The 71,073-nt window shown below is 47.7% G+C and overlaps 3 protein-coding genes across 3 annotated transcripts in view; all 3 read right to left on the minus strand.

Moving 5' to 3' along the window:
* Positions 1–1,313, minus strand: part of LOC130020351 (PRAME family member 12-like) — an 8,157-nt gene extending 6,844 nt beyond the window's left edge. The window contains exon 1 of the mRNA XM_056110958.1: positions 1,257–1,313. Within this exon, the coding sequence (XP_055966933.1) occupies positions 1,257–1,268 (12 nt within the window). The 5' untranslated portion in view covers positions 1,269–1,313. The remainder of the gene's footprint in view (positions 1–1,256) is intronic.
* A 22,530-nt stretch (positions 1,314–23,843) lies between these two features.
* On the minus strand, positions 23,844–37,286 carry CFAP107 (cilia and flagella associated protein 107). Its single transcript, XM_056110876.1, has 4 exons — positions 37,172–37,286; positions 29,310–29,423; positions 25,000–25,177; positions 23,844–24,028 (listed from the first exon to the last, which is right to left on the minus strand). The coding sequence occupies exons 1-4, from the start codon at positions 37,283–37,285 to the stop codon at positions 23,844–23,846; spliced, it is 591 nt and encodes a 196-aa protein (XP_055966851.1). The 5' UTR covers position 37,286.
* An 8,029-nt stretch (positions 37,287–45,315) lies between these two features.
* Positions 45,316–54,591, minus strand: AADACL3 (arylacetamide deacetylase like 3). The gene is made up of 4 exons (XM_056110877.1): positions 54,418–54,591; positions 50,339–50,555; positions 48,454–48,517; positions 45,316–46,087 (listed from the first exon to the last, which is right to left on the minus strand). The coding sequence occupies exons 1-4, from the start codon at positions 54,589–54,591 to the stop codon at positions 45,316–45,318; spliced, it is 1,227 nt and encodes a 408-aa protein (XP_055966852.1).
* Between the last annotated feature and the right edge of the window lie 16,482 nt (positions 54,592–71,073).

The following is a 71,073-nucleotide window of genomic DNA, read 5'->3' on the forward strand; positions in this document are numbered from 1 at the left end:
TTTAAATTCAAATTGTATGCCAGAAACCCAGTCATTAATTTTTTTCAATTAATAGAGTCAGAGTGACAGTACAGTGGATAGGGTGTTTGCCTTATATGCGGCTGGCCTGGTTTGATCCCTGGCACCCCATATGATGCACACCCATCCCGAGCAATGCCAGGAGTAATCTCTGAGTACAGAACCAGGATTAAGTCCTAAGCACTGCCAGGCGTGGGTTTCCTCCAAAACGTAACAAATGAAAAAAATAACCTAGAGAGGCCGAAGTCATAGTACAGCGGGTAGGGCACTTGCCAGGCACGTGGCCCACCGGGGTTCTATCCCCAGCATCACATATGATTCCCCCCAAGCACTGCCAGGAGTAACTCCTGAGTGCAGAGCTAGGAGCGACCCCTGAGCATCACTGGGTGTGAGCCCAAAAAGCAAAATAAGTAAATAAACAAGATGTTTACTTGTAGGAATCTTAAAAATCTATACATATATTAGATTAGCACCAACGACACGCCCACCACCAGGACCACATCGCCCCCTGGCGCTCCTAACTCCAAAGGTGCAGGCTGCGCGCGGGGCAAAGCCCACAAACGCCCCCGCAAGGGGGCGGGGCTTGTTGACGTCATCACGGGGCGCGGGCTGCCCCCAAGAACGCGCGGCTTCCCTATTGGTCGGCTGCCTACGGCGCCTGCGCAGTCCCGCTTCCCCGCCCCCACCCCTCAAAAAATATGAAAATAAAACATTTTCATGAAAAAAAAAATATGATCATAGGGGGCCGGAGCGATAGCACAGCGGGTAGGGCGTTTGCCTGGCAGGCAGCCGACCCGGGTTCGATCCCCAGCATCCCATATGTTCCCCCCCCCCAGCACCACCGGGAATGATTCCTGAGTGCAGAGCATCGCTGGGGTGTGACCCAAAAAGCAAAAAATAAAACGGCCTTGGAGGCCTGAGCCGCAGTACAGCAGGTAGGATATGTGTCTTGCACGTGGCAGAGCTGGGTGCGACCCCAAGCCCCGTTAGGAGTGGTCGCTGTGTGCAGAGCAAGGCCTAAGGCCTGAGCACCACTGGCTGTGCTCCCCGCGGCCCATCCCCCCCCCCAAAAAAAAAGGGAAGAAACACAAAAAGCAAAACTGCCCTTACAGGCAAAGCCCGATCTGCTCATCCGACCAGAGAGGTGCGACCTCTCCGTTCCCGTGCACGAGCCCTGCCCGCAGGCACCGACCACCAGGGTGAGGATGGGCCGCCCCCCACCCAGGGGAAGCGCTTACCTGCAGCGCCATGGCCTGGCTTGGCGATCCAATCCCAGAACCACCAGCGCTCTGCAGACCGAGTGCGTTTCCTCTCCCAGACTGAGGCTTTTCTAGGCTTTTCCAGTCGCCCCACCCCCTTCCGAGAATCCCATTAGATAAACGAGATTCAGGCTTGGCTTTCGTCCAGGGAGCGGGAGGAAACCCGACTCCCCTCCAGACGCCCCCCCCCCCGTGGGAGGGGCTGATTCTCTGGCTCCCGAATTGCTTCACTCCCCACCGTTTTCAGAAAACAGGCAGTTCTCTTGCAAAACACAGTACCCAAAAGAAGAGAGAGAGAGAGAATAAGGGGGAATGCCCTGCCACAGAGGCAGGGTGGGACAGGCGGGATGGGGGGTGGGAGGGATGCTGGGACCCGTGGTGGTGGAGGATGGGCACTACTGGGGGAGGGATGGGTGCTTGATCATTGTATAACTGAAACCCAAGCACAAAAATTTGCAAGTCTATAACTGTACCTCATGGTGTTTCACTAATAAAAAAATTTAAAATAAAAAGAAAAGAAAACAGGCAGTTACTATCGGGAGCAAGTCCTCATCTCTCCTGATAGCACCGAAGAAGCGAACACTCTGAGATGTCATGGGGGTCTTGGTCACATCAGTGTTATCAAAATGCCCATCAATAAAAACAGCTTCCAGTTGGCGTGGAGATAGCTCAAAAGGCTAGTGGGGATGCTTCACGTGTGGGGAGTTCTGAGTTTGATCCCCAGCACTGTGTGATCCCCACAGCACCACTAGGAGGGCTTCCCCCCACCCCACCACCACACGCACTTCAAAAAGAACAAAATGGCAAAATAGAAACAGCTTTATGTTGACAAGGGATATCAAGTCCACAGAAATGAAAAGAAAAAAAAATCACCATGTGTTGTCACTTTTTTAGATCAATCGTGAGAAACAGCTGTTTCTAAGCCATTCAGGAAGGGCAGACGTCTTGGAGATGTCTGTCCAGAGTATGTCAAAGCTCTTCTTCGGAAGGGCCAGCTCAAATCCCGAAGACTTTGTTTTGCATATGGTCCCTCGAGCACATCAGGAGTAATTCCTGAGTGCAAAGCCAGGAGTAACCCCTGTGCATCGCCGGGTATGACCCAAAAAGCAAATAAATAAGTAAATAAATAAATAAAGCAGCCTCCATCTTATGACAGGTTAAGAATGGATTCAGTCATTTCGAAAGGGCCTGTGCCTTGTACGGACCTACATCTCTGTACTGCATAGAATGACCTACAGACTGGAGTGAAAAGGCTCATTGGGTACCCCAGGATTTTCACATGGTTGATTAAACTGTTTAAGCTCTTCTCAGTACTTGCAGTGGAGGATGTGGTCCAGTGATGAGGCCAAGGCAAAAACTTCAGGGCCTAGGCCATACTGGACGACAAATTTCAGGGTTTAAATTGACTTATGAGATGTTAATAGGTGAAAGAAAATGGCACGACCCAAAAAGACAGGTCACCTTGTCTCATGCTGTTTTTGTTCAAGTCTGTGACGCAGCCCTGCCTACGTGGGAGAAGATTGATGCAGATGGGGAATTTAAGGGAAGTTTTACAAAGATTATTCAGAGGGTCTCAGAACCTTATGCAGACTTCATAGGAAGGTTGTTGGAAGCCACTGAAATGCAGGTTAAGGGTAAGGAGACAATTGGCCTTTGAAACCGCTAAGGAAGGTTGTTAGGCCATCCTGCATTCTATTAAGGAGGAGGAGGACATAATGGGGGACTTGAAAGCATGGAATGTTGGTCCTGTTAAACATTAGATGGAGATGAAGCCTGTTGAGGTCTATGCCTTACGAGCTCAGAAAAGATGTTTTAATTGTTGAGAACCAGGCCACTTTCATAAAGATTGCAGGGAGCCTCCCAACCGTGCTACTGTGAGATCATCTCCTCGGCCCTGTCCCAGGTGTAAGAAGGGAAACCAGTGGGGACTGCCGAGCCAGACTTGAACCTCCTGGACCCTGTCCCAGGTGTAAGAGGGGAAATCACTGGGCCAGAGACCGCCGCTTCAATTTTGATGCAGCTGTTGACCCCAATTCGGGAAACTGTCAAGGGGGCCAGCCCCAGACCCCGCAGAATCAGGGGATGTTCCCAGTTGCAGCCCCTCTCCCCAGTGTGGAGTCTCAGAGCTCCAATCAGTACAATCGCTGCAGCCAGTGATGGCAGGAAGCGCAGATTTGGATATTTCCTGTCCTGATACGATTACTATAACCCCTGCCCAGTGTCCCTACAAATTAAATTCTGGTGTAAAGGTACCAATCCCACAAGGTGCTATAGGCCTACTTTTAGGGAGAAAGCAGCTTGACTATTAAGGGAACACTGCTACTTTAAGCCCACCACCTTTACGCATTCAGTGGCTATGTGGCATGTTAAATCAAAAACGAAAAAGGAGGTATTTCCCTACTTGAATATATTGGGGAAACTCCTCATAGGAGGAGAAGTCTATGTTTATATTTTCACAGGTAACAGACTCACAAAGAAAATTTGAGTTCAGCTATGTCTCATCAGAAGTCAAATTGATTCACCGAATTCAACCCTCAAATCGTCAGAAACTACTTAACCTTCTAAAGTCCAGTCAGCCAAACCGATTTCAACTGGAAGTCACAGGGAAATCGGAGGAGTCAACATTAGAGAAATGGCAAAAAAAGGTTTTCTAGCTTCCTTTACAGACTGGCTGACAATTTGTCAGACTTCTGATTGAAGTTCCCCAGAGACTCAATGCTATGACCACTACCATTGCTGTTGCCGGAACAGCTCTTTAAACCTCACTGAGACGCATGGTGTTGTCAAAATGTGGAAAAGGGACTCTCATCATCTCTGGATAGTGCAGGACAATGGATGCTTTATTACAAGCACTGCTTTGGGTCCAGGGTTGGACTGAAATCTTAGTACAACTAATAAGACTGTATTGTGATTTGGAATTGTTCCTCTAATTCAAATTTTTGTGTTTTTTGTAAAAAGAAAAGGGGGAGATGTAGGATAACATTGGGTTTGTCCTTTCAGCCTTGCCACAGGGAACTTAGTTTACCTTATAGCAATGTCCTTTCTGTATGGACACAGGAAGACAGTATTATGCTTTGTAACTTGGGAGTTGATTGACTCCAATATTTACTCCTGGACATCTGCTTTCTCCACTCAGTTGTCCTTAGTTCCTAGCACCCCAAAAATCAGGGTCCTGATGAGGGACTGAATGGACCCAGGGCAAGCTGTGAGCTACCCTGGCATCAAAGTGGGCCAGGCCAAAGTGCCACGATACTCAACTATAACTTGAGAGTATGATCATGGACAGATGCTGTCATGATCCAAAGGTAACGACAAGACTAGGACCCTGCTGGGGTTAGGAAGTCTAACCTGGCCTGAGGACTGTGGTCTGGAATATATAGTAAGCTGTCCTCAGGAAGAACCAAACTTTAAGTTTGATATATCTCTTACTGTGCTCATATAGAATTACATTGCTAGAAATATTAGAAGTAATTTTACTAGCCGAGGAAAGAAGAAAGCGACACACCCTGGAAGGGGTCCCACCCTTAAGCGGATCTCCTAGTAATCCAGAATAATCTCTTTATTATTTTTTTATTTTGCTTTTTGGGTCACACCCAGCAATGCACAGGGTTTACTCCTGGCTCTATACTCAGGAATTACCCCTGGCGGTGCTCAGGGGACCATATGGGATGCTGAGAATCGAACCGGGTCGGTCTCGTGCAAGGCAAATGCCCTACCCGCTGTGCTATTACTCCAGCCCCCAGAATAATCTCTTTAGATGAGATTTTATCCTTGAGTTAATCTCCTGGAGGAGTGGTTTTACCCCTCTTTGTTGATTTATTAATGTTCATCCCAGCTTTGTGTCACCACACTATGTGATTGCTATATAAACTAAGAATGTAAGAGTGGAGGGGGCAGAGTCAGAAGCAAGAAGGGCAAGTCAGAATCCAGGGGACAGAGTCAGAAGTGAGAGTAGGTCGGGCTCCGGAAGTCAAGGTCAGGATCCGGGGAAGAAGAAGCAGAGAACGGAAGAAGGGGGCAGAGTCAGAATGCAGAACATGAAGCGTTCCAGAGAGAGAAGCAGAAGGGCTCCAGAGAGAGAGATCAGAAAAGACCGGAGAAGAGACTACAGAGACAGAGTCAGAAATAGAGAGGCCAGAGAGAGCACAGCAGCACACACAGAAGCAGAGCACAAAGGAGGAGCCATCCTGATCCGGTCCATACACAGCAGTGGCGGACCCGGGTTCAATTCCTCCATCCATCTCAGAGAGCCCGGCAAGCTACGGAGAGTGTCCCGCCTATGGGGCAGAGCCTGGCAAGCTCCCCGTGGCATATTCAAGACGCCAAAAACAGTAGCAAGTCTCACAATGGAGATGTTACTGGTGCCCGCTCAAGCAAATCAATGAACAACGGGAAGACAGCGCTAATAGTGCTAAATCATTAAAAAAGAAAACCATAATTGACTGCTGTTCTGTGATTTATAATACAGTTAATGATGGCTTCTGTGATCATAATTCCATCACCAGCATCCCAAAGACTTTGGGGATAGCTGGGCAGACTTTACTGGTTTTTCTAATGGGGTTTTAGGAATCCCCCAAGAATGGAACTGAAGACATTTGATAGGGACACAAAGGGAGCAGGCAGGATGAGATTAGGAATGGGGCCTAAGGAAAACAATTATTGATATGAAATGTCACCAGGGTGAACCCCCAGGGAATCTAATAACCTGGATCACTTAGTCTCTGTCCAGTAACCTAGCTGACAGACTAATTTAGATGACTGCATATAGAAGATAATCACCTCAGCAACCTCACTCTGTTTTAAGGACCCACATAAAGCCACCAGTCTGACCACCTTATGGATACAGAAAGCAAGACTTGATAAGACCTTCTCCAGAAGCAGACCCCGAAGAGAGTGGACCCCTCCTACAGAAAGTGCCTGATGGAAATTACTGAGAACCCTCAATTCCTTCTTTAATCTGATTAACCCTCAGATAGCCCAGGCCAGAAAGGGCTGGACCCACCCTCCGAGAGAAGATCCAGCAGGAATGAAGGGCAAGAAAAGGAGTTTCAAAGAAAACCACCCCCAACTCTACTCCCTTAGTAACAAACCTAGTCACGGACTCTTATCTAGCTAGAAAGCCCCACATGGGGGCAGCTTGGAAAATCCCTATAAAAGATACCTTGAACAAAGGAAGGGTGTGCATATGCTGCCTGAACCCATGTGCTGCTTGTGCCCACGTGGCCACGCACATTTGGACCTGTGTCCCCACATCTCCCCTCTTGAGATGAGGACTTTCCTATCTAATGCTGGGGTGTGTATAGGGGCTCTCTCCACCCTTGGAGAAGCCCGGGTTCTCTCTTGAGCGTGTTTCTCTCTTTCTCTCTTGCTTTCCCTCCCTCCTCAGCTTCGAAATCCTCCAAATAAAATCTCTTACTTCACTGCTAGTCTACTCCAGAAATTCTCTTCTGTGAGTCAAGACAAGAACCTGGTAACCCTGGGGAAGGCCTGGGCCTGACTTCTCCTTTCCTGCAAAGAGCAATTCCTACCTCCAACCTGAGACCACGGCTCCCCAAGAAATTGGGTGGCAGGGATCAACTCCTGTGCTTAGAAGATCAAGCAGATATCAGGTGTGGCTTGACAGCCACCTGGTGGGGCTGGTGGGGGTTTGGCCAGTGTCAAGCAGGGACTCATTGCAGATTTTATTACTCCCAGTCTTCCTTGCTATGTCTTGGGTGGCAGAGGCAGATCGAGAGAAAGTGACCGCCTCTCTTTCCTCACCTCATATAAACCACCCATCGGGGCCCACCAACACCAAAAGTATTTTGAAAAGACATTTGTGCTCCTCTGTTCATTGTTGCCTGACTTACTCAAATCTAGAATAGCTCAAATCTAGAAACCACCAATGTGTTCAAGGACAGATGACTAGATAAAAAAATAACTGGTGTATATATACACAATAGAATACTATTTGATCCCAAGAAAAAAATAAATCATGCAACTTGCTGCTATGTAGGACAGAGTGCATTGTTGCTGAGTGAAGTTAGAAGGAGAGGACAGGTGCAGAATGATCTCTCTTAAATGTGGGATATAAAAATATATAGTAGCACCGTAGCACTGTCCTCCCATTGTTCATAGATTTGCTCGAGCGGGCCCAGTGATATCTCCATTGTGAGACTTGCTACTGTTTTTGGCATATTGAATATGCCACGGGGAGCTTGCCAGGCTCTGCCCCATAGGCAAGATACTCTCAGTAGCTTGCCGGGCTTTCCTAGAGATCACATTTCACTTCTCCCACTAACTCACTATGAATAAATGAGTTATTTATTCCCACCTTTTAGCTACTATGACAGAACGCTAGGAGCATGTTACAAATACTTGCGTCAGGGGCTGGAGCGATAGCACAGCGGGTAGGGCGTTTGCCTTGCATGCAGCTGACCCGGGCTTAATCCCCAACATCCCATATGGTCCCCTGAGCACTGCCAAGAGTAATTCCTGAGTGCAAAGCCAGGAGTAACCCCTGAGCATTGCTGGGTGTGACCCAAAAAGAAAAAAAAAACTTGCCTTTTTTTTTTAGTTTTTGGTCCATACCTGGCAATGCTTAGGGATTACTCCTGGTTCTATACTCAGAAATTACTCCTGGCAGTGCTCAGGGCACCACATGGGATGCCAGGATCTGACCCAGGCCAGCTGCATTCAGAAAAGCAAGCAAGTGCCCTACCTGCTGTATACAGCTCTGTCCCCATACCTGCATGTATTTTAATGAACCTCTCTTGTGTCAGCAATACATTTCCTCGCTCTCCTCCTGTAAGACTTCTCCAAGGTTTTCTGAGGACTTTCAGTGAAATGGAATAGACACTGGCAAGAGGAAGTACCCACTCAAGTGCAAACCCAAAATAACCACACAGTACAGAGCAGAAGTCTCTCTTGCTCACAGCCTGGTTTGCCTAAGGACCTGCATCTACTGAAGGAACAGGATTGGAGAGAGGGATCAATGAAAACATCCCCAAGTGATACAGTACACCAAGCACCTTAAACACAGCAGACAGGACAGCCAAGAGAAGGGCCAAGACCGTACAAATCACAGTTCAACTGACAGAGATATGATATGGGCGGTGCTGGTGGCAATCTGCGGGCTGAGACAGAAAAACAAAACTGAACTGTGATATTTGGGCCGAGCAACAGGCAGAGCGCCTCAGGCCCTGGCCCCTCAGCCCCGCCTGGGGAGCAGTGCCGAGCCAGCCATGGCCGGGAGAGGCTGTGAAGCAGATCAGGGATCTGAGTGACTCAGGGGCTAGAGGCAGCAGGAGACTCTGCGAGGCTCCCGTCCCACCCCCACCGGCCTTGCACACTGGGATGGAGACTTACACCCCATCACCTCTGCCTACCACCTCCCAGTCCCAGTCAGAGGAACAAAGAGGACGTCCAACACGAAAGACCTCGCACAGCCTCCGGGGAAACAGACCATCCATTCCAGATGTATAGACAGAAACAGTCTGGACGCACTTGCTGAGAAGCAAGCCCCAAGTGAAAGAGCAAGTTCCTGGCTAGAACATGGTCCCTGGCCGGAGAGAACACAGGGGAAGACGTCTGCCTTGCATAGGTCCCAACTGCAGTTCAACCCCTGGCACCACAGATGGGCCCCTGGTACTGCCAGAAGTGGCCCCTGAGTATTGGTGGTACACACCCCCCAAATATGGACCTCCCCGTTCTACTCAGCTTAATCATCAGTGCTGGACACTGGTCCCAACAGGAGTCTCACATTCAAGTGGAGAGCGCCACCTGGCCCAGGCTCACTCCTTCCTGAAACACTACGCTTCCTCTTCTCTGTGGTTATACCATGGATGAACCATAACACGATATCTTCACGTTACACTACATGATGTGAGCCAGTCACAAAGAGGTCAATACGAGGGACCCACTTTGGCTCTTCCTTGAACAGGCAGCACCAGAACTGACGGCCTGTCAGTCATGGGTGAGAGGACAGTGAGGTACACTGGGAGCCACTGCGGGCAGCAGGAAGGGTCCCTGCAGTATTCCCAGCAGTGAGGATCTTGACCGGGGTGCAGGATACACAGGAGTAAACCACACACTAATGTGTGCAGGTGACACTTACTGAAGTCTGAAATGTGTCAATGTATTTGATCACTGTTTATATCCTGCTTGGATTAGAATTACAAAAATCTTAGTATCACCTCCAGGAGAAAACTGTCACTGTCACTGTTCTCCCATTGTTTGACATTGTTTGATTTGCTCGAGCAGGCACCAATAACGTTTCCATTGTCAGACTTGTTGTTACAGTTTTTGGTATACGGAATACATCACGTCAGGCTTTGCCGTGCGGGTGGGATACTCTCGGTAGCTTGCCGGACTCTCCAAGAAGGGCGGAGGAATCGAACCCAGGTCGGTCGTGGGCAAGGCAAACGCCCTACCATCAATGTTATCGCTCCAGGAGAAAAGAGGAAATAAAAAAGAATCCTTCATCCTTTCTCACTTGCAAACCCAACCCACACTGACTTAAAGTTCAAAAACTAAACAGGCAATTTATTTAACATGTATTTTTAGAGTTTAAAAAAAAAAGTTGTGTAATGTCCTTGGGCAGGCAGGGAAGGCCCCAGTGGCTCTCCCTCTCGCCCCCTGGGTTGGGGGAGGGGGGCAGGGGTGTCTCAGGTTTCTCCCCCAGCAGCTGCCGTTTATTCCATTCTCCCCATGATGTAGGCAGGTAGACAGGGAAGGCTCCCTCCCAAGGCAATGGCAAAAGCCAGCTTGCAGAAAATAGGAAAAACAGGAATTAATGCCTGATAAGACCCTCACCTGGCTCCAGCAACAGACTCAACGAAGCTCCTGCAGGAACTAAAGACCAGGAAAGGAATTTCAAAGACCATCACCATTCCCAACCCCCCTGGTAACCTTAGCAACGGACTTTGACCTAGGTAGAAGTCCAACGTGGGGGCAGGTTTGAAAAACCGTATAAAGGCCACCACAAAGGAAGGTCGCACTTAGGCTGCCCCAGCCAATGTACTACTTGTGCCCCTGTGGCCGAGCCCATGGGGTGCCCAAGTACATGGGGTGCCCGAGCACATGTGTCACCCACATGTCCCCTCTTGAGATGGGTACTTTCATGCTTTCGTGTCTAATGCTAGGATGTGTGTAGGGGCCCTCTCTGCCCTTGGAGAAGCCCGTGTTCTCTCTTGAGTGCATCTCTCTGTCTCTCTGTCTCTCTCTCTCTGTGTGTCTCTCTCTCTCTCTCCCTTTGCCACACGGCAAAGCCTGATAAAATATTATGCCTTATGGAGTGTCTTTGGCCACACCAACATTATAGAAATATCCCGCTGGTCACGTAATGAGATTTAAAGACGACCGTTGGACTAGAGCTGTTACTGATTGGATTCCATGGGATGTCAAGAGACCGCGTGGCCGCCCACCTACCAGATGGTCAGACTTCTTCGTCAAGATCATGAACGATCGGTTTGAGGCCCTTCATGTTCCCGGAGCTAACAGATGCCATTGGGCTACACTAGCACGCGACAGGGACAAATGGAGACATTACTGGCGCCCACTCGAGCAAATCGCCGACTAACGGGAAGTTAAGTGATTAAGTGATTATTAACTTGGGAAACAGAGGCTGATGGGGGCATCACTGGGGATGCGATTGGATTCCAAGAGGATGAAGGAGAGTTGATCAAAATCCCAAAGGTTTATAAAATGGGGCTGAGCAGGGTAGGGCTGGTTTTTTCCTAAAGGGAGTCTACTAAGTAGCTCTAAAGTCACAGATGTGTTTCCTTCTTTGGGGGGGAAAAAAGAGAGTTTCTGTCTGTAAAGCACAGAAATTAAAGGGGAGTGACCAAAGAGAAGGCCATCACTCATTTTTGGACAGGTGGTGATTTAGGCCACACCCACTGGTGCTCAGAGGCTATTGATGACTCTGCCCAGGAGAGACCCTGGCCACTGCTCAGGGTATGGGGGAATCATATGTGATGTCAGAGTCCTTGAAATGTCCACTCCACTGCAGTATCTCTGCATATATTAGAATGATCACTCGGGAAGGATAGTCTTTTTTTTTTTTTTTTGGCAGGAGGTCACACCCGGCAATGCACAGGGGTTACTCCTGGCTCTGCACTCAGGAATTATTCCTGGCAGTGCTTGGGAGACCATATAGGATGCTGGAACTCGAACCCGGGTTGGCTGAGTACAAGGCAAACACCTTACCTGCTGTGCTATCACTCCAGTCCCAGGATTCAGTCCTGAATGAGACTTTATATTGAAACAAAATTCCAAAGATGGTTTACTTTAAAAATATTATTTTCTGAAGATGATTTAAAACATCATCAACAGCACAAATGAAAGCAGGCTGAAGTCAAAGTTGCACTAAGAGGTCCGTGGAGATAATATGGGGGTTCAGCTGCTTGCCTTGTATGTGGTGGACCCTGGTTGATCCCCTAACAGCACATCCAATGCCTTAAGCACCAACAAGAGTAATCCCTGAGCACAGAACCAGGAGTAAGACTTGAAAGAGTAATCCCTGAGCACAGAGCCAGGAGTAAGACTTGAGCACTACTGGGTGTGGAACAGAACTGCACTCCCCCCAAAAAACTATACTTAGGGACAAACCCCAAGACTGAAATCCACCCACAAGCAACTTAAATTTTTAGAACTCCTTTTAAAAAGAGAGTCAATCATCTCTACTTCAGGTAATTCAATGATTCCATGTTGACTAATGAAAATTCCACCCTGCTAATGCTGAAACCGTCATTTTGAAAGCGTGCCTTGAGTTGTTTTCCAAATCTCTTGAGAAAAATCAAGTTGTACCAGGTTTAGAAAGGGATTTCATTGATCCCAGACAACAAAGCTGCCAGGAGTGTGAAAAGTACATGTGTCATCAGAAAGTACTTTTAAAACTTTTTACCGTGAACTTACTTATAAAATATGATTCTCAAAAGTACAGATGTGTTGGAAAGTATCATGTTAAGTGAAATGACTCAGAAAGAAAGGGATAGACATAGAAAGATTGCATTCATCTGGGGAACATAAACTAACAAAATAGGAAACTAACACCCAAGAATGGCCGAGATTAGTACCAGGAATTTTACTCCATGACTTGGAGGCCAACCACACATACTAGGGGAAAAGGGAGCTCAGATAAAGAGGGGAACACCAAATAAAGGTGTTGGGAGGATCCTCCCAGGATGGGAGAAGCATGTTGAAAGTAGACTATAGATCGAACATGATTGCCACTCAATATTTCTTTTGCAAACCACAACACCCAATAGGAGAGAGAGAACAGAGGGGAATGCCCTGACACAGAGGCAGGGTGGGATGGGGAGGATGGGGGGTGGGAGGGATACTGGGATCCGTGGTGGTGGGAAATGGGCACTGGTGGAGGGATGGGTACTTGATCATTGTATAATTGAAACCCAAGCACAAAAATGTGTAAGTCTGCAACCGTACCTCATGATGTCTCACTATTAAAAATATTTTTAATAAAAATAAAAAGGTACAGATGTGTGTTTTAAGTAAGAGCGTGGAGAAGATATCTTTGTTAAATGAAACAAAGGAATTCTGCCTTTGTTTTATATCTTTTTTTATTTTTACGATTTTTTTATACAGTTTATTTTCATAAAGCAATTCACAATAGTTCATTACAGATAATATTCAAACTCCCACCCCACCAGCGAGCATCTTCCCACCACAATAAGAGGGAAGTGTGTGAAGGTTGTTGTATTTCATTCTGGAGACATTTAAGCCTGTATATAAGAGAATACAAGCAAGTATGTTAAAACCAAACAAATGTGTGCGACTTTAGGTACATCAGTGGGCGAGAGTATGAGAGGTCGTGGCCATGCACTCCAAGAAATAACTGCATCGTTGATGAGATTACAAGGTGGGGGTGGGGGTGGGGGAGGCAGTTTGTAGGTGTGACTGCCAAGCTACTGGAAAACTGGGGAATCTGGGCGGAGGAGGCCCAGTCCAGATCCAAGCAGGCTTGGAGATGGAGATCTCAGTCACGGGTTCTGCATACCTGGGTTCCTCTGCCGGTTCCTTCATGGGTGAGGCTCGTCTGAGCGTGTGGAAAATGGCCTTGAGCATGGCTGTGGCTGGGTTCTGGAGGTGTTCTGCTTGGGCGGGGAGGGAAACTCAACCTGCCCCTCTCCGAGGTGCCCTGGTGAAGATAGCCTGGTGAGGGTCGGGAGGGAATTCTGTCTGTGAAACAGATGGTTTATGAAATGGAATCGAGAAAAATTATGTGGGTTAACCGGCATCAGGGCTTCAGTTATGCCAGTGATATGAATGAGGGGTAGAGACATTTGCCCAAAACACAGATCCAACAGAACTGAAACATGAGATCCAAGCGGCAACCACTGAAACTTTATAATGTGTCTGTCAACTTGATGGGGGCGGGGATTGAGTTGGTGGGGTGGGGAGGGGTGGGGAGTGGAACTGGGGGTCGGGATGGGAGGGAATCTGGAAACATTAGTGGAGGGAACTTGACACTGGTGGAGGGTTAGGTGTTGAATTATTCTATGCCTAAATGCAACTATTAGTAACTTTGTAAATCATGGCTCTTTAATAATTTTTTTAAAGCAAAGTTATTGAAACTTAAAAAAATTTAATTAGTTAAAAAATTAAAGTTAAATGCATTCAGGGCTGGAGCAATAGCACAGCAGGTAGGGCCTTTGCCTTGCATGCGGCCGACCCGGGTTTGATTCCCAGCATCCCATATGGTCCCCCGAGCACTGCCAGGAGTAATTCCTGAGTGCATGAACCAGGAGTAACTCCTGTGCATCGCCTGGTGTGACCCAAAAAGCAAAATAATAATAATAATAATAATAATAATAATAAAGTTAAATGCTTTCTGGCAAGCATTTATATGAAAACTGGTGTTATTTAAAAGATACGTAATTAAGATGTGCCAACTTGAATTTTACACATATGTAATTAAAACTGAACAGTAGATAAATAAACTATTTAAACTCAAAAAATTAAGAAAAATTATAGGACAGAATGAATATAAAGGAATATGTAGAAGGTTTCAGGATTGTGTGGTCAAATTGAATTATAATAAAACTATTAAGTTTTAATATATAGTATATTTGAGTAAAATCATATTTTAATGTTCCTTTGCTAAAATGGACAGCAAAGTATTACAGACTAGTGATATTTTCAGACTATAAATCATTGTTGGTTTTCCTATAAAATAAAGATATGTGTTATTAGAATTATTTTATGTCAGTTTTATCATTAGGTCTTTAAGTAAACTTAGTCTTGTTTTTAGGAAAACTAAGTTTTAGTTTCAGTCTTGAAATCTTTGCTACTGTGTTTGTTTGTTTGTTTTTGTTGTTTCATTTTGTTTTTTGGGGGGCCCATAGAGGGCACCCAGCAGTGCTCAGGATTTGCTGCTGTTTCTGTGCTCAGGAATCATTCCTGGGGTTGAGTGAGGGCTCGGGGAACCATATGTGGTATCAGTACTTGCTGACTATTTTCCTGGCATTTGCTACTATATTAAATGGGTATTTTGGTATTGTTTTTATGGCTATCTGCATTTTAGCTCTTTTAAAACTTTGAGACTAAATTTCCCAGAAAATCAGAATTCTTTAAAAAATATTCTTGGTTGATTCAAGAGAAAGTAAATATTAAAAATCTGAGACTGAGAAAGAGTACAGCAGCTAGGGCACTTCCCTTGCATGCAGCCAACCCGGGTTCGATCCCTGGCACCCCATGTGACCCGCCAGGAGTGACCTGAGTTCCAGGAGTGATCCCTGAACACTGCTGGGTGAGTGACCCAAAGAAACAAATAAAAGAAAAGTCTTAGAAGAGTTGAGGATTCCTGGAATAATTTTCTCCCCTTATGGAGCGAGAAATATATGTAAGAATCAGACCTATTTGGTATGTTAAGACTTCATGGGCAGCGTTGTCACATGAGAAGGAATATATAGGCTTCTTAATATATGTGTATTTAACATATGAGGATTAGAAAATTATTTGGAATCCTGAAGACTGGTAGTTCTGGTTAATTTTGGATACTTTAAGAAAATGTATGTCACAAAATTGAGCAAATTTCCTTGCCAATTGTGTTAAAAGCGCTTTAATCATGTGCATCCTAAAGCTTTTTGGCTACTTGTAGACTTACTCAAATTGCTTGTTCAGAGAAATATGTGAGGAAACGGTCTTTGAAAAATGCTTCAAAGTACAGATTTGTCATGGGACTGACGATAAAATTGCAGGGCTCATAGACAACCTTGGCACAAAAATTTGAGGAGATTGATATTTTCTACATAGAACAATGGAGTATTCAAATGAATAACTATTTTCTTTTTAATTTTTAACTAGGCGCTGTGATTTACGATGCTATTAACAAAGTTTCAGGCATATCATGTGCCAAGACCACATCCACCAGTGTCAGCATGTATTTTCTTCTTGATTGACTTGCCCTCTTATTTTTGTCTTGTGTTAATTTTTTGTTTTGTTTGGGGGCCAGACCAGGTGATGCTCAGGGATTACTCCTGACTCCGCACTCAGGAATTACTTCTGGCACAAGGGGGACCATATGGGATACCAGGAATCAAACCCGGGTCAGCTGTCTGCAAGGCAGGCATCCTACTTGCTGTACTCTGTCTTGGGCTCCCAATTTTTGAAAAAAAAAAAATCTCCTTCCCCCTTCCTTTGTTATTGCAGTGACAGGAGTAGGGAGAGCATAACATACAAAGTGTTATGCTCATACACTTTGTCATGGAGTTGAGGATCCCAAAAAGCAGTGCCACCAGGAAACCTCTCCCAGAGGGTGTTCGGGGTGCCAAGTTGCTGTGGGTATTGGGGCAGCTCTGGGGAATGAACTCACAGCCTTATGCCTACAAGGCAGACACACTACCACTGAGTTTAAAGAGCCCAACATCTTCACTGTTGTGAATTTTGATTGCAGGATCAGTTTGGGCGTGTGAGGTGGTGTTGGGGATCAAACTCACAACCTCCTGCTTGCAAGGTGGGGACTCTGTCACTGAGCTGTCCCCAGGACCCTCTCCTTTTCATTATATGGTCATCTGTGGGTGGACGGCTAGGTTGTTTCTTCGGTTTCTCTATGTGGGATATTGAAATAATGCTGTAATGAATGTGGGGTATGAATTCTGTTTATTTTCTAGGTAGTGATTTTATTTCATTTAGATATTGTCAGAGAACAAGGATGATTCTAGTAAATGTAACAAGATGTGTTAACGGCTCTGCTTCTCTTCTGCACCCTCCGCTTACTTGCTCAAGGCTATGAGAACGCACCTGGCAGGGGGCACCCCGACACACAGGCAGGCACCGTGACATGCAGGCAGGAAGATACAGGGCTTAAAAAACCTCTCCCGGAGGGTGATCGGGGTGCCAAGTTTCTGAGACTTGCAAACCCCTTGTGTGAGTGTGTTTTGGTGTGTGAGTTCACTTGATCACTTGACTTCCCGTTTTTAATCGTCGATTTGCTCGAGCGGGCGCCAGTAACGTCTCCATTTGTCCCTGTCGCGTTCTAGTGTAGCCCAATGGCATCTGTTCGCTCTAGGAACATGAAGAGCTTCAAACCGATCGTTTATGATCTTGATGAAGAAGTCTGACCATCTGGTAGGTGGGCGGCCACGCGGTCTTTTGACATCCCGTGGAATCCAGTCGGTAATAGCTCTAGTCCAGCGGTCGTCTTTAAATCTCATTACGTGACCAGCCCATCTGATTTTTGACACCGTGGCAAACGAGACAGCGTCCCTGATTCTTGATCGTCGACGGATGTGGGAACTACAGATTCTTTCTCTCATTTGAGTGAAACATGATATTCCAAGCATAGCTCTTTTGATTCCTCTTTGAGAGACCCGAATAGCGTTCTCATCCTGTTTTCGTAGGGCCCAGGTCTCTGAGGCATATGTTAATGCAGGAAGAACAGTGGAATCAAAGAGGTGTGCCCGGAGCCAGAGGTTCTTCATCCTCTTAGCTATTTCTTCGACGCTCTTGAAGGCGTTCCAAGCCGCTCTCTTCCTCCTGCGCAGCTCGGGTGCCAGGTCATTTGTCATGTTGACTTCTCGACCTAGGTACACATAGCTGTTGCCTTCGGAGATGGTCATTCCATTGAGAGCGAATGGGGCGGTGTGTGAGTAAAGCCTTGAAAACTGTCCTGTCTCTGAGTGTCTCAGTCGGCAGCTGAGCTCGGGCTTGTGGTCACTAAACATTTGGAGGTTCCACCAAGATCTCTGGCACCTGAGAGTCTGAAGGGCGTGATGCCCTCCATCTGCGTAGAAGCTACCCTATTCCATCAGCTCTGATTGTGCCAAAACAGAACTTTATTTATTTATTTATTTATTTATTTGTGTGTGCTTTTTGGGTCACATACAGAGATGCTCAGGGCTTACTCCTGGCTCTGCACGCAGGAATTACTCCTGGCAGTGCTCAGGGATGGGATGGGATGCCAGGGATTGAACCCAGGTCGACGGAGTACAAGGCAAACGCCCTCCCTGCCGCGCTATTGCACTGGCCCTAAAGCAGAACTTAAAAAGCTTTTTTTTTGCATTTTTTGCAACAGACAGTACCAGCCAGTGAGGACTTTGCCATACGCTCATCTTCAACTTCTCTTAAATTCGTAACCCTGACGCGGTTTCCCTGCCATTGTCTGTACAAGCAATGTGATACTTCCAAGAACAGCTGAAACTACTGGGTGGTACAGCAAGAGATATGGGGAGGTTCTGGTTTGAATTATTTCCACAGGGACTCCCCAGTTAGTGCTCATCTCCAAGGAAGCCTGAACCTAAAACCACAGCAAACAGTGTAGTTTTGTATTAATGTGTGTGTGTCTTTCTAAAATTTTATTTAGTTTGCTTGCATAGTTTGTCTGGGCTGGAGCAATAGCACAGAGGGTAGGGCGTTTGCCTTGCACGCAGCCAACATGGCCAACCCGAGTTCGATTCCTCTGCCCCTCTCGGAGAGCCTGGCAAGCTACCGAGAGTATCTCGCCCGCACGGCAAAGCTACCCGTGGCGTATTCGATATGCCAAACACAATAACAACAAGTCTCACAATGGAGATGTTACTGGGCCCACTTGAGCAAATTGCTTTTTTGGTTCACACCTGACAATGCACAGGGGTTACTCCTGGCTCTGCACTCAGAAATTACACCTGGCAGTGCTCAGGGGACCATATGGAATACTGGGAATCGAACCTGGGTCGGCTGCGTGCAAGGCAAACGCCCTACCCGCTGTGCTATCACTCTAGCCCCTGAGTTCAATATTTCAACAGGAGTTCCACCACCATTACATCTTCCCACCACCATTATTTCGAATTTCCCCACCACTACTCAAGCCTGTCCCACAGACAGATGCCAATTTATTTTGTATTGCTTGTTATGAATAGTATGAGATGTTGCGGCTCCTGAAATTCTAAAATCTTAAGTAATTGGGGTCCAGAGACATCTCTGCAGTGAGCTGCTCTCTGATTCATTTGTGACTCTGGATCCTGACCGTTATTGCGCTGAAATGGCACCCAGAGGCAGTCTATGGGTGCGACAGCCAGGACCCCGGAAGGGCGGGAGATGGGATGAGATGGGATGGGTGCCCATTCGCAACTCTGAGTGGCCTGGAGTTTCGTCACTGGTCCTGCATACCTGGGCTTTTCAGCAGATTCACATTCATCCATGGGGAGCTAGGGACCAGCCTGTGAAGATCAGCTCTGAGCACGGCGGCAATTGGGTTCTGGAGGTTTCGTCCGCCGGGGTTCATCTGGGACAGGCAGAGGGACAAAGCCTGCTCCCCTCTGAGGCGCCCCGGTGAAATCAGGCGCGGGGTCCAGAGACATCTCTGCAGCATGCAGAAACTCTTTCGAGATTCATTTGTAAGTCCTGTCGCCTGGTATTAAAGTGGCCACCAGAGGGCACTTGAACCAGCCCATGGACCTGCTCCTGGCGTGCAGCGTTAACTGGGCTGTTCTGGATGGGTGGGCTGGGATAATTAATGAGGCTCTCTTCAGTGCCGCTGCATGCTGGCCCTGTCTTGGACACTGGCACTGGCAGCTGAGTGGACTCCACGGTTCTCCGTGGCGGTGGTTCAGGCCCAGTTGTGTCGTTATCTGAACATGGAGCAATAGACTGACCACTTAGGAAGGGCTGATACTGCACCACCTCTGGGCTCAGTGCTTTGTTTAGTTTGCTGTTGTTGCTTTGTTGCTGCCGTTTGAGGAGGAGGGCACTCGCCAGCGGTGCTCAGACTCCACTCTGGGCTCAGTGCTCAAGGGCCACTCCCAGTACTTGGGGCCACAAGCACCGCTGGGAATTGAACCGAGGACTCCTGTGTGTGAAGCATGTGCTCAGTTCCATAGAACCACATCCCTAGTCCTGGGTTGTTCTTTCCTTTGAGTTTGAAATTACTGCTGCTTCCATCTGAGCTGGAAAGGGCGGGGTAGGGAGGGACGGTAACATCTCATGCCCCCCAACCTGTGAGTCCAGGAATCACAGCTCCTGAGTGTCGCCCGCTATCTCCACGGCCTCAGTGTGACACTCTATCTGCAGGTCCTGAGCGTGGCTCTCTCTCTCCCCCCTGAGCCTGACCCTCTCCACCACCACCACCACCCCCCCAGCGGTCACCTCCTCACCCTCGTGGCTGAGCACAGGGTGAAGCTTCCACAGGAACTGTGTGGTGAAGTGAAGGGTTTCGGAGCAGGAACTCGGCCAAGGCACCCAGATGTAGAGGGTTGTGCAGAGAGGGAGAGAAGAGGATAACAGGCTGCTGTTAGGGGAAAGGGGCAAGGGATCCCCCAATAACCCACCTTCCCCCCACACTCACACACACACATAGACACACACACTCACACACACAGAGCAGGCAGAGTTCAGCAAACCCCCATCCTCACACACACAAGCCGGCCAAGTGCAGGGTGCAGTCCCTCCATGAGCCTCCAGAGAGCGGCAGAGTCACGGCAGAAGGAACCGCACAATTCTAGCCGCCCCAGGTGGTCCTGGAGTACTGTCACTAACACACGGTGCTGTTACGGCATTAACAAGCCCCCCAAGTGCCTCCAGCTCCTCCGGGCACACACTCTGTCCTTGCCAGGTGCCCTGGCCTCCCTCTCACACGTCCCTTTCCCCGACGGCCCCTCAGCTGTCCAGCCTCCCCATACACACCCCTCTCTCTGGAAGCCTTCCTTGATTCCCTCACATCTCACCCCCATCCCTGCTCTAAGCCACCCCTTTCATGGAGCACTTCCACATCCCTCTTGAGTCCCCCCCCCCCACCTGTCCCCTAACACCCTGTGTCTCATGTGCTATTTTTGGTTTGGGGCTTGGGGGGCCACACATGGAATGCTGACTGTCCCCTCCTCTGCTGGGCAGAAGGTTCAGAGAGGCCAGGCTGACTCAGCTGTGCACGCTCACGTGTGTGTGTGGGGGGGAAGGGAACACCTGCCCCTCTCAGAACTGAGGACAAATAGAGAATGAGGGAGAGCTGGAGCAATAGTACAGCGTATTGGGCATTTGCCTGCACGTGGCCAACCCAGGTTCGATCCTCGGCATCCCATATGGTCCTCCAAGCACCGCCAGGAGTAATTCCTGAGTGCAGAGCCAGGAGTAACCCCTGAGCATCACCAGGTGTGACCCAAAAAGGAAAAAAAAAAAGGGGGGGAAAAACACAAAAGAATGAGGGAGAAAGGCAGAATGGGCAGAAAACAGAATCCTCCAAACCCAGAAAACTGATGCCGATGTGGAAACCACCAAGCGCCCCTGCTCCCTTTCCACCCCGAGAATTACTCCCTTTAGACAATCCCACAGGAAAGAGGCTTGTCCCTGTCCCCTGAGGCCCCTGTGAATATGTATGAGTCCTGTTAGATTAAGATAGGCAGGACATACAAGGCTGTGGTTCTCCTTCCCGTAATGTTCGTGGGATGGGAGCGTTGAATACTGCACAGGAAGGGCAGTCGGGCTCTCATTCCCATCGCTCTTAGCTCCTGGCCCCATATTTTCCCTTTATATCTCTCTCATTTCTTTCTTTATTTTTTGCTTTTTGGGTCATACCCAGCGATGCTCAGGGGTTAGTTACTCGTGGTGGTGCTCAGGGGACCATTTGGGATGCTGGGGATCGAACCCAGGTCCGATTTGCATGTAAGGCAAATGCCCTACCCACTGTACTATCGCTCAGGCCCACTTAGCCCTCCATACTTCCTTCCCTCAACTGAGCACCCGGGGCGGGTGGGGGCCACCTTCTTTAGCCCCATCCTCTGCTGGCGGACAGTCACTTGCCCACGTCACTGAGCGCCAGCGTGTGCTCACGGGCACACAGGAGCCAGGGGGCGCCTCAAGCTGACTCATGGCAAAGGACATGCAGAAGCGGCTATGCTGCCTGTGTCCTGGCAGGCAGTTTGTCCAGTCCTGTTTGCCCGCGGGACAAACCCCCTCACTCAACAGGTGCATGCTCTTGGGCCAAGGGCACCCCAGACCTGGCAGCACTGAGGGGACCGTGCAGTGGTGGGGAGGGGCCCGAGGCTCCGGCGTGCAAGGCGCATGCCTCAGGTCTGAAGCTCCCTGTCCTGGAAATTCTCAGAAAATGGTTTTGCACAAGAGTATGCAGAAGCCACCACGGACCAGGCCAGGTTCAGATCCCGGGATTCTAAATGGCCGCCCGGGGGGGCTGTCCAGGGGGGTCTGCGGGCTCCCGGATCCCTCCCCACCGCCAGCGTCCCCACACACCCTCTCATGAAAGTTTAGGATTTGGGCCTGCAGCCTTAGCCAATGGGGAAGGCCCACCTGACTAAGTGACTACATGGGGAACCCCAGGGTCACAGGACACAGTAACCTGCCCGCTAATCCCAGAAATCATCCTGTTTCCGCCCAGCTCGGGATCAGAGTTCTGCACCTGATCCACGTGAATCCTAACTCAATTTGGGGGGATTGGAAGGGGAAGTCACACTTGGCAATGCTCAGGGCTTACTCCTGGCTCATCACTCCTGGGGGTGCTCGGGAGGCCATATGGGATACCGGGGATCGAACCTGGGTCAGACATATGCAAGGCAAGCACCCAGCCTGCTGGACTATCAATCCAGCCCTCAACTCAATTTTTTTCAAGGACCAGGGAGACATGGGAAAGCCACGAAGGCTCTCTCCTCTTACCCAGGGGAAACTGAGGCCCAGCTAGGTGCACAGCCTTCAGGAGCACCTTAGCCAATGGGGAAAGCCCATCTGACTAGGTGACCTGTATGGACCAGGGATCACGGGGTGTAGTTGCGAGGGCAGGGAGGGGGCACAGCCTTAAGAGGGGTTATAAGGTGTTTGCCTGCATGTAACTAATGCTGGTTCAATCCCCTGCCCCGCCAAAGGATTCCATGAGCACCACCAGGAGTGAGCCCCGAGCACTGAGCTCAGGTATGGTTCAACAACAACAAAAAAGCAAAATAAAACAAATTTCTCCCCAACACTTTTTTATTTGTGAGAATGTAATAGCATACAGAAAGTATCAAGATGCAAGGGGCAGAAGTTCCAAGAATGAGGTTTTCTTCCAAAAAAGAGAAATGACTGTTTTCTTGTCTTGGCCGCCCATGGATAGTGCTAGAGTCCCCAAGGGGTAGTGACACCTGTGGGGGTGTCGGGGGAGGGTCCTAAAGGGGGGGGTCTTCAGCCTCGAGGTGATTTCCGCTGGGGTGGGAACTGGAGGAGGGGATCTTGCCTCTGGGTCAGGGGTGCAGATAGAATCTGAGTTCTGGGGCAATTGGGGGTCTTCAAGTCAGACTGAGACCAGCTTGGAGAGGGGTCCCGGGGGCACAACGAATCGAGGTTCACAGTGGAAGCTGAGTGGGATGGAGGGGGAACCCAGAGGGAGGCACCAGTCTGCCACTCATCACCAACACTCTGTCCTGAGTGCTGAGTCCCTTTTGGCAAACTGACAGGGAATCAGGAGGCCCAGATGGTCACCAGAGAAAGGCCAGCCTGGGAAGGTCAAGGCCACCCAGAATGTCTGACCGCATCTCCAGGGACTCATCGTCGACCAGCACAGTCAGTGCCAACACCTGTCCAGGAGAGTCTCAGGATTGGCAAGAACTGAGTCGGGGGAGGGGAGGCTCATTCCAAAGTCACTCAGCCGAAGGGTCTCACTTCCACCTTCCTGGAGATTCCAGAGATGCTATGTATCCCTTCCTTGGCCCCCCCACTAACCAATGTGTTCACGGGGTCTCCCCTTGACATACCCAGGCCCCCCCATGTCACGGCCATGTCCTCCTACAACTACATCCCAAGTCCCCTGGAGCTTGTGGCCACCTGGTCTGGTGGGCTTCCATTGGCTACAGTGCTCCTGAAAGCTGGGCCTCAGTTTCCCCTAAAACAGAGGGGAAAGGGAGCCTCCCCCTGTCTCCCGTGCACACGACACGTCACTGTGTCAAAGGCCTTTAATGGTGGGGAGGGAACGGAAGGCAGCTGAGTGTCTGGAGAAGGGGGTGAACCCTCAACCTAGACCAGGATTCAGGGATCTTCGGGGAGGCTCGTGTGTGTACAAAACTCTGGGGAGAAACCCCTGACACCTGCGCAGGGCGGATGGCATGGGCTGGGGTTGGGGTGGACCATAGCTGGCTCCATCTCTGCTATCCGTATCCGATGGGGTGACATTCTTCAAACCACGTGTGGGATGGGCTTGAAGCGAGGGAACAGGAGGGGGACAGCGTGCTGGCGCCAGGACAAGGCGCTCCGCGGAGGGGCCGGGTAGGACTCAGAGTAGACACTCCTCCGTGGGTGCTCCTCGGGCGCCAGCCAACCCTGCCGTAGCCGCTCATAGAGCCCGTAGTTGGTAGGCGGTGCTGCAGGGGACAAGGGTCCGGGTTAGCAGGACTGTGGGAAGGGGACGGGGTGGGGGAAGCCGGTCCTGAGGGCCAGAAACTGGGGCACAGGGACTGGAGTGATAGCACAGCGGGGAGGGCATTGGCCTTGCATGTGGCCGACCCAGGTTCGATTCCCAGCATCCCATATGGTCCCCTCAGCACTGCCAGGAGTAATTCCTGAGTGCAGAGCCAGGAGTAACCCCTGTGCATATCCAGGTGTGACCCAAAACAAAACAAACAAACAAAAAGAGACCGGGGCACAGAGCCCAGAACTTTGCCCAGGCTCCTGGGTTGGTGTCCTGGCTCAGGTTCACTCCCTAAGGACCCAGGAGGGGTCAGCACTGGTCAGCAGAGGGTGAACCCCGGCTCCGACCACAGTCTCCTCCCAGAACCTCAGGAACTGCATCTCCAGGCTCTGCCCCTGGCCCTGAACACCAGGGATGGGGCAGCCGAGAGCCATCAGCCTGGCCACTCCTTGTGGTCACTGCCCAGTCTTAAGCATCGTGAGGTCCGAGTCCTGTACTGTGAGCTGGGACCCGTTGCCTGGTCTTGCCCTGTCACTTAGGCGTCCTTCAGCCCCTGTCCAGCTTCTCCGTCAGCTACCTCCCTCTAGAGTGTTCCTTCCCATCATTTCCCCAAAGAGGCCCCAAATCCCAGAGCTCTATCCTATATACTCAGGCTTCTCCTCGCTCAGCGGCCACTCCATCCACCGCACCCTCACTGTGCCCCGACCCCGGAGCAGGAATTCCTCCCTGGGTCCCCGTTGTCAGGTGAACGGGTGCAGGGGTGCGACATTGCGGGCCCCTGCATGGCCACCATCACCCCGTGTCAGAGGAGAGGGCAGCCTGCCGCTCCAGGGAGACAAGGCTTGTGGCTCCCGTGGCCTCGGGGACACCCCACCGCACCCAACCCCCGGGGATGGAGAAGAAGAGCCGGGGCAGCACCAGTACCGAGAAGGGGCCGGTCACTCCTCTCGGGGACCCACGTGTTCGTGTGTCGGTTCCAGACGCGGCACAGGGGCTGCCCTGGGTTGTAGTTGTGCCGGTTGTAGTGGTCGTCGTAGGAGCTGATGAGGTGCCCGTGGGGTGGTTCCTGGCGCTGCTCCATCACGTGCTTGTAGGGGAGCCCCTGGGCAGGCAGGTAAGCAGTGAGGACCAGAGCTTTGAGGGGCTCGGCTGCTGGCTCATCCCGACATTCAGGCCAGCTTGGTGAGGTCAGAGTGCAGTCGAGTGACCCTGGGACCAGCTTGGGGGTGGGGGCAGAGCAGGGGAGCAGGGGAGTGCATCGGCCCAGACTCTGAGATCTGGGCCTGTTGGAGGATGCGCCAGGACTTGCGCCATTTCTGTGTCAGGGGCAGGGAGAGCGCCATAAATTGTCTCCTGTGAAGGATTTACAGCCCCCCCAGCCTACCCCAGACTGGATACGAGGGGAGGGTTGGCTGGAGGGAGGTTAAGAAAGCCGGGGTCTTCCGACTCGGGGGCGGCAGCCTGAATCGTTGCTTTTTCGAAGAAAAATGCTTGGAGCCGGGAGAACAGGAATCCCTGATTTACAGGGAGACGGAGGCTGATTTCCATAGCCGCCCCCTTGTCTGTGTCTGCCGGGGTGTGTAGTGGCTGTCTGCACCCCATATTTCAAGGGATGCTCCATAAATAAGTCAGCTCACAATGCCGGAGGGAGCCCGGGCCGGGCTGGGCAGAGACCTCAAGCTGGGCTTCCCAAGATCCGAACCCCCAGGGGCCCCGAGGTCCAATGCCAGGGAAACCGATGGGGCCCCCATCGTGGGAAGGGAATGCAGAGCCCCCGAGCTGGGCGAGAGGGGAGGGGTCCCAGCAGGCTCTTGCTGGGGGCTCCTCCGTCCTGCCCTCTGGACATGGTGCCACATGGTTCATGTCTCCAGCGGGTGTGGGGACAGACATGGCAGCCTTTGCCAGAGAGAGTATGTCCCAGTTCCTGAGAAAGGGGCAGGGCATGTCACCTCCAAGGGGTGAGCCAGGGCAGAGCCCGTGTTGGTCAGGAGGAAGGGGGACAGGAGAGATCCCGCCTGGTGCCCTCACCGCGGGGCACCAGGGCCAGGCTTGGCGGGGGGGAGGTTGCTGCGTTTGAATAATTCCAGCAAGTTCTGCCACCCTGCGCCTCTGGGGTACCTGGCCATGGAGCGACTCAGGGCAGGGGGCCCAGTGCTCAGAGGAAGGGGATGTGGAGGGGGGTGGGGCTCTAGGACCAGGGGCCCTAAGAGGTCAAAGATCCCTAAAATAGAGAAAATGTACAAGGAGTGAGTCCACCTGCTTGGAGACAGGCCTGACCCATGCTCGCCCCTCCATGCCCGCCTCAGTTAGGGGGATCCGTTAGGAGGAAGAGTGGTGGGCAGGGCACCTGCCCAGGGTCAGCTGTGCAGGCAGCCCTGAGGGCCTGACGCCCCTGGTGGGATGTACTGGCTGGGGTCTGTCTCAGCCACGTTGCAGAGATGAGTGCGGTTCACCCTTCCTTCATCGGGGCTTGGCAGGAGACTGTTGTCTCTTCTTGTGTTTTGGGGGGCGCCACACCTGGTAATGTGCAGGGGCTACTCCCAGCTCTGTGCTCAGGGGGTGCTCTTGGCAGTTCTCGGGGACCACGCAAAGCTGCGGATGGAACCCAGGTCTCCTGAGCCTGAGAAGAAGCACCCAGTGTCTGGACTAGGTCAAGTGTCTCCTGCCTGGTGACTGGGGGCTGGAAACTGCCCACCAAAGGCTCTACCTTACAGTCCCCTCATGGGCATTTGAGTCCTCGGTGCCAATCATGGCAAAGGTGGGTGTTCAGAGGCAGAGCAGGGCACCCAGGGCACAGTGTGGCTCAAGGATGCCAGCAGAGAAAGTAGAATAAAGGACCAGATGTGATGGCCTCTCGGTATCTGTATTGCAAACCATAACGCCCAAAAGGAGAGAGAGAGAGAGAGAGAGAGAGAGAGAGAGAGAGAGAGAGAGAGAGAGAGAGAGAGAGAGAATGGGGGAAATTGCCATGGAGGCAGGGGGAGGGTGGGAAAGGGGAGGTGTACTGGGGACATTGGTGGTAGGGAATGTACACTGGTGGAGGGATGGGTGTTCGATCATTGTATGACTGAAACTCAAACATGAAAGCTTGTAACTATCTCACAGTGATTCAATTTAAAGGTCACTGTCCTCCCGTTGTTCATCGATTTGCTCGAGCGGGCCCAGTAACGTCTCCATTGGAGACTTTGTTGTTACTGTGTTTGGCATATCGAATACATCACGGGTAGCTTGCCAGGCTCTGCCGTGTGGGCGAGATACTCTCGGTAGCTTGCTGGGCTCTCCGACAGGGGCGGAGGAATCGAACTCGGGTTAGCCATGTTGGCTGCGTGCAAGGCAAACGCCCTACCACTGTGCTATCACTCTAGCCCAATTCAATTTAAAAACAAACAAACAAAAAAGGATGCCAGCAGATCCGGAAACCAACATTTTTGAACATGTCAAGGTGATAGTGGGACCTGTATGGTGCTGGGGCCTATGTGCTGACTACTATGTGCTGAGTGCTAGGTGCTGGGTACTGTGTGCTATGTGCTGGGGTACTGGGTGCTGGGTGCTGGGTGCCTTGTAGACCTGGGGTTCCTTGGTGGTGCTGGGGAACTATGTGCTCCTGGCTACCAACCCAAAAGGAAATTCTGGCAGGTTCATCTGACAGGCTGGGCAGTAGCGCCCCCTTCTGGGCAGGAGGTACTGGCATGCCTGGTATGTGCAGGAGTGAGTTGGAATCTCAGTCCTACATGAGGAGCAGTGGGGTGGTTCTGATGGTACCCAGGACATCATGCTGAGCACTGGACCATCTGGCCAGGGTGGCTGAGTAGCACCAAGAGCGACCCCCAAGCCCCCTGAGCATGGGCCGGAAGAGCTCAGCAAAGAAACAAAAACAAGACCGGGAGTCACGCGGGGCAGCTGGTGGTGAGGATCGGGCTCTGTCTGCAACACACTGGGGGTGCAGCCGCCTGCTGGCTCCCGCCCCCACGAGCCCAGTGGGTTCAGGGCAAGGACAGATGGCGGCACCCTTCACCTGAGGATAAGGGCCAAGCTCAAGGACTCCACATTAGCACCCCAGTTGAGTTCAGGGGAGGGGTCGGGACCAGGAAAGCCGAACCATCACCGTTTTCATGGGCAGCAGGGGCCCAAAGCATTATCTGGAGAAACTGCCCAAGGGAGCTGAAAGGACAGGTGTCCCTCGGGGGGCACCCCCAGACCTGCCTTCTCCAGTTCCCAGCGCCGCCAACACAGATGGTTCCTGCCTGTTCTGGAAGCACCAACTGTTCAGGGCCAGAACTTGTGGCACATTCTTACTGAAGTGAACTACTCTTTGGGGGACTGGGGGTTGAGGGGGCAGGGATACATCAGCGATGCTCAGGGGTTACCTCTGGTTCTGCACTCAGGAATTACTCCTGGCATGCTTGGGGAACCATATGGGATGCAGAGGATTGAACCCGCGTCAGCCGCATGCCAGGCGAACCCTCTACCTCACCCCCTGTGCTGTCCCTCGGGCAAAAATTCTTTTATGTTTTTGGGTTTGTTTGTGTTTCTTCCTTTGATTTTTGGGCCACACCCGATGGTGCTCAGGGCTTACTCTGGTTCTGTGCCCAGGAATTATTCCTGGTGATGCTCATAGGACCACACGGGGTGCCAGGGATCGAACCTGGCTGTTGCAAGGCTACCTACTATACTGTCACTTGGGCCCCACTGGGGCCAAAAACAACTTAAAACAAAAACCAAAACTACCAACTCATAGGAGGCGGAGGGTGTGTGAACCAGCCTGCCCCCCTGGCTGGGCTGTAACAGAGCAGTCTGAAGAGAGGGGACACGGGCAGCCGGGCTGAGCACCAGCGCCCAGTGCTGAGATCTCTGCTCTGCACTTGGAGAACTCTGCACGATTTCTCTTAATTCCCCTTCACATCCTTCGTCATTCAATATTCACTCAGCTCCCCTGTTCAGTACCTCAGGCTGTGTCCCTCATCCCTGGCTAAATCCCCAGAACAGGAGGAGGGAGAAGGAGAGGGGTGGGGGGGCAGTGATTTAGGAGTATGCTGGGACATACAGATGGGAACCAGTCTGTGCGTTGGGGGCGGCAGGGTGGGCTGCAGGGAAGTGAGACTGAGGCTGCAGTCCTGGGTGGGGGAGGGGTGGTCTCCTGAGCCCCCAACAGGCATCCGGAGAGAACAGACTGATGGTGTCGCTTGTGCTATGTCCCCCCACCCCACCCCGCATGAGCCTGGGGCTCCTGTTACCTCATTTTTTCTCTTCGCGTACCACCTGGAGACCTGATCAGGCCTGTGGCCTGGGAAATGGATGAACTCGCTTCTGTACATGCACTGGGGGGTTTTCTCAGCAGTCTTGTGGAACTGGAAAAGACCCCGCGTTCAGAAGCAGCCCCAGGAAGGCCCTTCTCTGAGCTTCCCTGTTCCCCTGCCCTGACCCCAGACCCGGGCACACAGAGCCCAGAGCACCCCACATGGTGCAGACTTAACCTTGCCCTCTCCTTCGGTGGGTTGGACTCTGGGACCTGCGGCCCCTCTAGCCCCTGGGGAGGGTATCGCCTGCTCTCGCACCCTCTTGCCCTGTCTTCACCTCCTCTATCTTTGTCTTTTGGACACTTCGTCCCCATTACATTTCTTTCTTTTTTCTTTTTAATGTTTATGTCCCCATTACGTTTCACGTGTGTTTGCCGACTACATTTCTTTCACTTAGTTGAGCATCATTTCTTTCTTTCTTTCTTTCTTTCTTTCTTTCTTTCTTCCTTCCTTTCTTTCTTTCTTTCTTTCTTCTTCTTCTTCCTTCTTCTTCTTCTTCTTCTTCTTCTTCTTCTTCTTCTTCTTCTTCTTCTTCTTCTTCTTCTTCTTCTTCTTCTTCTTCTTCTTCTTCTTCTTCTTCTTCTTTCTTCTTGTGTAGGAGTACTGCTATTTATTCAACCATTGATGAAACTGATTGAATTGGGCATGAACTCCACATTACTTTTTTTTTAAATTCAGAATGTTAATTTGATTTCACGGATCACACGGTCCTCCCGTTGTTCATTGATTTGCTCAAGAGGGCCCAGTAACGTCTCCATCATGAGACTTGTTGTTACTGTGCTTGGCATATCAAATACATCACGGGTAGCTTGCCAGGCTCTGCCGTGCGGGCGAGATACTCTCGGTAGCTTGTCGGGCTCTCCGAGCTGGAGCGATAGCACAGCGGGTAGGGCGTTTGCCTTGCATGCAGCCAACATGGCTGACACAGGTTAATTTAATTAATTTTTTTATTGAATTACTGTGAGATACAGTTACAAAGCTTTCCGGTTTGAGTTTCAGCCATCTGATGATCGATCCCCCAACCCTCCACCAGGGCACATCTTCCACCACCAATGTCTCCAGTATCCCCCCCACCCCTCCCCCTGCCTCTATGGCAGACAATCTCCCCCACACTCTCTTTCGTATTGCTTGTTATAAATAACATAAGATGCCACACAGCCACAAGAACAACTGCGTGCTCCTGGAATTCTAAACTTTTAGACGATTAGGGTCTGGAGAATTCTCTGCAGTGAGCTGCTGGGTTCGGAGATACTTTTGTGTGTCTCTGAATCATGGGTGATAAGGGGCAGCTGGAGGCAGTTTGTGGGCATGACCTTCAAGGTCCCATGGGGATGAAGGTATGAGAGGGACAGGTCCGTCCCCTATCCCTTGAGGCCTGGAGTTTCTTGTCACTGAACCTGAGCACCTGCACTTCTCATTGGGTTCTGGAAGTTGGTGGCTTCCGGGGCTCTTAGGGTGCAGGTGGAGGGAAAATGCCTGCCCCCATCTGAGGCACCCCAGTGAAGTCAGCTTGGCTTAAAGTCCGGAGGCATCTCTGAGCAAGCTGCTTGGTTCAAAGATTCTTTTGTGTGTCTCTGGATCATGGCCCTTGTTTCTACCTTTTCCAGAGAAATAAACTATTGTCATATGCCCTGCAGGATGTGCCAGCTCCCCCATAGAGCGCTGGCCCTAACTGCAGCTTTTGATCTCTTTCGAGATTTATGGGTCTCTGAAATAAGGCCCGGCATGGCTTGCCAGGCTCTGCCCTGCAGACGAGATACTCTTGGTAGCTTGCTGGTCTCTTCACCCCTCTCGGAGAGCCTGGCAAGCTACCGAGAGTATCTCGTCTGCACGGCAGAGCCTGGCAAGTTACCAGTGATGTATTCGATATGCCAAACACAGTAACAAGCGTCACAATGGAGACGTTACTGGGCCCGCTCAAGCAAATCGATGAACAACGGGAGGACAGTGCTCCAGTGCAGTGAAATAAGGTCAGTAAATGAGCTTGTATAGCTGAGCAGGAGGTGGTCTGTGGGTGTGGCTCCCACATACCTAACTTTTGGCCATTTAATTTCTTGGCAGGCTGGAGCAATAGTACAGCGGGTAGGGCATTTGCCTTGCACGCAGCCAACATGGCAGACCCGAGTTCGATTCCTCTGCCCCTCTTGGAAAGCCCGGCAAGCTACCGAGAGTATCTCGCGCTCACGGCAAAACCTGGCAAGCTACCTGTGATGTGTTGGATATGCCAAACACAGTAACAATTGTCACAATGGAGACGTTACTGGGCTTGCTCGAGCAAATTGATGAACAACGGGAGGACAGTGACAGTGATAATTTCTTGGCAACTTGACCCCATGTTGTTTCCCCAGGTTTGGCCAAAGGCACAGCTGCAATTTTGGGTATCAAGAAGTCAGAAAGCACTGATGCACTTACTCTGCAGGTACAGGTTGACCTGCTGGCAGTACCATAACCTCAAGCATCATTTCTTTGAGCTCATTAAATATTCTTAACATGATATCACTAAAATCACTCTGTGTGTGTGTGTGTGTGTGTGTGTGTGTGTGTGTGTGGTGCCAGGGATCGAACCTGTGTTCTCACACATTGCTCCCGAATGGTTAGCTTTCTGGGATTCCTAGTGAATCTTATAGTAGAGTTTTTAATTTTTGCAAAAACAAATCAAACGATGCTATGAATATGATTTTACGCTTGTATTAACATATTAACTATACTAGGTCTTCCAAAACACAGGATGATCTCACTTATCTGTGATATATAGAATACTGGAAATGCATTGTAATAAAGAGGGAATGCCTAGATCATACTGGACCCCAGCGTTTAAAAAGAAGGACAGAAAAAGAAAGAAATCAAGGGGGGAAGAAGAGAACGGGAAGCATTGGGAATCAGAGCTTTGGCTATAATTGTGATATGGGTGAGTGGTATAACCATATATCCAAAGAACAGACTCAACAACACTGAAAACATGAGATCTAAGTTGCAACCCCTGGAACTTTGTAATATGCCTGTCAAGTTGAAAGGCGGGGGATGGGGCAGGGGTTGGGGTGGGGTGGGAATATGGGAACACTGATGGAGGGAAGTTGGTGCTGGTGGGGGGGTTGGTGTTGAAGTATTAAGTGCCCAAAACCCAACTATCAATAACTTTGTAAAACACTGTTCTGTATATGAAGTCTTCCAGTACATAAACAACGGATGTGCTTCCATGGAATGGTATCTTGTGTCTGTCAACAACGATTTGTTGTGTTGCTTTGAGTTTGGGGCCATATCCGGCAGTGCTCAGGGCTTACTCATGCCTCAGTACTCAAGGATTACTCCTGGAAGTTCTCAGGAGACCATATGGGATGTCAGGGATTGAACTCGGGTCAGCTGTGTGCAAAGCTTTGCAAACACCCTACCCACTGTTCTCTCTCTCTCCAGCCCTGCCTTGTATATCTTTTAATGTGTTTGTATGTGTGTATGTGTGTGTGTGTGTGTGTGTGTGTGTGATCTCATATCTCATATATTTGATACGTGGAAGCTATTCTTTGAAAACAAAGAATTTTACTCGTTCCTTTAAAATTTGTGGTTTTTTGGACTTAATTGTTGTGAGGGTGCTCAGGGACCCAGGAAAAATCTGGTTGAGCTCAGAGACTCCAGGGCCACACCCAGCATCCATGGGGTGGGCCTGAAGTACTGGAGTTGAGACTCAGGGTCTCGCCCTCCCCAGCTCTTCAAATTCATCACCCCATGACCTTTGGGTTTCTGTTGAGAAAACTAAGAATTTCTAACAGCTTCCTTGAATATGAGGAGTTCCTTTTTCTTTTAAGATTCTTTCCACTTTCCACTTTTGACAGAGTACTTGTGAGCCTCTACATGATCCTCTTTTTTTTTCTTTTTGGGTCACACCTGGCAATCCACAGGGGTTACTCCTGGCTCTGCACTCAGGAGTTACTCCTGGCGGTGCTCAGGGGGCAATATGGGATGCTGGGAATCGAACCCGGGTTGGCCGCGTGCAAGACAAATGCCCTACCCGCTGTGCTATCTCTCCAGCCCTACATGGTCCTCTTTAAGTTGGCCCTACTTGCATTTCATTGAATTTCTTGGATTGTTAGATACAGCTCTCAGTTTTTCCCCAATTTTATAAGTTCTCAGTCATTATTTCTTCAGATTTCTCTTCCCCTTCCTTTTTTTTTTTCTATTCTATGTATCAGCCTGGTGGTATGCCAAAATTCCTTAGGCCTCATTCGCTTAATTCTTTTAAGCCTCAACGGTTTCTTGGAGAGGTTTGGGGGAGAGGGGGGAGGGAGGACCACACCTGGCAATGCTTGGGGCTTGTTCCTGGCTCTGCACTTGGGAATCCCTTCTGATGGTGCTCAGGGGAACATATGAAATGCCAGGGATTGAACCTTGGTTGACAGCATGCAAGACAAGTGCCTTACCCACTATGCTATCCCTCTGATTCCTGGTTTATTTATTTATTTATTTATTTATTTGCTTTTTTTGGGGTCACACCCAGCGATGCTCAGGGGTTACTCCTGGTTCATGCACTCAGGAATTGCTCCTCGGTGCTCGGGGGACCATATGGGATGCTGGGAATCCAACCTGTGTTGGCCATGTTGGCTGCGTGCAAGGCAAACGCCCTACCCGCTGTGTTATTGCTCCAACCCCTCCTGGTTTGTTTATTTCTTAATAAATAATCTCTTTTCAAGTTCTCCGATCCTTTCTTCTATTTGCGTGATCTCTTGAATACCCCCTTTTTGAAAAGATGGGGAAGGGTTGTAGTCCCACTGGTGTTCAGGATACAGATCCAGGACACAAACTCCTCACGGGGGAAAAAAAAAAGAGTTTCCAGTCCTCTGAGTCATCTCCCCCGTTTGAGAACTGTCTTCTAGAATGTTTTTAATATGGCTATTGGATTCTTGAACTCCAGAATTTCTATTTAGCTTCCCTTCGTAATTTCTAGCTTGCTATTGATATTCTCCTTTTATGTAGCTATGATTTTCCTAATTTTTTTTTCTTTTTGGGTCATACCCAGTGATGCACAGGGGTTACTCCTGGCTCTGCACTCAGGACTTACTCCTGCTGGTGCTCAGGGGACCATATAGGATGCTGGGAATCGAACCTGGGTCAGTCGCTTGCAAAGCAAATGCCCTACCCTCGGTGCTATCGCTCCAGTCCCAATTTTTCTGATTTTCTTCAGCAATTTGTCCACTTTTCTTCGCCCTCCTTAAGCATGGTTAAGGTTATTTCAACGTCTTTGCCTAGAACTTCTGATATCTGTGTTTTTCAGGGACAGTTTCTATCACTTAATTTTTTTCCCACTAAAAAACATTTTATTTATTTATTTTCCAGACTTACATATTTTTGTGCTTGGGTTTCAATTATACAATGATCAAACACCCATCCCTCCACCAGTACGCATTTCCCACCACCACGGATCCCAGTATCCCTCCCACTCCCCCAGCCCCCACCCCACCCTTCCTCTGTGGCAGGGAATTTCCCTCTCTCTCCTTTTGATTGCTGTGGGTTTGCAAAAGAGGCATTGAGTGGCAATCATGTTTGGTCGATAGTCTACTTTCAGCATGCTTTTCCCATCCTGGGAGGATCCTCTCAACACCCTTTGTTTGGTGTTCCCTTCTCTTTCTGAGCTCCCTTTTCCCCTAGCATGTGTGGTTGGCCTCCAGGTCATTGAGTAAAATTCCTGGTACTAATCTCTGCCATTCTTGGGTGTTAGTTTCCTATTTTGTTACTTTATGTTCCCCCAGATGAATGCAATCTTTCTATGTCTATCCCTTTCTTTCTGAGTCATTTCACTTAACATTCTATCACTTAATTTTATCCCTTTTGGGTGAGAAGTCCATGTTTTGCTGTTGGGCTTTGTTTTAATTTGCATGCCATGTCATTTTCTTTTCTTTTCCCAGCTAAAATTGGATTTTATTTTATGCTTTAAGAAGCCACCTCTTCTAATCTTGCAAACTAGCTCAATCTAAGAGAAGATTTATATTGATAGGACATTTCCTGAAATATAAAATCAGCCTGGTGTGAAGGCTTAGTTCTTCTCAGAATGTTCCTGAGCAAGTATTTTACCTAGGTGGGGTGTGTGTGTGTGTGTGTGTGTGTGTGTGTGTGTGTGTGTGTGTGTGTGTGTAAAAGGGAGCAAGAACTCTTCCCCTTCTTACAAGCTATTTTGAGGGGTCCACACCTCACAAATCACTCCTGGCAGACTCAGGGGACCATATGGGGTGCAGATACCAAACCCAGGTGGGCTGCATGCAAGGCAAATGCTCTTCCATGTCTACTATTGCTCTGGCCCTCATTCAAGCTGTTTTTAAAATGCCTTAATTTCCCAGCACACTTCCCCTCTGCTTTTTCTCAGAGCCTTGGCGGGTCTCTTAAATTCCTCCATCTGCTCTGTCTCACCCAGATATCTGCAGACAACCTGAGCTTCCCACAGCTTTTCTTAGCCTGAAGTTTGACCTTTGCCACTTTTCCCCGTCTGAACTCTGAGTTCAGCAAAATAGACACCAATCCCTCAGGCCATGCCAGATAAGTCAGTATGCTGCTCCAGTATGTCAAGGGAGAGAAGTGGGAGTTGGGCTACTACTAACCACCCGCCATTTGTACAGTGCTGTGTTGGAAAGTAAATGGAGAAAGAACAAATAAATATCCCCTGAAATTAATTTAATTCAGCTGGAAAGGGTCTTTTTCTTTTATTTTCTTTTTTTACTTTTTCCCCTTCCTTCCTTCCTTCCTTCCTTCCTTCCTTCCTTCCTTCCTTCCTTCCTTCCTTCCTTCCTCCCTCTTTATTTCTTTTTCTTTATTTTTTCTCTTGTTGTTCTTTGTTGTTGTTTTTGCTTTTTGGGCCACATCGAGTGATATTCAGGGGTTACTCCTGGCTCTGCACTCAGGAATTACTCCTGGTAGTGCTCAAGGGACCATATGGGATTCTGGGAATCAAACCCAGGTCGGTTGCGTGCAAGGCAAACACCCTTCCCACTGTACTATTGCTCCAGCCCCTGTTGTTCTTTTGAAGAGGCCATACCTGGCATGTTCAGTGGCCACACCTCTCTGTGCTCAGGAACCATAATGGTGCCCAGGGGACTGTAGGCCTTAGTGGAATTGGAACCAGGCTTGCAGCTTCAGTTGTATGCTAGAAAAGTTCTTTAACCCTCGTCCTACCTCTCTGACCCTTGGAATTTGTCTATTTCTAAGCTCACATTGTGTCACGATAGACCAGTATTTCTCAGCTAGGGCCATATGGCCCCACAGTGGAACCTCAAGATATCCCAAAAGAATATTCCAATACCACTGTCACTGTCCTCCCATTGTTCATCAATTTGCTCGAGCGGCCCAGTAACATCTTCATTGTGAGACTTCTTGTTACTGCGTTTGGCACATCAAATACGCCACGGGCAACTTGTCAGGCTCTGCCGTGCAGGTGTGATACTCTCAGTAGCTTGCCAGGCTCTCTGAGAGGGGCAGAGGAATCGAACCCGGGTTGCCCAGGTTGGCCGCATGCAAGGCAAATGCCTTACCCACTGTGCTATCGGTGGAATTAGGAACAGGGAACATCGGACACCTAGAAACGTGCCCCTGAGAGGCATGACCATGGTATTGATGCCTCAACTGCTGTATTTTCAAGGTATAACAGAGTCCTGGGTGTGCACTTGAATGGGATGCCCTTGTGGAGGGCAGAGACCCGAAGGACACATTCGTAGAGTGAAGCTACCCTTGGTCCTTGCTTTCAGAGTGGTGATACCCTCCCTCCTATTTTTCCAGCCAGTTCCTCTGAGCTCCCAGCCCTGCCTCCCTTTCTGTTTCCTTACCTTCTTCCGCTCTTCCATCCAGTTTCCAGTGAGTACTCTGGTGGAATACTGGGTCTCAACCTTCCAGCTTGGAGTAGAGAAAGACTGTGGGCTCCCTGCAGTCACAAATTGCATGGCAAAGATTCACCCCGAGTTTTGTGAACTTGACCACAGTTCAAAGTTTCCAGCAAGGCAGGAGAATAGACTCCAGGGAGTTGCTAAGGTTGGGGTGTCTTCTTTGCCTTCCCAGGTGTCCTCATGAGTGAGTCGTAAATGACACCCTGCCAACTTTGGGGGATGAAGGCCCTCCCCCGCTGAGAACTGTGGGCCTCCAGAGAGAAGCATGTGAGTGCAGAAACTCTATTGTTGATGGTCTCCCTGGTGACAGGCTCTAAGTATAAATACTCTCCTTAAGGGAGCAGCTGACTCTACAGGAACAAGTCTGGTCCCACCCAAATGAATCACACCCACCACCACCACCACCACCACAGCAGGGACTGGAAGTTGCTGGTGCTCATGTCATCATCCCCCAAGAGTTACGATCCTTGCTGCAGGTTGACAAGGAGGACATGCAAGGTGATCACTTTCTCCCCCCACCCCCTAAGTGCTGATGGAGGTGCCAGGCTCATTAGGAGACACGAACTCACTTTCTTATGTCTCCCAGCCAGCCTGTGAAGCTCATGAAGTCTGTTTTACAGATGAGGACACAAGCCAAGAGAGACTGTCTAGCTACACAAAGTCACAGCTGGAGTTTCAATCTGGATCCCGCTCAATGCCTAGCTGCCTCATGGCCTGACTCTTCCAATCTGTGCTCAAACGGATTGAATATGGTTCCTCTATTTCTTTACTCATTCATTCCACAACCGTTTTATTGAGCACATTGTCTCTTGGGCACTTAACTGGGGTAGCATCAGTGACTGGGCCAGGGTGCTGTCCCCACTGAGTTCAGGTCAATGAGATAAAGGTTATTATCTTGCTACTCATTAGGCCAAAAATTCAGGATCAATATTCACCTCATAATATATCCTTGGATAGAGGGATTCTGGTTCAACATATTTTTGAAACATGAAAAATTAAAGAATAGATCAATGGATTAGGATTAAAGCAAACCCCACAAAGTTATCCAGTAGGTCAAGGCTAAAACATGACCTGCACCTCTCCTCCTCCTTGGGTTTCTCCAGCTATCACTTCCTTGCTCTTAGCACTGACTCAGCACCATAGGATGCATTCCTAAACACAAATGCTTGGTTTTCCCTGCTATAGACTTTGTGTAAATGGGACTCTGTATTATATTTCATGTGTGTCTGATTTCTTTTCCTCAATGGAATTAATATTTGCATGATTGGCCCACGTTGCATTGAGCCATGGTTGTCATGATCCTTTTTGTACACAGTGCATATCACCTGGCACCCAAATATTCCCATTCTCTAGGGCCATGATTTTCACACCAGGTCATATGTCTCAGTCTGGGGGCCAGAGGCTACGGTACTGCTTCGGCTTTGTGGTGCTGGGGACCTCCAGGTGGTGATAAAGAAACAGAGACTTCTAGGACCACACCTTGAAAAGCTCAGGAACCTCCAGGGGTTACACCTGGTGAAACTTAGAGGTCATATGGTGCTGGGATTTGAACTGGGGACCTGGATTCCTGACCACTGGGCTATCCCCCTGGCCCCCACCAAAGACTTTTTTTGGGGGAGAGAGAGTATTGAATTATGCCCAGCAATTATTAGGGGCTACTCCTGGTGCTGCACTCAGGAATTACTCTTGATGGTGCTTAGGGAACCATAAGGGAGGCCAGAGATCAAAATCCAGTTGGCCCAAGCACAAGGCAAATGCTCTACCCACTGGACTGTCACTCCAGCCCCTCCACCAAGGACTTTTCAAAGCATGAATCATATTAGTGGTGCTGGAGCTATGTTGAACCTGCTCATGAGAACTAATTGTTATCCATGTCTTCCCAATGCCACATTCCGAAAAGTAATGTGTGTTTATGTGTAGCTTAAAATAAGTCATTTGCACCATAGAACTGGCAAATGCCACACACCAGAAAGGGTTTTTCTTTAGAAAAAGCAGTGCTATTTATTATCATGGTACTGGGTACAACAATCAATATTTATCATCCTAGAAATTAAAATGGAGATTATGAGAGAAATTCTACTTAATATTATCTGTTTTTACTAGAAATTGAGCAATATCACTTCTGGGACTATACCTGGGGGTCCAAAAACACACAGCAGAAACACCATCTGCACTTCTATGTTCATTGCAGCACTATTAACAATAGCCAGAATCTGGAAACAACCTGAGTGCTCGAGAACAGATGACTGGATAAAGAAACTATGGTACATCTGCACGATGGAATACTACACAGCTGTTAGGAAAAATGAAGTCATGAAATTTGCCTGTAAGTAGATGGACTTGGAGAGTATCATCCTGAGTGAAATGAGTCAGAAGGAGAGGGACAGATATAGAATGGCTGCATTTATTTGTGGAATATAAAAACAAAAGTATTAAACTAACATCTAAGGCCAGGGAAAATGTGCCAAGAGGACTGGTCAGTGGTTGGGAATTACTACAGGGATGTGGCGGATGGAGGGTAGTTAAGAGGGTCCAGTATGACATTACTAGTTGGAAATGATCACTCTGTACAAAAACTCAGTGTTGAAAGTAGGTAAAGAGAAATACATGATAACCTTTTAGCATCTGTATTGCAAACCATAATGCCTAAAATGAGAGAGAGAGAGAGAAAGAGAGAGAGAGAGAGAGAGAGAGAAGAGGTGCCTGCCATAGAGTCAGGCAGGGGTAGGAGGTGGCTTGAAGGGGGAGGGAAACGGGGGACACTAGTGCTGGGAAATCACAATGATGGAGGGATGTGTGTTAGAACATTGTATGACTCAAATGCAATCATGAATAGTTTCATAATGCTCTCTCTCATGCTGATTCCATAAAAAATAAATTTAAAAATTAACTGTTTTTAAATTGTCATTCATTCATTCATCATCCTGTTATTCGTCGATTGCCTTGAGCAGGCCCCAGTAACGTCTCTTTCATCCTAGCCCTGAGATTATATTCAAGGCTCTTTAGGAGAATGAGACCCATCATTGTTACTGGTATTTGGCATATTTGGTACGCCACGGGGAGTTTGCCAGACTCTGCCCTGTGGGCAGGCTACATTCGATAGCCTGCATGTTTGTCCAAAGTAGAAATGAGATAATAAGATGTATTATAAGATGTATTATATTATAAGATGTATTATATTATAAGATGTATTAATAAATTGTCAATATAAAATATTAAAAATATTAGTATTAATTTAGTTTCAGAATAATAAATGCATTGCATGATGGTAGCATAATAGGATGCATATGAACATTGACTAATTTCCAAAACAAAGCACTTAGTGAAAAGAACTATGTTCTTGCACATGTCTGGCCTAATAAAAAAGAACAACTGATGCTTCGATCTAGTTTTGACTTTTGTTTTTGTTTTGGGCATCACATTTGGCAATGCTCAGGGCCTGCTTCTGACTCTGTGCTCAGAGAAAGCTCCTGGAAGGCCTCAAGGCATCATATGTAGTTCAGGAATGTTTCTACATTCTGTCATATGTTAGGATATACTGAGTCTTTACAGAGAGGAAATACTCCCTCAAAAACACAGGGAGTCAGAAGCAAAGCATTTTCTGTTATTTATTTTTTGAAGTTGGTTTTATCTAGGAAGTGTGAAGAGAGCGTGTGAGAGAGAGTTTCATAAAGTAAAGGAAGAGAATACAGAGCCACGCTGGGATGTGGGTGACTCCAGAATGAAGTGTGTTGCGCGAGAAATAGTTTGTGCAGATAGTTGTGAACAGTTTTTAACAAAACAGCAAAACTCAGCAAGTGACCATTTCTGAAGGGTGAGTTGCAACGTGAAGTCTGAAAGAAAGTCTGTGAGCTGTTACATTCCACTGATTGCTCTCCTGCCTGGAAGACATCTTTCACCCATTTATGACTCTTATCACATTCCAGTGGTCATTTGAAAAATACTCTTTATTAAACTCTATAGATCTTCCAATAGGATATATACTAAAGTAACTTTTTTTTTTATTAATAGTATCTACTATTTTTTTTGTTTGTTTTTTGGGTCACACCCGGCGATGCACAGGGGTCACTCCTGGCTCTCCACTCAGGAATTATATCTGGCGGTGCTCAGGGGACCCTATGGGATGCTGGGAATCGAACCTGGGTCGTCCGCGTGCAAGGCAAACGCCCTACCCGCTGTGCTATCACTCCAGCCCCATTAGTATCTACTATTTTTTGCTTATTTTTCTTTAGTGATTTCACGGGTTGTTTATCAGTTTTATCAAAAAGGCACTTGCACATTAAAATATGTGGAATTCTGCCATGGAGACAGGGGGAGGGTGGGAAAGGGGGGGGTATACCGGGGACATTGGTAGTGGAGAATGTGCACTGTGGAGGGATGGGTGTTTGATCATTGTGTGATTGAAATTCAAACATGAAAGCTTGTAACTATCTCACGGTAATTCAATAAAATTGAAAAAAATATGTGGTATTTGCTTTTTATGTCAGTTGTTTCTTTTATATTTTAGAAGGTTTTGCTCTTAAGATATTTTAAAAGTATTTAAAAAAATTGGGGCCACAGAAATAGTATGTGACTAAGCCACCCTGGGTTTGATCCCCTCATGGTCCCCTGAGCCCGACAGGAATGATCCCTGAGCGTAGACACAGGAGTAAGCCTCGAGCGCAGCCAGGAGTGGCCCAGAAGGCCAAAAAAAAAAAAAAAAGTATAAAAAGTTTTTGTTTTTTTTGCTTTTTGGGTCACACCCGGCAATGCACAGGGTTACTCCTGGCTCTGCACTCAGGAACTATCCCTGGCAGTGCTCAGGGAATTACATGGGATCAAACCCTGGTCGGCCGCGTGCACCAGCCCCCAAAAGTATAAAAAGTTTTAAAATACATTAAAAACTACAATAGTACTTCTAAATACTAAATTTTTCAAGCATTTCAGGAAATTTGCCTTCATTGTTGGTTCTTCTACCTCTTTTTTTTTCTGGGGCACCAATTACATATTTGCTGCCTTCTTGCTCAGTCTTACCCTTTTGTCAGTATTTTCTGTTCCTTTATCTCTTTTCGGCTGATTATACATTAATCCACTTTTTGCGTAAGCTTATTTTTTGACTGGGGTAACATTGGCTTAAAAGAGTATAAATGTGGGGCTGGAGAGATAGCACAGTGGGTAGGGCGTTTGCCTTGCATGCAGCCAACCGGGGTTCGATTCCCAGCATCCCATATGGTCCCTTGAGCACCGCCAGGAGTAACTCCTGAGTGCAGAGCCAGGAGGAACCCCTGTGCATCGCTGGATGTGACCCAAAAAAGCAAAATAAAAAAAGTATAAATGTTAAGTGCTTTAGGGGTTTAGTGGTACCATACCACAAGACTGTCACAGGGGCAGTGGCCTCTGTCATAGTCTCTGGAACCCCTCTGCCCTCACTCCTCTCTCTCCTCCATGCTAACCTCAGTCCCATGGCTCAAGTTTAAGGTCCAGTGAAACAAAACTTGTCCAGTGATTACCACACCATCAGTTTCCTTTGCCTCCTTGACCCTCCGAAGGACTTTGGAATTAGTTCTGAGGTCATGGAGCTAATTGGTAGTCATTCTACCAATTAATGCCATTTCTCATGGGTACATAGCTATGAGGGTGAATCATAGAAACAGGCCCTGAAAACACACATACACACACACACACACATGCACACCTCATAACATACGTATTAAAGAATATGTCATTTAAAAGGGAAAGGATGAGGATGGTCAAAGCTTCTTCAGTCTTATCTCTAATACTTATAGGTTTTATTTAGGGGCTGGAGTGATAATACAGTAGGTAGGGGGTTTGCCTTGCAGGTGGCCAATCTAGGTTTGATTCCCAGCATCCCATATGGTCCCCTAAGCACCACCAGGAGTAATTCCTGAGTGCAAAGCCAGAAGTAACCCCTATGCATCACCAGATGTAACCCAAAAAAGCAAAAAAAAAAAAAGGTTTTATTTAGGAGAATATCTTCAGGTTTCACTTACAGGATCTAATGGAAGTGGGATGATAATGTGGTAAGAGGAAATATCACCCAGGAGCATCTCTGCTTTGCATCCGGGGTTTTAGGTTGGCATGTGCTCCATCCTTCACCCCAAGGGAGGACTGGACTTGGGCCTGGCCACTCAAAACATTCTTTTCCCTCGGCTGTGGCACCTCAACACATCTCTCAGAAGCTGATGAGGTCCTAGCGTTGTCATGTGATTTCTACCGGGACTGCTGTGAACGAGGCAAGTCTTTGAGAAGATACTTGGCTCAGGGATAAGGTCACAGGAGGAGTGAAGGGAAAGACGACCAGAGGAGAGAGGCAAAAGGAACAAGGTGATTGACGGCACTGTTGCAGTTGCTAGAGCCAACATCCCTAATTGAGCCACAGAATTTACAGTGACTTGGGGCTGGAGTGATAGCACAGCGGGTAGGGTGTTTGCCTTGCATGCAGCCGACCCGGGTTCGATTCCCAGCATCCCATATGGTCCCCTGAGCACTGCCAGGAGTAATTCCTGAGTGCATGAGCCAGGAATAATCCCTGTGCATCGCTGGGTGTGACCCAAAAAGCAAAAAAATAAAACAGAATTTACAGTGACCTATACCAAATCTTTTAAAAAAATTTTAATGTGATTTCCAAAGTTATTGATAGTTGAGTTTCCAGGATATACTATTTTTCAACACCAACCCCAGCACCGATGCCAATTTCCCTCCACCAGTGTTTCCACATTTCCTCCTCAGCTTAACCTCCGCCCCATCCCCTGCTCACCAAGTTGACAGGCACATTACAAAGTACCAGTGGTTGCAGCTTAGATCTTCAAAAAACATTCTTTCTTCAAGAGGGAATGCCCTGCCACAGAGGCAGGGTGGGATGGGGGGGAGGGACAGGGGGTGGGAGGGATACTGGGATCAGTGGTGGTGGAGAATGGGCACTGGTGGACGGATGGGTATTCGATCATTGTATAACTGAAACCCAAGCACAAACATTTGTAAATCTACAACTGTACCTCATGGTGTTTCACTAATAAAAATCTAAAAAAAAAAATTCTTTCTTAAATAGGCCAATTTGAGTCAGGTCTGTGTCTTAGGACTGAAATAGTTCTCAATCCTCAACTTCCTCCCTTTGGCTTCCTTTCGTTTCCCAGCGTTGACTTGACTGAGTTTGGTCAGACTCGATCTATTAGGTGTCTGACTCCAGACACCTCCAATCCAGCTCTAACGCCTGGAAGGTTGATTGGGACCCTCTGGCTGGGGGCCTAACTTTGACCCCTAGATGGTGGGACCTTCCTTAATGGGCAATAGGGCTGTTTTTACCTGCCATTCTTACCTAGCACCGTGGAAAACCTGCCCCTGTTCTCTTAAGATTCTCTTAGATCAAGATTCTGAGCTCAGAGGCTGGGGGACAATAGGGAAGACATCACCAGGACCCAGAGGAGGAGGTTGAAGTCAGCTGTTCTACCCCTGTCTGCCATCCGGAACATCAGAGACCAATAGGAAAAATGCCCATGGACTTGGACCTCATACCCCCTGTGGTGTCCCATAGCCCAGCAAAGTGGACATTCCTGGTGTCTGCACTCTCCCTCAGAGACTATGGGTTACCTTTCCAAGTTCATTCGCCCATAAATGATAATGGTTAACTCCAATTGTCTCAACAATGAACTTAAGATAGCCCCACCCCACCACCCCAGCTTCTACTGCACTTTCCTCTTCCTTTTTTTTTTTTTTAAATTTTGTTTTATTTTCTGGGCTACACCTTGAAATGCTCAAGGGTCACTCCCTGGCTCTGCATTCAGGGATCACTCCTGGGTGGTGCTCAGGGGACCATATGGGATGCCAGGGATTGAACCTGGGTCTGCTGCATGCCAAGCAAGCCCCTTGCCCCCTGTACTATCACTCCATCCCCTCTACTGTTCTTTCTTCAAACACCAATCACCTGAATTCTGTGATTCCAGAACCTGGAGTATCCAGGTCATGCCTACTTGAACCCTCAGCCTAACCCCAACTTAGCTTCCCAAACATCAGCAACAGAGAGCTCCGGAGGGAAGGAACTAGAGGATGGAGAAACCCATACTCATGGTGCTGTGGCCGAAAGAGCAAGATCACAGTCCCTTAATAAAATCAACAATGGCATCCATGATTTTCCGGGAGCAGGGGAAGTGCAGGAAGCCCTTGCTAACGGTGACGAGCACTCCGTGGAAACCGTCGTCCACATGACACCATGTCACCGGGACACCCAAGTCCTCCAGCCTCTTCTTATACAACAACGAGTGATCCAGGAGATAATCATACTCGCAGCTCACAATGAGAGCTTCAGGCATCTGAGACATCACTTTGTCCTCTGCCACCAGGGGGGACATCCCTATGTCCAGCACCAAGCGGGTCTCCCGATAGGCGGCATCATTCAGGGGCATTACGGGCTTTGGCCGATAGCCCCTCTGCTTGAACCGCTCGGGGATGTTATCATGGCCCAACCACTTTCTGTACTTCTCCCGGATTTCAGGGGGCAGATTGGCCCCCGATATCATGTCTTTCTTCCAGGAGGGGTCGATATTCAGGTAGCAGAGATAACAGCGGGCAACAACATGTCTAGGGAGCATTGGGACATTATTCTGCTGGTTGGAAGGTGACTGGAAATCCAGGCCATGCAGACTGGGGTAGATGACCACCTGGGCACGAATCCTGGGCAGCTGGGGACAGTCCAGAAGTTGTTGGCACAACACCACGGACACTCCTCCTCCCACACTGTCACCACAGACCACCACCTGGCCAGGGTCCACCCCAAACATGTTCAGTGACCTCAGAAAGTAGACAGTGGCTGCGAAGCAGTCGTTGGTCACCACCGGAAATTTAAACTCGGGCATCTTGCGGTATCTGCGAAGGAACCCAGGGGAACACTTTATCCTGGTTGCCCCACCAGAGCTCCCACACACTCGTGTCCAGCCTCCACTAGCCTGTTTCCTCCTATAACTTCCCTTCTGGAAACTGGGCAGATGAAGTTAAGGGACAGAACAAAAGGAGGTGAATTAGCCCTACTGCTTGACATAGGAAATTGGTTCATGTGAGCTGCTCTTCTCCTGATCTGGGTGTCCTATGAGGGGGCAATGGTGGCCACCAAGCCCTACCATCCACCTTGGGTCAAATGTGAGCTCCCACAAGCACAGCCCCATCTTTCTGAACTTGTTTGAGTTTGCCACCTAAATCCTGTTTGGAGATTCTTTGACGACTAACTCTCGAATAGAGCAGGATTTAATAGAAAATAAACGTGTCACAGTTCACAGGTCAGATGAGAGGACTTTGTAAACTTAAGTGATCCCAGGAGCTAGCAGTTAGGATAAGGTCTCCGCCAGATCAGCTGAGTTCATGAGATACACTGTGTGTTTGTGTGTGTGTTTGTGTGTGTGTTTGTGTGTGTCTGTGTGTGCCATGCAGATCTCTGAGTTCCAGACTCAGTTCATGCTAGCCTGGCATTAGCTGGGTGTTCCCTTTCACCAAGAGATTCCAGAACTAGGGTCTAGGGATAAATGTTACTACTTTCAATGCCAATTACAAATAAAATCATGAGAAAGGAAAGACTCTGGGGCCAGAGCAGTAGTACAGCGGATAGACAGGGCACTTGGCTTGCACGTGGCAGACCTGGATTCATCTCTGGCATTTCATGTGGTCACCTGAGCACAGCCAGGAGTGATGCCCGATCACAGCACTGGGAACAATCCCTGAGCACTTCTAGGTTGCGAAAGAAAGAGAGAAAGAGAGAAAGAGAGAAAGAAAGAAAGAAAGAAAGAGAGAGAGAGAATGAAAGAAAGAAAGAAAGAAAGAAAGAAAGAAAGAAAGAGAGAAAGAGAGGGAGGGGAGGAGGGAGGAAAAGAAATGAAGGAATGAAGGGAGGAAAAGAAAGGAAGGAATAAAGGAATGGAAAGAAAGAAAGAAAGAAAGAAAGAAAGAGAAGGGAGGGAGGGAGGAAGGGAGGGAGGGAGGGAGGGAGGGAGGGAAAGAAAGGAAAGAGAGAGAGGAAGGAAGGAAGGGAGGGAGGGAGGGAGGGAGGGAGGGAGGGAGGGAGGGAGGGAAAGAAAGAAAGAGAGAAAGAAAGAAAGAAAGAAAGAAAGAAAGAGAGGAAGGAGGAAAAGAAATGAAGGAATGAATGGAGGAAAAGAAAGGAAGGAATGAAGGAATGGAAAGAAAGAGAGAGAGAGAGAGAGAGAGAGAAAGAAAGAAAGAAAGAAAGAAAGAAAGAAAGAAAGAAAGAAAGAAAGAAAACAAGCAAGCAGGCGGGCCAGCCCTTCTTCTAGGCCACGTGCCCTGGGTTTGTCCTGGCCTCAACCCACACCCTTTCCCTTGGATTTCTCTAGTAACTTCCTAATGGGCTTGCTAGCGCATGCTGAGTGCTCGACTCTGCACAACCAGAAGAGTTCTGCACCCCGTGGGCTCCACCGACTTGGACCAACACCCCTTGTGGATGGTTTGGAGCCAACAATTGTAAGAACAGGCATTTTTCTGTGTCTCCCTCATCTGGTCTCACCAGAACTTCATACTCTGCTCAGCTGGCTGTGCACCCAGAGCCCTGGGAAACGGGTCCTCCCGGCCGCGGGGGGACACTCCCTACACCGAGCTCATCATGCGCCTGAGACTGGCCCTCCCCAGGGTTGCGGCCCCACCCCTGCAGAAGTTCCTCCTAGGTGTCTAGTTTGCCAGATTTGAGGATCCTTGCCCCTCCACCGCCCCCCCCTCCCCCGACCTTGTACATCAAGCCCTTCCGGTACCCAGGTGAGTGGGAGATGTTCCTGGGTTAGTGAGGAGATTGGGGGGCGGGGGCTCTCCATTGTCTCACTTCCAGGCCTGGGCACCACAGACCTTCATGGAGGCGGTACTAAGCACGAAAAGTGTGGGGTTGTTCCACTCACTAGAGGCTGTTCCAGGTTCCCCTCCCCCAACCCCCAGAAACAACTCGTGGCTGTGAAGCCCTTCACCTGCTCTGCTTTGCGAAGATCACAACCTTTCTATCCCACTTTTGTTGAGACTGCACGAGCCTGCGTGTACTCCCCCCGACCCCCAGCTTCCACTTAACTCTGCAGGTTCTCTCTCTCCAAGGGGGGACTCTGCATGACCCTCTCCCTGCCTCCCTCCCCGCTGGCTTCTAAAAGCTCCTTGTCCCTCCAGCTGCCGCCCAGCCTCCCGCTCCTCTGTCCCGCTCCTCCAGGGCAGATCTGCCTCCCCCACCTGCCCGTCTCCCCCCTACTCACCCGATCGATAGGACCACGGAGTCACTCTCCTTGCACAGAAGAAGGCAGATGTCATGGTGGGTGTCTAGAAAACAGAAGGTTTGGACACGTACTAGAAAGGCAAGCGTGCTGTCCCTAAATATATATTTTATATATAAGCACACAAGGCTCAACCGTTAACAACATGTTTGTGATCTTCTACAGAAGGGCTTCATGCCCCCTGGGTGAAATACAACAATCTTCACACACTTTCCTCTAAGAAAAGTTTTCTGGATCATTTTCAGCGGTTTATTCAAGAGAAACACTGTCACTGTCCTCCAGTTGTTCATGGATTTTCTCGAGCGGGCCCAGGAACGTCTCCAATGGAGACTTTGTTGTTACTGTGTTTGGCATATCGAATGCAACACGGGTGGCTTGCCAGGCTTTACCTTGCGGGCGAGATACTCTCGGTAGCTTGCCGGGCTCTCCGAGAGGGGCGGAGGAATCGAACTCGGGTCGGCCATGTTGGCTGCGTGCAAGGCAGACGCCCTACCGCTGTGCTATTGCTCCAGCCCAAGAGAAACAATTCAAAAGAAACTATTTGGGTTCTGCCTTGGGGCAGAGGTTTGGGTTCGGGATGGAAACATCCAAACTGTGGTGGTGGGGAGGTGTAATGGTGGTGGGATTGGTGTTCGAATATTGAATTTAATCAAATATGATTAACTACTTTATAAAAATAATACTAAATTTTAAAAAAAGAGTGCTGCCCCCTCCTGACTGACTGCCACCATGGATGGCACGGGCACAGTCCTCAGGCCTGCTCAGTGCTCACGAGTCTCAATCTGGGGTGCTCTGGGGTCCTGATGAAGAGTTTTCTCTAAGCGACACCCCAGAGGTTCTGCAATTCACATGTGGCATATTCACCTACATCTATAGATATGGATGCTCATATAAACATGGCCATAAGTGACCTGCATATAGGCAGGCAACGTACTCCACGCACACAAACATAGAGACACACATGTAGGGGCTCACAGGACAGAACTGGAGTGAGAGGTTCGGGTCCTTGTGGACCCCAGCACTTCTGGGATCACACCCCATACACCAAAGAAGCCCCTAAGTACCACTGGATGTGGCCTCAAAACATAAAAATAGAGACACATATACATATATGCAAACGGATTCAAATGAGCATTATTATGTGCGTGCGTGCATGTGTGTGTGTGTGTGTATGTGTGTGTGTGTGTTCCATTCATTGGTAGATGCATATATACCCCGTTGATAAACGAAAGTAATTTCATACACTTAATGTACATATTTCATACATTTTGTGACATATCTATTTGCCTAAATAGTCCATATTTAAATGCCTATGTTCCACACACATGCATATGCCTTCCATCTATGTGCGCAAAGGTACACAGTAGTCCATATATAATATAAATATTCCACATGTGTTCATATATATAGAGAAAGTATATAGAAAGGGGTTATATATAGAGAGAGAGGGGTTGGAGCAATAGCACAGCGGGTAGTGCATTTGCCTTGCATGTGGCCAACCTGGTTTTGGTTCCCAGCATCCCATATAGTCCCCCGAGCACCACTAGGAGTAATTCCTGTGTGCAAAGCTAGGAGTAAACCCCGTGCATCGCCAGGTGTTACCCAAAAAGGAAAAAAACAAAAAGAGTATATAGAGAGGGTGCATGTATATACCTCTATTTCCAGAGAGATATCAAAACGTCCCATCTGAGTGACCTTTGTCACCTCACCTCTGTCCCAGTAACTATCTTGGTGAACCCCCCAAGCCCTAATAGAGCCTCTCAAACCCCGGAAGGCCGGGCCATGAGGATCATGCTTATGAGGGTCTCACGTACTGTTGAGGCTGGTGCCTCCACCGGGGGGCCCCTAGGGAAGAGCTCTCACGCACTCAGGCTCCCGAAAAAGCCCCCGCCTCCGTGGTAGAACACGACGCCACGTCTGAGGGTGCTGGAGGAATTCCTGGGCTGGTACAACTTCACAGGGATCGTCCCAAAGCGCAGGTCCGTAACCACGACATCCGGGTCCTTCTTCAGAGGCTCCAGGTCATGTATGAAACGGACAAACTGGCCCATGGAACAGATGTGCAACCTCTCTAAAAGCAGGCCCTGTTGGTGAGAGGAGAGGAAAGTCAGACGGTTTCCAGGGAAAGCTTCTGTGAAGTGGCTGGAGCCACTGTGTTGGCCTCCCGTGGCCCTTCTGCAGTATGACCCACGTGGCACCAGCCCCTCCCAAACCACTGTCCCCAACACCTCATGATCCAGCCTACAAACCCGGCTGCAGACTATTCTATTGAGGGTCCCTCTTTCGGGAGTATCCCTCACCCCCACTCAGACCCTGCTCCTCTTATGTCTGGACATGACACATTCTCCAGGGAGACCCTTCAGGTCAGCCTCACCCATGTGGCCATGGCGAGCATTGGCTGCCAATTTGAAGTTAGGGTGATTGTGTTGTGTCTACATTTTTTATTTATTTATTTTCTGCTTTTTTGGGGGGGGTTCACACCCAGCAATGCACAGGAATTACTCCTGGCTCTGCACTCAGGAATTACTCCTGACAGTGCTGGGGGGACTGTAAGGGATGCCGGGAATCGAACCCCAGTCGGCCGCTTGCAAGGCAAACGCTATACATTTTTTAAAGGGCTGGGAATATCCCCGAGGGATAAAAGAATATGACATCCAGGATCCACTTCATAAGAAATGAGAGCAAGGTGGAAAGGGTGGTGCACAGTTGACCATTTTTGGCTATGAGACAATCATCATCAGAACTGGTGGCTGGTGCCAGGAGTCAAGGGGTGGGGACTTCATGCTGTTCTGGCTCCTTTGGCAAATAAAAAAATCATAATTAGACAAATAAAAGAGGCTCTACCCCAAAGAACTTTCTTTTTTAAAAATGTAATGATTTGACTCTGGAAGGCCACATTCAGCAATGCCCGGGACTTATTCCTAGCTCTGCTCTCAGGGACAGCTCCTGGCAGCAATCAAAGGACCAGCTCAGCATTGTATAATACAAGTGCTGTCACCCCTGTGCTCTTTCTCCCGCTCACGCCAACTCTTCTTAGGGGTCTGCAACCCTTTCCTGAACCCAGGCCACTTTGGCCTTTGGTGTCTCAAATGTTTTTGAGGACCTGAAATTTAAAAAAATCCATGGGTTACAGAGGAAAGCCATTTGGTTTGTCTATAGTTACTAGCTGTTGTAGCCGATGGAGATTCTATCCACCCAGACATCGACATATGAGCTAGCCCTGGCTGATATTGTCATTTCAAAGGAAGGAAGATGAGCCCAAGCTTTGGACACTGTCTGCTGCCACTGCTAATGCTCTAAGCAAGTCCTTGACACCTCTGGCCATCCATTTGCGATTCTGTTTCCATCACCTCCATTCCTAATGACAAGAGATAGTACCTTCCCATGAGACAGGAGTGAAATGATGTGATTTTTTTTTTCAGATTGTTGGTCTACAATTGCATGTGCTTGGGGCCCAGCACTTGGAGTCACTCCTGGAGGTCCTAGAAGGAACACATCATGCTGGGCATAGTGTGGCAGAGTGAGAGATTACCCAAGAAGTCTCAAACGCACTTGTTTGCCAAATTAAAGAGTATTTTTTTAACCTGCAGGGGCTCCTGAGCCTGAGAGCAAGGGTCTCACTACAACAAACAGCCTGGAAGCTAAGTCCAGGCAAAGTTTCTTTCTGTTTCTTTCTTTCTTTTTTCTTTTTTTTTTTTGCATTCTTATCACATCCTGCTCAGCTTTCTTCTAACTAGGCGAGCAAGTGTAATTTTAGTCCAGAAGCTAGATGTTTGTGATTAGCCTTGAACGGTTAAAACATTTTTCAGCTTAGCAGCTGGAAACAGAGCAATGCATGACATTGCCTTCTTTGTCTACAAATCAGGTTATTCTCGAGGTATTTGAAAAGAGAAGAGTAGGGCAATGGATGGCAGCTACTTTGTCTGGAAATCAGATTATTCTGGAAGTTATTCTTAGAGGTTTCCTGTCTCTGCATCCCTGCATTCCCGCATCCTTAGAGTATCTCATCCTGTTTCTCAGCTATTCTTTTTATTTTTTTATTTTTTTTGCCTTTTGGGTCACACCCGGCAATGCACAAGTGTTACTCCTGGCTTTGCACTCAGGAATTACTCCTGGAAGTGCTCAGGGGACCATATGGGATGCTGGGAATCGAATCCGGTGGGCTGCGTGCAAGGCAAACGCCCAACCTGCTCCAGACCCTCAGCTATTCTTTTGAGCTTTCCTGATTTTTCTGCTGACTTTGGGTCACCTCATCACCAGGGTCCCACACATGCAAGGCAAAGCTCCACCACTGAGCCCATCAGTACTCAAGAGGAGGAGTTTTACACCATCCAAATCCATGGGCTTCTAACATTCCTTCCCTCTGTGGGTGCTGGGAACCAAGTATTCTAATGCTTGCTTCATTCTCTTCCCAGAGCTTGGCACTCCATGAAGTGGTCTGCACACTGGGGTCAGAGTTGCTTGTTGATCGCCATCTCCTCTCCCTCCTCAGGAGACCCCAAACTCCCTGCAGGAAGATTCTGCTGGATTGTACCTGGCTTTCCCCAATATTAATCCCCAGAGCAAGACTAAAGCATCACACATAGGAGCTGTCAATCCCATCTTCACGGGGAAAAAGAAACCAACAAAGAGTAATGAGGCTATGATGTGTGCAGGCCTGCCACACATATGTACATGTGTGGCATGCACACACACACACACACACACATGTTTTCCCACACAAGGCCACTGATGACCTGCATTGCAAACCATAATACCCAAAGGAGAGAGAGAGAGAGAGAGAGAGAGAGAGAGAGAGAGAGAGAGAGAGAGAGAGAGGGAGGGAGGGAGGATAAAAAGAGAATAATGAGGAGGAGGAGGAGGAGGAGGAGTGCTGGGGTAGGGATGGCGGGAAGGAAACTAGGGACACTGGTGGTGGAAATGTACACTGGTGATGGGAGGGTGTTGGAATATTGTAAGACTGAAACCCAATCATGAACAACTTTGTAACTGTGTGTCTCAAGGTGATTCAGTGAGAGAGAGAGAGAGAGAGAGAGAGAGAGAGAGCCACTGACATAGGACTATGATTTTCCCCTACTTTGCAAATGAGGGACTGAGTCTCTTTGTTGGGAACCAGCCAATGAAATGAGTGTCAAGGTCAGGACAGTGGTTGGAGGCACAATCTTGCACAAGCAGAGCCTGGGGGAGGAAGATTTGGCCCTGGGTTCTCCTCTTGCAGGATTCCTGGGAGCATAGGTCACCCTGCTTTCCAGGAGGCGTTGAAAACAGGTGTTCTCTGTGGTCGTTTCCCTGAGCCCTCTGAGAAAACATATGTCTTTCAGGCCAACCGGCCTTAGCCCCACCATCACTTACCCAATATGAACATTCTCCCAGAGCTCCCAAGCAACAGCTACTTTTTTTTTTTCTTTTTGGGTCACACCCAGCGATGCACAGGTGTTAATCCTGGCTCTGCACTCAGGAATTACTCCTAATGGTGCTCGGGGAAACATATGGGATGCCAGGGATCAAACCCGGGTTGGCCACTTACAAGGCAAACCTTTACCCACTATACTATTGCTCCAGCCCTGAAACAGCTGCTTTTGAAAAGCCATATTCTGTCGTGTTGTTTCTCTCTCCTCCTGCATCCTGCTCGGCTGGCATTCATGAGCAGGTAGGTGGGATGAGGCCAGAGATCTCTAACAATTCCTTCCTCTCCTCAGCCCCAGAGCGGTGAGTCTGGGAGAAAGTCCCAGGACATGTTTGAATTTGGTGGCTTACTAGTCCCTTTGGAGAACCCCCAGAAAAAGGTGGGACCCCCAAAGGGTCCCAGAGGGTAAGGATTCAGACAGGAGCAGATACTGTTGGCCTCTGCGGCTGACCAGGTGACACAAGACACTTCCGGATCGTGTTTTCCTGCCCCACCCCCAAAGTCTCAGGAGAAAGGGACAGACCAAAAATGGGACTCACCCACGTCATCAACAGTTCAAATATGCAGTGGTAAAACCGAAGCTTCTTGGGATGGCTGATGTCAGCGGGGATGTCCACCAGGTAGAAATGCCTGCAGAACACCCACAGTGGAGTCCCTACCAATAACCCACCGACCACCAAGAGGCTGGCCCAGAGCAGAAGGAGGCCCACCATGCTGTCTCCACCACGGGTGAGGCTGGAAGGAGGCTATGACTGGCGCTGGGCATTTAGGATCCAGTCCAAGTCAGCCAACCTTTTCTACTTATACCTCGCCATCTCCCACAAGCCAAGTGAGTCACTGGGTCAGGTGAGGATTGGTTCTAGGACAGGGCAGTGCAGAGGAGAAAGTTGCCTCTACAGCCTGACTTAGCGTTAGGGGTAAGCTAGAAAGTCCCATTTGCATTCTGATCCCCCCCCTCAAAACTGCCCGGACATCACATAAATCAGCTTCGTCCACCTGCCCTCTCCTCTCGTTGCTGAACTCATATATCAATGCTTGAGTTATCTTTCCCTTCCTGGCCTGCCCAGAAGGCCACAGGACTTTTTTTTTTTTAATAAATTTATTTATTGAATCACCATGAGAGCAGTTACAAAGCTTTTGGGTTTAAGTCTCGGTCATGCAATGATGAAACATCTGTCCCTTCACCAGTGCACATTTTCCACCACCAAAACCCCCAGTATACCCCCATCCCCCACCCTCCCCCTACCAGTGTAGCTGACGATTTCCACATTACTCTCTCTCTACTGTGATTACATTCAATATTTGATCCCAGACCCACCATCATTATTTGAGATTTCACCTCAACATTCAGATCTGCCGAAAAGGCAACATTTGACAGTTTGTTTTCTATTGCTGATTATGAATAGCATATGATGTCGTGCTGCTGCAGTAGCAGCTGCGTGATTTTAGAATTCTGAAATTTTAATAATTAAATAAAAAAATGAAATTTTAATAATTAAATTAAATTGGATTTCCACCAAAAGCTGCTGGATTCCGAGATTTGTTTCTGAGCCTCTGGGATCATGGCCATTAAGTGACTTGATTGGGAACCAGAGAGGCCATTTGTGGGTGGCGACTCGGGGTCTCATTCCACAGGACTTTTATACCTGCTGTTCTCTAGCATTAGTTGGGTTCAACTCTTCTCTCTGATCCAGTCCCACCCTGCTTGAAATCAGAACTCCCACCAAACTTGTCCACCTCCGCCCCTCTGATTTTCCTTGTCTCTAGACTCTTCCAGAGGACAAGAATCTTTATCCCCGAAGTCCTGATGAAGGTTTGGCTCTCAGTCAGCTGAGTGAAGGAACAGATCAACAGGCTTTCCCCAGCTCATGCCAAGCAGAAACGCTGAACTCACCTGGCTATCTGGGTCAGGTCAGAGGTTGATGTCCACTTCGCAATCTTCCTTTACAACAAAATCTCAGCCACAAGGGTGTTGCGGTGATATCAGAACAGGAGTTTCCAAACTTGAAAGATTCTACCTCCCAACACCCCGAGACAGAGTCTGGAAGTGTTTGGGCATTGCCACAATGGGGCAGGTACTGGCATCTCATGAGCAGAAGCCAGAAATGTTGCTAACCATCTGATCATGTGCTGGCTCCAACGCCACAGTTAGGGGTTATCTAGTTCACAACCTCAGGTGCTGAAGTTGAAAACCTCTGAGATGCTCAGACTTGGGTTGGACCCTGGCTGTGCCCAATACTAACAAGGTACTTACACTTTTGTGAAAAGGAGTGTTTAGGCTGACTGAGCACTCTCCATTTTGTGCCTGAGATTCCATTCTACTGGGTGTTCTTTCCCCCTGCCCTTTCCTTTGTTGTTTTTGTCATCATTGTGGTGACAGGGCTCACATACTTTCTCTCCGCTACAGTGTTTGAACTTTCAGTTGCCCACATAACCAGGTTTCTTTGTGTATGGCATGTAAAAATCATATACCAACCTCCAGTTGTTTCCAGAATTACAGCTCTTTATTTTATCATTCTAGTTGATGCACCAGGTAGTCTGTGGAATCTTTTGCCGCAACAATAATAGGAAGCCAGCAGCAGCAGACTCTGCATTCAAGATAGCAAACTCAACCACCACTCTCCACTTGCTATACAGTGAATTGAGCTTGTATAGGTTTTGCGTTTCCACCCCTTCATCTTTTCTGCTCTCTGATTCATTGTACACCAGTCAGATGAAATATGCCTCTATTTGCCTGCTTGCGACCTGTTGTGTGAATATTCTTTCAGTTGGGGGCACTGAGATAAGAGACACGAGAGAAATAAGATTTTCTGGGGGGGCTCCTTGCTTTTTCCCCGGCAGCGAAGCAGCAAAGAAGCGTCCCACAGCCTCTTTTATTCACTATCCTATGGATTCAAATGCACTCAGTACAAAGGAAGCATTAATGGGGGAAAGGAAGTTACAGGAGGATATCAAGATAACAAAAACTACATTGTTCTTGTCACATTGCAAGTCCAACAACAATGCTCGAAGCCTCTGAAGAGGAATCCAAAGGCCAAGCAGCCTGGCAACATGAACTCCAGCCCTTGCACCTAGAGTGATAAGGAGATGTGGGGAGAACATCTGTATTCCAAGGCTGAGCTGGGTTAGGGATCTGTGAGAGAGGGAAGGTTGTTCTCTGTAACACTAAAAGCTAAAAGGCAGCCAAGGGAAGAGATGTTAATCCTTTCCATACCAATCCGGACACAGGAGTCATGGCTCGCCCATTTTCATGGGGTCTGCACTCCTGCCTGTTTGCAGGACAGTCTCCACAGGCTCATCCTAATAGTCTTGTTGGGCACCAACATCTCCCCCTTTTTGTTTATCATGGATTTTAGTCGTCATAACAGCTTGAGCTGCCTGTCTTTGTTGGGTCTCAACTTTGTACCGCTTAAATGTAAAATAAAAGACCAGGCACAAAACGTCCAGTAACCAGAGCAGAACACGCATTCCCACAGATCCTTCCAGCAATCCCTTAATGCTGGTCATAGGGTTGCATGAACTTAAACCGTCAGAAATTCCTTGCCATACTTCTGGAGATCCCAGAGTAGGGAGATGATCTTTAAATGTATTATGAATCTTACATTGGAGTTCTAATATTCTACATGTGATATTTTTATGTGTTCACTTGATCACTTGACTTGCGATTAATCATCGATTTGCTTGAGCGGGCACCAGTAACGTCTCCATTTGTCCCTGTCGCGTGCTAGTGTAGCCCAATGGTGTCTGTTCATACTAGGAACACGAAGAGCCTCAAACCGATCGTTCAGGGTCTTGACGAAGAAGTCTGACCATCTCATAGGTGGGCGGCCATGCGGTCTTTTGATGTCCCATGGAATCCAGTCAGTAACAGCTCTAGTCCAGCGGTCATCTGCAAATCTCATTATGTGTCCAGCCCATCTGATTTTCGACACCTTGGCAAACGAGACAGCGTCCCTGATTCTTGACAGTTGACAGAGGTCAGAACTCCAGATTCTTTCTCTCATTTGAGTGAAATGTGATACTCCAAGCATAGCTCTTTCGATTCCTCTTTGGGAGACCCGAAGAGCATTCTCATCCTGTTTTCATAGGGCCCAGGTCTCTGAGGCTTATGTTAATGCAGGAAGAACAGTGGAATCAAAGAGATGTGCCCGGAGCTGGAGGTTCTTTGTCCTCTTAGCTATTTCCTCTATGCTCTTGAAGGCGTTCCAAGCCACTCTCTTCCTCCTATGCAGCTCAGGTGCTAGGTCATTCGTCATGTTGACTTCTCAACCTAGGTACACATAACTGTTGCATTCAGAGATGGTCATTCCCTTGAGAGCAAATGGAATGTCAGGAGGGAGACTGTTTCTCATAAACATTGTCTTTGTGATATTCAGCTGTAGTTCGACCTTTCCACATTCGTGGTCGAAGTTGGCCATCATTTGTGCCGCTTGGCTAATGTTTGGTGTTATTAGAACGATGTCATCAGCAAAGTGGAGGTGGTGTAGTTGCCGATCGTCTACCTTCACTCCCATTCCTTCCCATTCCAGTCATTGCATGATGTTCTCGAGGGTGGCACTGAAGAGTTTCGAAGAAATGGTATCATCCTGTCGAACCCCTCTCTTGACATCAATGATCACCTCCCTGTAGAATGGTGAGATCCTGGTAGTGAATCCGTAATATAGCTTACGGAGAATCCTGATGCATTGAGTTTGAATGCCCTGATTGACTAGGGCTTCAGTGACCACTTCCAGCTCAACAGAATCAAAGGCCTTCTTTAAATCAATGAACGTTAGACAGAACAGCATCTTGAACTCCTGAGAAACCTCACTGAGCATGGTCATTGTGTGGATATGGTCAATTGTGCTGAATCCCTTTCAGAAACCAGCTTGCTCGCATGGTTGTCCTTCATCTAGTGTTCTGCCAATCCTATTGAAGAGGACTTGAGTGAACAGCTTGTAGATGACAGACAACAGACAGATCGGGCGATAGTTGCCAATGTCGTGGATGTCTCCCTTCTTGTACAGTCCTGCTGGTTTTCCATTGGGACGGAACCTTGCATTCAGACAGCGTGTGAAGAGCCGAGCCAGTGTATTGATGAGTACTGATGGCAGGTTCTTCAGGTGTTCAGGTCTGACCTTGTCTGGGCCAGGTGCTGTTCATTTCTTTATCGACAAAATGGCGTGTCGGATTTTGGAAGGGAGAATGTTGGGAATGACATATCCATGCTGCGGAATTTGGTATGTGGGCAGGGGGATGTGACTATCAAAGAGATCTGAGTAGAAGTCATGGATAATCTTCTCCGTTGCTCTTCTGGAAGATGTGATAGATCCATCAGGATGTTGGAGGGCAGTCATCTTGGTCTTGTAGTTGGCGAAGGACAGGAGGGCATTATGAATGCTTTTCCCGGTTTCTGCTGCATCTACCAGCACTTCTGATCTTCTCTCTTTGAGGTCTTCCTTGATCGCATCTCTGCACTGCTTTGCAAGTTTGGACATTTGCTTGCGGTTGCCTGAGGCATGCGGCAAAGCACATTGGCGAATAAGCTCGAGTTTTCAAAGACAGGCATTTTTTTATGGCTATCTCTCTCTCGGCATTCCTTGCACAATCATGGAGGTGCTGAACCAGTCGATCGTATTCCTCGTCAATGTTGTCAATGACAGCATCTTCCCATGTTGCAGCAATAGCGCCAAAGAGCTCCCAGTTGGTGGTCGTTCTGGGAGTTCTCTTCTTAAACTTTGCAGCCCTTTCTCCCTGCTCTGTGAAGTAAATTTTGCACAAAGGAGAGGGTGGTCCGATCCCGTTTGTAATTTTGGGACAACAGCGACATAGGTCAGGCAAAACCATCAATTGAATATGATGTGGTCAATTTTGTTGTGGAACTGTCCACTGGGAAACTCCCATGTCCAACGTTTAGATTCGGCCTTCTGGAACTGTGAGTTACCATGGATGGTCTTGGTCGACATAATGAACTCAGACAGTCGCTCACCCTGTTTTTTCCATTCTAGGCCATGGGTCCCGATGTGGAGTTCTTCAGCTGATCTTCTTGGTCCTATCTTGGCATTAAAATCACCAACAATGATCTTGTAAAAGGTGTGGTCTTCTTTCTAGAACTTCTTCAGCTCCATGTCGAACTATGTGTTAACAAGTGTTTTTTAACCTCATCTCTTGGAAATTCAGTCTCATTATACGGTACAGCTGGTATGCAAAATGAAGTCGTATTCCAATCCCATTTCAAAGACAGCTGTTGGTGGAGACTCGCGAATTGGTCTCCAAGTAAAGAAACAGTTTGAGTAACATCAGCCATTTCAGCCTGCAGTTCAGAGTCAATTTACCTTTGGGCAGTCCATAATTTCTCAGAGCTTTGTGCCACTCTTGGATGAATTCTGCAGTCTATGTCCCTTGCTTCAGAGCCACGCCTGCCACAGCCACAATCACTGTCACTGCGATGATCCCCAGGAGAGCAGTGGTAAGCAGACCCAGGAATCTCTTGGTCCATTGGGAGAGATGGACGAGTAGTTGACAAAGCATTCCTGCGGTTGGATTCTACTCCCATGGTCAATGGAGAGTCACTGGCATCCAGACACCCATTTGGGCTTTAAGGAAATAGAAACTTTCTCCCTCAAGGATTCTCATAGATGGGTTAATAAAAGTATGCATGTTACACTGCAGGAAGTAACTCCTTCATATTTATCTCAATTGATTTTTCCTTTTAATATCACATTAAGGGAGAGGCACACAAGCTAAGATAAGGTGGGTTAAATTTCCATTGAACTACATCACATCAACAGTGCCATCCTTAGTTTGGCTGCCCTGCCAAGACGCAGGTTTATATAAAGCAGAACCAATTTTCCAAAGATGAATTTGTTTTGCAAATCCTGGCTGAAAGGGTGCTGGAAGAGGAAATCCCTCATTTTCTCAATATATAGCGTCTTAAGATATAGCATCCATATATATTGATCACCTTTGAATCGCCATTTCAGGCTTCTTTTTATTCCTCTCTTGTCCTTCTGAATAGCATAACTTTCAGGACTCCAATCTACAATTTTAACAGAACCATCAATATAAGTGTTTGCAACCGGTCCTCTACACTTTTGCCAAGAGGCCCAATGATATAAGTCTCGTACTGCCTCCAGTCTGCATGGAGGTATGGCTGGAATGGATATATTAGTAGCCAACAGTGCTGAAGCCTGTGGCTGAAAGCATTCAAAGTCTACATTGCCCAAGCTTATTATTGAGGAAATATGACATCAGCCAAACCCGATTAGTCAATTTCAGACAATGGTTTCCAGCTCCAGTGCAAAAAGGCATTCCCTCAATTCCTATTTCACATTCAGGAAAAAAATTGTTCTTTCTTCCTCAGGTTTTAGTGACCCGCAATTGTCATATGGGCCAGGCAGCCAAGAGGTTTCATTATTATAACCAGGTATCACTTCGTCCTGCCAGGACAGTCGCCTTAGTAAAGGGGACGTTAGGAACGTAAGCCCAGTATGTCATTGCTAATTGTCAATGGACTTACCTGCATTGTTGATCAGTTTGAGCCTTTTTTGAATTGCACGAACATTTTCCTTTATCTGAGGAAAACAGAGGAAAGCCTCTTCCCCACAGTGTGACATTCACAGGGACCCATCATGAGTTACGGGATCAAAAGGATAAAAAAAAAGGGGGCTGGAGCGATAGCACAGGGGTAAGGTAAGGCGTTTGCCTTGCACACAGCCAACATGGCCCACACAGGTTCGATTCCCAGCATCCTATATGGTCCCCTGAGCACCGCCAGGAGCAATTCCTGAGTGCATGAGCCAGGAGAAACCCCTGAGCATCGCCGGGTGTGACCCAAAAAGCAAAAAAAAAAAAAAAAGGGGGGGGGAAGGATAAAAAAAAAAAGATTGTGCCATTCTGTAATTCTCTCCAATCAGGGTGATTTTTATCCTTCTCTTGAATTTTGTGATTGTCCCAATGTAATTCAGCAGCCGTTTGAGTTTCATACACTTAAATTTAAAGATTTTTTTTACCAGTATTATACATTCCCCCTTTTTGTTTAAGTAACATTTCTTTAAGTGAATGATTTGCTATTTCAATAATAGCTTGTCCTGTACTATTATAAGGAATTCCTGTAACATGATTAACAGCATAGGCAGAATAAAAGGCACACATGTTTGCTAAAGTGTATAGGCAGGTGCATTATCTGTTTTAATAGTCTTTGGATTGCCCATAACAGCAAAAGCTTCTAACAAATGAGTAGTCACTGCTCCTGCCTTTTCTGAAGATGTGCAGTGGCCCACCGAAAATGGGAATAAGTGTCAATAGTTTGATGAACATACTTCAGCTTGCCAAAAGCAGGAACAATAGCTGCATCCACTTGTCAAATTTTATCAGTTGTCAGGCCACGAGGATTAGTTCCCAGAAGCATATGAGGTGTGTTGATTACCTGACAAGTGGGACATTGCCTAATAATGGTTTTAGCCTGCCTCCAAGTAAGGGCAAATTTATTTTTTAAAGCACTGGCATTCTGGTGATGCACATTGTGAGAATTCTCAGCAGTCATTGCTAAAGCAACTAACTTATCAGCTCTGACATTGGTTTGAACTAAAGGGCCAGGGAGGCCTGTATGAGCCCTTAATCACTTAATCACTTAACTTCCCGTTAATCCTCGATTTGCTCGAGCGGGCGCCAGTAATGTCTCCATGTGTCCCTGTCGCTTGCTAGTGTAGCCCAATGGTGTCTGTTCACTCTAGGAACATGAAGAGCCTCAAACCAATCGTTCATGATCTTGATGAAGAAGTCTGACCATCTGTTAGGTGGGCGGCCACGCGGTCTTTTGACATCCCGTGGAATCCCAGGGGATGTCAGTAACAGCTCTAGTTCAGCGGTCGTCTTTAAATCTCATTACGTGACCAGCCCATCTGATTTTTGACACCTTGGCAAACGAGACAGTGTCCCTGATTCTTGATCATCGACGTCGGAACTCCGGATTCTTTCTCTCATTTGAGTGAAACGTGATATTCCAAGCACAGCTCTTTCAATTCCTCTTTGGGAGACCCGTATAGCGTTCTCATCCTGTTTGCCTAGGGTCCAGGTCTCTGAGGCGTATGTTAATGCAGGAAGAACAATGGAATCAAAGAGATGTGCCCGGAGCCAGAGGTTCTTCGTCCTCTTAGCTATTGCTTTCATGTTCTTGAAGGCGTTCCAAGCCACTCTCTTCCTCCTGCGCAGCTCGGGTGCCAGGTCATTTGTAATGTTGACTTCTCGACCTAGGTACACATAGCTGTTGCATTCAGAGATGGTCGTTCTGTTGAGAGTAATGATCCCTTATGTGAGTAATATATAACGGGTGTTTACCATCTCTTAAGATTTGCTGTAAGTCCTTAAACAGGAAGATAAGCTCAGAGTCACTTAAAGGCAGTGCAACAGTAAGTAAATGATTAACAGTCCATGCTTCAGACTGAGAATCTGTAATAATATTGACTGGTTCGGGGTAATCTCTTAAAAGGGAAAGAATTGCAAACAAATCATTCTTTTGAACCGAATTATATGGAGTTTGTAAGAGTTTATCATGTTACATATCAGTATAAGCAGCCTTTCCTTCTTTGTTGGTGTCTGTAAAAAATGTAACTGCTGATTCAATAGGTTCAGTTTTTATCATGCTAGGCCAAATCCAATTAGTAAATTTAAGAAATTGAAACATCTTCTGTTTAGGAAAACTGTTATGAATTTTATCCAGATAATTAGTGCAGGCTATTTGCCAATCTTCATCAACTTCCCTTAACGCTTGGATTTGCTCATTGGTCAATGGCACAATAATTTCAGCAGGATCATTCACAATCAATTGCCTAGTTCTTTTTCTTCCTTTGAGAATAATCTGAAGCGATAGCACAGCGGTAGGGCATTTGCCTTGCACGCAGCCAGCATGGCCAACCCGAGTTCGATTCCTCCACACCTCTCGGAGAGTCAGGCAAGCTACCCATGATGTACTCGATATGCCAAACACAGTAACAACAAGTCTCATGATGGAGACGTTACTGGGCCCGCTCGAGAAAATCGATGAACAACGGGAGGACTGTGAGAATAATCTGAGATATTTTATACACGTATGTGATCAATTGTTTAGTAGACTTGTTATGTAAAAAGCTCCATTTCACAATATTAGTTCCTTGTACCAGAATCCCAGTGGGAGAGCGTGAAGTATGCAGCACTATGAGATTTAAATTTTTTGGAGAATCTATTCTATCTAGCTGAGCCTTATTTTATTTTTTATTTTTGCACAGGGGTTACTCCTGGCTCATGCACTCAGGAATTACTCCTGGCAGTACTCAGGGGACCATATGGGATGCTGGGAATCGAACCAGGGTCGGCCGCATGCAAGGCAAATGCCCTACCCTCTGTGCTATCGCTTCAGCCCCTAGCTGAACCTTATTAATAATTTCCTCAATTATTTCCAATTCACGTTCAGCTGCTGGGCTGAGTTACCTTGGGCTATTTAAAGAGGAATCACCTTCCAACGTATGGAATAAATTTTGCAAGGCATATGTTGGAATCCCAAAAAAGGCCATAGCCAATTTATATTTCCCAATAATTTTTGAAAATCATTTAAAGTTTTCAAACTGTCTCTTCGAATTTGAACCTTCTGTGGTGTAATTTTACTTTCCCGTATTATTTGTCCTAAAAATTCCCAGGGAACCTGACATTGAATTTTATCTTTTGCTATTTTTAAACCACATGATTATAACTTATAAATTACAGCTTCATACACCTTCTGCAAATTGGTCTGAGATGCAGCAGTGGTTAGAATATCATCCATAAAATGAATAATTTTTTTTTTGCTTTTTTTGGGTCACACCCAGCGATGCTCAGGGGTAGTTACTCCTGGGTCTGCACTCAGGAAGCACTCCTGGCGGTGCTCAGGGGACCATATGGGATGCTGGGAATAGAACCAGGGTCGGCCACATGCAAGGCAAACACCCTACCGCTGTGCTATTGCTCCAGCCCCTAAAATGAATAATTTTAACTTCAGGGTATTGTGCCCTTATTAAATCCAATGGTTCATTAACAAAATATTGGCACATTGTGGGAATTCTAGGAAAATGAGACCAATACCCATTTGCTATGGGTCCTAGTCAAAGCAAAAGAAGCATTAAGGTCTGTAGAGATAGATTATACAGTTTAACAACATCATATGTAGCCCTTTTTTTTTTAGTTCCATGTTGAAAACCTTGATTTCCAATTGTAAGAGCACTGTAATAGGAGTCTGGATGGTAGAACAATTCTGCAGATATAATTCTAAAAGTTCTTATAACAGTATAGTTTGATCGCAGTTTCTATCCTTAAGACACAACTTCATACTTATGCATTTCTTCACATACTCAAGCCTTCTACACATTCCTTTTCATCCTGTCCTGTTCCTCAAAACCAGTTTCACTCTAACAGGATTCCTTTCCTTTTCCCATCAATGATATCTCCATCCATCATTCTTCTTACTTAAAATACACACTTATATCCCTTCCTTATAGTCATATCTCACAGGTTTTAATTTTGCTATTTTACTGTACTTAATATAGCTTGTTCCGAGTATCAAGGTCGGACTACAGCTGAATCTTATGAAGACAATATTTATGAGAAACAGCCTCGTTCCTGACGCCCCATTCGCTCTCAATGGAACGACCATCTCCGAATGCAACAGCTATGTGTACCTAGGTCGAGAGGTCAACATGACAAATGACCTGGCACCCGAGCTGCGCAGGAGGAAGAGAGCGGCTTGGAACGCCTTCAAGAACGTCGAAGAAATAGCTAAGAGGACGAAGAACCTCCGGCTCCGGGCACATCTCTTTGATTCCACTGTTCTTCCTGCATTAACATATGCCTCAGAGACCTGGGCCCTGCGCAAACAAGATGAGAACGCTATTCAGGTCTCCCAAAGAAGAATAGAAAGAGCTATGCTTGGAATATCACGTTTCACTCAAATGAGAGAAAGAATCCGGAGTTCCAACATCCGTCGACAATCAAGAATCAGGGACGCTGTCTCGTTTGCCAAGGTGTCAAAAATCAGATGGGCTGGTCACGTAATGAGATTTAAAGACGACCGCTGGACTAGAGCTGTTACCGACTGGATTCCACGGGATGTCAAAAGACCGCGTGGCCGCCCACCTACCAGATGGTCAGAATTCTTCGTCAAGATCATGAACGATCGGTTTGAGGCTCTTCGTGTTCCTAGAGCGAACAAACGCCATTGGGCTACACTAGCACGCGACAGGGACAAATGGAGACGTTACTGGTGCCCGCTCAAGCAAATTGACGATTAACGGGAAGTCAAGTGATCAAGTGATCAATATAGCTTGATCTACCAATAAATTTGGAAAGAAGTTTGCTAATCATTATCGCATTTACCATGCCTTAAGCTGTATTCTGCGGTACTCTTCAAAAGCGTTACATTAGTACACGGATAAAAGAGGATTAAAATGCTCAAAGATTCATATATTTCATTTAACTACATATTCCGCTCAATCTTTGCCCACTTCATATTACTTCCGATGGACTGCATTTTGTATTTTATTCCGTTAAATGTCTTTAACCTCAATTTTGTATTTTCTCTTCAATATACGACTCAAATGGTCATATATGCAGTTTTAAGCTTGTATTTTAAACAATTCTTGCAAATCACATAGTATATAGAAAGGAAGCAAAGTTTTAGATTATCTATATCTATCTTAGCAAGAAGGTCAAATATTCCTTCTAGTTTTTCTGTTTTTTTCTCCTATTTCCTTTCATAACTCTATTTTTTAATGTAGGAGTACTGCTATTTATTCAGCCACTGATTAGGGGGATTGAATTGGGCATCCTTTCATAACTCTTTAGACAAAACTCTTCTGACAGAATACTTTAAACTTCAAAATTCCTTTTTACCACAAATACATGTTTTGTTTTCTGGATATACTCAATTCAAGAAAGCATTCAAAACTTTTAACACTTAAATATGAGCTTCATAACTTCAAAACTTAAATCAGCAAAGCTGTGAGTTATCACCATTTGCAGCCCTGTTTGGCCTCAGGAGGCAACTGCCTCTCTTTGGCTTAATCTCAATAGTTCTTGAACCTTAGTTATTTCAAATCATGAGCTTTCTACACCAGATACTTTAATAATTTTCACTTTAGATTCAGGCTCTAATTCTTCCGTTCTTCCTTCATAACAGCATATTCTGAAGTTCAAAAGAATTTCAACTGTTAATAACCATTAATGTTTTTTCAACAAGAAATTTTAGATCAAGAATTTCAGTTTCTCTGTAGACACCAAATTCTGATGAGAAATCTTTGTTGAAACCTGGTCTAACAAGTCTCAAAAAAACCTAGACCTTTTAAGTTGCTGAGTTGCATATCACTGACTTCTTGTGATTATACTGCTTACCCAGGTTTAAGGATTTCTACTTCTGATTTTAATCTGAGGGACTCTGCACCAGGCTGTGGGGCGGGTGAGAGCCCTCCCCACCCCAAGGGACCCAGCCCTGGCAGCCGACCTCCACTACCCAACCACCGCCATGCTCCAGGCCTCTCTCTGGACTGCTTTGCGGCCACGAGACACATTATAAGAAACTTCCTACCTATTTTCCACAATTACTACACCATATCTGATGGGGTTCAGGCAGTAGGCAACAAATCATAGAGAAAAATATATAAATATATGCCTCTTGGAGAGCCCAGCAAGCTACCAAGAGTATCCTGCCTGCATGGGCAGATCCTGGCAAGCTCCCCGTGGCATATTAGATATGCCAAATACAGTAACGACAGACTCCAAGTCTCATTCCCCTGACCCTGAAAGTGCCCCCAACTGTTGGGAAAAGATGAGTAAGAAGAGGTTGCTAAAATCTCAGAGCTGGGAGGAATAGAGACATTACTGGCGTCTACTCGATTAATTCAACGATCAACAGGATGGCAGTGATACAGTCATTTTAATCTAATTCTAACATGTGAGTACTCAACAGAGACAGACAGACAGAAAGACAGCAAACATCACATGTATACTTGATCGATCGGTCTGACCCTTCAAAAATGGCAGGGAGACAACTGATGGACTGAGAAAGGAAGGGCCAGTTCCCAGGGCAAATTTAGCTCTGTCAGCCGATTGGGAACCTTGTCTCCATTTCCCAGCCTGACCAGGCTGTTTCCTGCTTGTTAAAAATGGGTCAAGAAAAACACTTTTGTTAGTATTACACTGGCAAAATAGGTTCAGAGGGTACCTATTCTTGTGGGTTTTGGACTTCTTATAGTCCTTCTCTGGCTTAATGTTAAAAGTTCTTACTTATCTCAAATCATAAAATTTTCACACTAGACACTTAAACAATTTCGCAATACAAAACACTGTCAGACACACACCAAAAAAAAAGGCCATTGGTACTCACTAAACTTTTAAATAGCACCATAAAAAAACACCTGAACTGATTTTATCTCTGCACTGTTCCAAAGGCTCTTGTTTTTAACTAGGCAGGGGCTCTTAGTAGTTCCTGTCAGACCAGGATGTCTTAACAAACAGTGACCTGTTCCTGGGGTGTCCCGGGGGCAGTGGGGATGTCTCCCACACTCCCCAACCAGCGACCCTCCAGCACACCGTGCATTTTGCAGCCGTCATCACACTCACCACCTTCTTTGGGTGGGGAACAAATGACCAGGTTCATGCTGAGTAGCCTCTTCCGACTGGGAGTCAGAATGGAAAGGAATCAGGAAAGGAATCAGGGTGATTGTTACAAAACTATACGCAGCCCATACCTCCGCGGGATTAAGTCCCTGTTTTGGTGCGAAATGATGCAAGTCCTTTCTTACCTTTCTCCACAGTTCTAAATCAAAATGATCTCGGTCCATGGGCTTAAACCATCAGCAATACTCATTGACCTTCTCGAGGAGACATCGCAGGACTTGTTCCTTCAAAGGCAGACTAGCTGCTTTTGTCACGGAGCTCAGGACATCAATATAGTCATCCCGCTGCGACATTGATTTACTTACCCACATCTGTCTTACGTCTCCAGGTGCCAGGAGGCTATGCAAGCTGGATGCAACGTTATTCCTCCTGGTTTCTCCCGCAACCGGCTCGTACCTTCGGGCCTCACGTCTGGGCACCAGATGTTGTGGGAATATTCTTTGGGTCGGAGGCACTGAGATAAGAGACGCGAGAGAAATGAGATTTGCTGGAGAGGCTCCTTGCTCGTTTCCGGCAGCGAAGCAGTGAAAAAGCATCCCACAGCCTCTTTTATTCACTATCCTACAGACTCACATGCATTCAGTACAAAGAAAGCATTCATGGGGAAAAGGGGTTACAGGAGGATATCAAGACAGCAAAAACTACACTACTAGTGTCGCGTTGCAAGTCCAACACTTGCAGTCTCTGAAGAGGAATCCAAAGGCCAAGCAGCCTGGCACCATGAGCTCCAGACCTTGCACCTAGAGTGATAAGGAGATGTGGGGAGAACATCTGCATTCCAAGGCTGAGCTGGGTTAAGGATCTGTGAGAGAGGGAAGGTTGTTCTCTGTAACACTAAAAGCTAAAAGGCAGCCAAGGGAAGAGATGTTAATCCTTTCCATACCAATCTGGACACAGGAGTCATGGCTCGCCCATTTTCATGAGGTCTGTGCTCCTGCCTGTTTGCAGGTCAGTCTCCACAGGCTCATCCTAACAGTCTTGTTGGGCACCAACAGATACCTATGTAAATGACGGTTTGTGGACAAACAATGGGATCACGTGGATAAATGACACCATCAGCAGAGATCCTGATTACCCCTCCCTCTTCTTTCCTTTCTGATGATTGTGTGCACTGGAGATCACATTCTGAGAAGCCAGCAATGCCATACCTCAAAACTGTGAGTGTTTGGGTCCAGAGCAATAGTACAGCAGGTAGGGCATTTGCCTTGCATGCAGCCGACCCGGGTTCAATCCCCAGCATTCCGTATGGTACTCCAAACACAACCAGGTGTAATTCCTGAGTGCAGAGCCAGGAGGAAGCCCTGAGCATTGCTGGGTGTGATCCCAAAAAGCAAAAAACCAAACCAAAACAACAACAACAACAACAACAAAACCCTATGTGTGTTTAAATTTTTTTTAAAGTAAAGGAGGCTTTTGTTGTTGTTGTTGTTGTTGCTGCTTAGGAAATAGGAGAGAATGGGGGACTGGAGTGATAGTACAGCTGGTAGTGCATTTGCCTTGCATGCAGTCAACCCTGGTTTGCTTCCCAGCATCCCATATGGTCCCCTGAGCACAGCCAGGAGTAATTCCTCAGTGCAACTCCAGGATTAACCCCTGTGCATTGCCAGGTGTGACCCCCCAAAAAAAGAATGGTGGAAGGGTGTATGTGAAAGAATGAGAGAGAGAGATCATTACAGAAAGTAAAGGGAGAGAAGTGGCATAACCCAACTGGAAGTGAGTACACGTGTTTGTGCTAACATGGAGCCCGCTCATATCCTTTACAACCAACCCACTCCTTGAGGTCTAAAGGTGTGATTCTGGACCATAATTTTCAGTGACACTCAGACTTTTTATCCTCTTATTCCTAAAGGCTGTGATTTAACTCGCCAGTGGAGCGATAGCACAGCGGGTAGGGCGTTCGCCTTACAAGCGGCCAACATGGCCGACCCGAGTTCGATTCCTCCACCCCTCTTGGAGAGCCCGGCAAGCTACCGAGAGTATTCGATATGCCAGACACAGTAACAACAAAAGTCTCCAAATGGAGACGTTACTGGGCCTGCTCGAGCAAATCGACGATCAACAGGAGGGCCTTTTCCCCTTACTGTTAGCTACATTTTTTTCTGTATTTTTTTTACATCTTTTCCTAATGCTCTGTTATTTCTGCAAAATAGATTTCAGAATGTGGAATTGATGGGTCAGATTTTAAAATATTTTCAGACTCTTGGGGCTAAAAAGATAGTACAGCAGGTTGGATGTTTGCCTTTACATGTAACTAACCCAGGTTTGATCCCCAATATCCCTCGCAGTCCCCCATGTACAGTCAGGAGTAATTCCTGAGTGTAGAGCCAGGAGTAACCCCTGACTAACAATGGATGTGGGCCGAAATAAACAAAAATAAAAACTAAAACAATATCTTCCCCAAAACTAAAAAAAATATTATCAGACTTTTATTAAGTATTAATAAATGACTCTTCAGAAGAGTTACATCCACTCCTACCAAACTAGATCACCCAAAATGGTGGTTTCGGCACACCAACAGCAAATATTTGATTTCTCAT

The sequence above is a fragment of the Sorex fumeus genome, unplaced genomic scaffold (genome assembly GCF_029834395.1).
Source record: "Sorex fumeus unplaced genomic scaffold, SorFum_2.1 ptg000011l, whole genome shotgun sequence".
NCBI classification, from domain to species: domain Eukaryota; kingdom Metazoa; phylum Chordata; class Mammalia; order Eulipotyphla; family Soricidae; genus Sorex; species Sorex fumeus.

Excerpts from the sequence above, each read along its gene's own strand:
- CFAP107 (XM_056110876.1), bottom strand. The coding sequence starts at position 37,285 with ATGCAATTTGTGACTGCAGGGAGCCCACAGTCTTTCTCTACTCCAAGC. Across the intron at positions 29,424-37,171 it reads GGATGGAAGAGCGGAAGAAG|TTCCACAAGACTGCTGAGAA; the intron begins GTAAGGAAACAG and ends GGTCTTTTCCAG. Across the intron at positions 25,178-29,309 it reads ACGCGAAGAGAAAAAATGAG|GGGCTCCCCTACAAGCACGT; the intron begins GTAACAGGAGCC and ends CTGCCTGCCCAG.
- AADACL3 (XM_056110877.1), bottom strand. The coding sequence starts at position 54,591 with ATGGTGGGCCTCCTTCTGCTCTGGGCCAGCCTCTTGGTGGTCGGTGGG. Across the intron at positions 50,556-54,417 it reads TTGAACTGTTGATGACGTGG|GGCCTGCTTTTAGAGAGGTT; the intron begins GTGAGTCCCATT and ends TCTCACCAACAG. Across the intron at positions 46,088-48,453 it reads TCCGTGGTCCTATCGATCGG|ATACCGCAAGATGCCCGAGT; the intron begins GTGAGTAGGGGG and ends GTTCCTTCGCAG.